The following is a 72089-nucleotide window of genomic DNA, read 5'->3' as shown; positions in this document are numbered from 1 at the left end:
CCAGCCCTAACTGTACCCTTTTTAAACAACAGAGGGTGTAAAACACAATCTATTCTACATGTTTCATTAACTCTACTTTATCTTTCATGCATCTAAAGGATATAAATATTAATCTATGATTTGTCTTTTTCCATCCATCCATTTTTTCCCCTCTTGTCCCTTTTGGTGTGACAGGGGGGCGGAAGGCAAAGTACACCCTTGAAAATTCCATAAATCCTTTAAACTATTTTTTAAATGTTATCCTAATTAAAAATGTATCCTCCGGTTTGTGGCTATTATAAGGCACATTTCCAGAGGATATGCATTTTTACAGCATGTTTTAAAGAGATAGCATTTAAAAAATGACTTCTGGGTATATTAGATTGATCAACTAATTCTTATTAAGGGGGATTAGTGAGCGGAATAGAGGTGCTCCCATTGACTTCATTGTTAGAATTAGGGTACTGTATTTTCCGCACTATAAGGCGCACCTAAAAACCACAAATTTTCTCAAAAGCTGACAGTGCGCCTTATAACCCGGTGCGCTTTATATATGGATTAATATTAAGATTCATTTTCATAAAGTTTCGGTCTCGCAACTTCGGTAAACAGCCGCCATCTTTTTTCCCGGTAGAACAGGAAGCGCTTCTTCTTCTACGCAAGCAACCGCCAAGGTAAGCACCCGCCCCCATAGAACAGGAAGCGCTTCTTCTTCTACTGTAAGCAACCACCCGCCCGCGTAGAAGAAGAAAAAGCGCGCGGATATTACCGTACGTTTCATTTCTTATGTGTGTTTACATCTGTAAAGACCACAAAATGGCTCCTACTAAGCGACAGGGATCCGGTTCATGAAAAGACGCAATCTCTCCATCCGCACACGGATTACTATTTCACAGCAACTGATATTCCTGTGAACCGCACTGTGGATACAACGGGAGCACGTACGGTGAATATTCGCACCACAGGGAATGAGAAGTCATCCTTCACTGTGGTTCTAGCTAGCCATGCTAATGGCCAGAAACTTCCACCCATGGTGATATTCAAAAGGAAGACCTTGCCAAAAGAGACCTTTCCAGCCGGCGTCATCATAAAAGCTAACTCGAAGGGATGGATGAAGAAAAGATGAGCGAGTGGTTAAGGTAAGTTTAAGTTTACGCGAAGAGGCCGGGTGGCTTTTTTCACGCAGCTCTGTCCATGTTGATATACGACTCCATGCGCGCCCACATCACGCTGGTTTTAATATATTATTAAAGTTTGACTGACCTATTTGACTGTTTTTTTGACATTCCTTTAGCGCAGTTAGATGCGGCTTACAACACGGGGCGCGGCTTATAGGTGGACAAAGTTTTGAAATATGCCGTTCATTGAAGGCGCGGCTTATAACCCAGGGCGCCTTATGGTGCGGAAAATACGGTAGTTAAGATTTTGCTAATGTTTGTTTACGACTTAGAATGCATAAAAATTAAAAACATGTTATTGTCTCACATAAGGATTGTGAATGATAGGCAAAGTAAAATAAATCAGATCCCCTTTGATAATTTTTCTACAAACCCCGTTTCCATATGAGTTGGGAAATTGTGTTAGATGTAAATATAAACGGAATACAATGATTTGCAAATCCTTTTCAACCCATATTCAGTTGAATATGCTACAAAGACAACATATTTGATGTTCAAACTCATAAACTTTATTTTTTTTGCAAATAATCATTAACTTTAGAATTTGATGCCAGCGACACGTGACAAAGAAGTTGGGAAAGGTGGCAATAAATACTGATAAAGTTGAGGAATGCTCATCAAACACTTATTTGGAACATCCCACAGGTGAACAGGCAAATTGGGAACAGGTGGGTGCCATGATTGGGTATACAAATAGATTCCATGACATGCTCAGTCATTCACAAACAAGGATGGGGCGAGGGTCACCACTTTGTCAACAAATGCGTGAGCAAATTGTTGAACAGTTTAAGAAAAACCTTTCTCAACCAGCTATTGCAAGGAATTTAGGGATTTCACCATCTACGCTCCGTAATATCATCAAAGGGTTCAGAAAATCTGGAGAAATCACTGCACGTAAGCAGCTAAGCCCGGGACCTTCGATCCCTCAGGCTGTACTGCATCAACAAGCGACATCGGTGTGTAAAGGATATCACCACATGGGCTCAGGAACACTTCAGAAACCCACTGTCAGTAACTACAGTTGGTCGCTACATCTGTAAGTGCAAGTTAAAACTCTCCTATGCGAGATGAAAACTGTTTATCAACAACACCCAGAAACGCCGTCGGCTTCGCTGGGCCTGAGCTCATCTAAGATGGACTGATAGAGAGTGGAAAAGTGTTCTGTGGTCTGACGAGTCCACATTTGAAATTGTTTTTGGAAACTGTGGACGTCGTGTCCTCCGGACCAAAGAGGAAAAGAACCATCCGGATTGTTATAGACGCAAAGTTGAAAAGGCAGCATGTGTGATGGTATGGGGGTGTATTAGTGCCCAAGACATGGGTAACTTACACATCTGTGAAGGCGCCATTAATGCTGAAAGGTACATACAGGTTTTGGAGCAACATATGTTGCCATCCAAGCAACGTTACCATGGACGCCCCTGCTTATTTCAGCAAGACAATGCCAAGCCACGTGTTACATCAACGTGGCTTCATAGTAAAAGAGTGCGAGTACTAGACTGGCCTGCCTGTAGTCCAGACCTGTCTCCCATGGAAAGTGTGTGGCGCATTATGAAGCCTAAAATAGCACAACGGAGACCCCCGGACTGTTGAACAACTTAAGCTGTACATCAAGCAAGAATGGGAAAGAATTCCACCTGAGAAGCTTAAAATATGTGTCTCCTCAGTTCCCAACGTTTACTGAGTGTTGTTAAAAGGAAAGGCCATGTAACACGGTGGTGAACATGCCCTTTCCCAACTACTTTGGCACGTGTTGCAGCCATGAAATTGTAAGTTAATTATTATTTGCAAAAAAAATAGATAAAGTTTATGAGTTTGAACATCAAATATGTTGTCTTTGTAGTGCATTCAATTGAATATGGGTTGAAAATGATTTGCAAATCATTGTATTCCGTTTATATTTACATCTAACACAATTTCCCAACTCATATGGAAACGGGGGTTGTACATCCTGTGAACGGGCTGATGCTGTGGTGAAAGTGAGAAAATAAATACATGTCGGGAAAATGCAAATTTCAGCAAAAATGGCTGGCAAACTTTTTAAAACCTGGTTAAAGATTGTTGGCGGTAAACCCAGAGAGGCATGTGTATGTTGTAAAAATGATGTTAGAATTAGCTTTATTATTTGGGTTTAGGAGACTCCGTCATGGGGCCCGCCCCCGGCCCAGCTCTGACTTGTTCCACCACTGGCCATTGTGATTATATTATATATTCCAAATGTCATTTTCTTGTTATTAGTCAAATATAAAGTTAGTAAAGATGTGAGAGTAAGAAGTCAACAAACCTGTTCTGTGTAACACAACTTGATGTTTCTTGAAAACAGCGTCCAGTAGTTGATGTTGTCGCTCCTTCTCCTCTTTTGTCGGACAAAGTTCCTCCTCGTACTTTGCTATCGTTCTTTCGCACATTTTCCCACAATCACAACACTTTACACTCACATTTGATCTCTACTTAGCGATGTGTTGATAACGTCCGCGTCTCTTTGTTAGCAGCTAACAAGCTAAGCTAACTAGCAAGCTAAGCTAACTAAGATAGCACGAGAAGTGGCACGGTGCTTCGAGACGACTTTATCCTGAAATAAAGAATCAAAGATGTATTTTATACGACGTAAATATTTCAAACTGGATAAGAAATAATAAGACTGACTTATTAGCGTCTTGCTCGCTTCTTTTTCCGTCGATGTGCTTTCACGACAGTTAGCACACTTGACGTTACAAGGCAGGACTGCTCTGTTCTGCCGTCTTCCGTTTACGCCGGAAGCTGGGAATGACGTCACAGCCGAGTGGACGAAGATATTGCCTGCTGTCACTGTTACCATGCTTTTCTTTTCTGTAATATTTATTTGAATAAAAATGTGATATACAAGAGTGTCTTGTTTAAAAATAAATAAATGGAAAGTATATCAAACAAACCTTTAATGATGGGGTTCAGTGGCGCCCCCGTGCGACATTCATTGCAACGACAAGAGTGAAAGTGGTAGAAATTGTAGCGATATTACTGCCTGATTTCTTTAAATCTACCCTTCCACGTGTTTTTATTGTTTTTCCCTTTTACTCCGAGATAATCTATTTTTGTACAAAACATGAATAAAACATTCAAATATCACAGAACGTGATGTCGCAAGAGCTCTGTCATAAAACAAATTGCAGGTCCAGGAAGTGACGTAATCTTCGCGCATGCGTGGATCGATCGTGTCGTGTATTTCATTTTTTTTTAAAGTGTGAATCATTTGCTCTCATACACAAAAGACTCTTTCTTAAAGTGAAATCCAAATTCTCACATTGTGTTCATGATTTCAATTTACATTGTGGACGGCGTGGCGAAAGTTGGGAGAGTGACTGTGCCCATACTTGCCAACCTTGAGACCTCCGATTTCGGGAGGTGGGGGAGGGTGGGGGGGGGGGGGGGGGGGCGTGGTTAAGAGGTGAGGAGTATATTTACAGCTAGAATTCACCAAGTCAAGTATTTCATATATATAAGAAATACTTGACTTTCAGTGAATTCTAGCTATATATATATATATATATATATATATATATATATATATATATATATATATATATATATATATATATATATATATATATATAAATGATAATTAAATGATAAATGGGTTATACTTGTATAGCGCCTCCACACTACAACCATCCGTTTCAATACATGCGTAATCTGTTGAATCGCTTAAGCCGCTGAAATCCGAGTCTGAATCCGAGCTAATGTCGCTATAGCTTGCTGTTCTATGCGCCATGTTTGTTTGTGTTGGCATCACTATGTGACGTCACAGGAAAATGGACGGGTGTATATAACGATGGTTAAAATCAGGCACTTTGAAGCTTTTTTTAGGGATATTGCGTGATGGGTAAAATTTTGAAAAAACTTTGAAAAATATAATAAGCCCCTGGGAACTGATTTTTAATGGTTTTAACCATTCTGAAATTGTGATAATGTTCCCCTTTAATGATCTTGACCATTTTCCCTATATCTACTGGGTGGTGTGATCAATACCAACATGTACAGTAACGGCCACAAACACTTGCACTTTGTCAGCAAACTTCTTGTAAAAAAGAAAATAAAAGAAGAATGTTGCTGAGCTAATGCCCCGCCTATCCTCCCCCGAGCCACTAACGACTTCATCTGGGACACAAAAGGACAAGACAAAAAGTGAAAGACAGCTTTAAGGACTTCAACACAAAATGTATGCATCCTTTCTAACGGCCACTAGGGGGCAGTAGAGGTAATAATTCCAGCAAGGTTTTACAAAGTGTTTTACAAGGTGTGACTCAAATTGCCTACCTGGTCTGTGTGACTACACTCTGGCAACCCATGTTGTCTGATATAGTCCTCAAACATACATGTTGCTACTGTAAAGGCACGCTGGAAAAGGTTGACATAGCGTGTAAAGTAGTCCCTAACCACAAGTACACACCTGTTGCCCTGAGATGTAACAGGTAACTCAGTAATATTCATAGCGGCAGATCCTATCATGTTGAAATGTACCATCTTTATCTTTCATGATGGTCACTGCGGTTAAGCGGCTTGGATCAAGCGTCCAGTCAATGTTTGGCTTTACCGTGTCTAATTTCACATTTCACTTTCCTTTTCTTGGATGCTTTGCCACCAGAAGATTCAGCCTCATGCTTTCCCCCTCCTCCCACTTTTAGTACTTTGGTCACAGCGAGTCAATCACACGACTTGTTTCAGCTTTAGTTTTTACTTCCTGATCCAACCCTGGCTTGGAATCTAACCCTGGCTTGGAATCTAACCTATGCAAGGCAGAACTGCCAAATGTGGCTGACTATCACAAACAGAAATAAAACTATAAAATGTGTGAAGTCAGCACAAAGCGTCAGATGGACAGAACAAATGTGCCAAGAGCCAAGGTCAAAGTTTTCTTCTGCTTGGAGACGACACATATGTAACATTAACATACACACCTTGATGAGTTACCCACTAGATTTCTAAAGTCTGTTCTGAGCAGTTTGTCCTTCATGTAGTTAACGTCTCACTTCAGACATTTCCAAAGGCCTTAAAGGGGCTGTTAGCAACATTTACACAGATGTCTAGAGGGCGCTAACTTTCCAATTTATTTCACACAGCATATCCCTCCTTCTTTCGGCTTCTAGGACGTAATGATGTAACTACATACGTACGTAACACATGCATTAGCTTTGGGTGTTTTTAGCTAATAATAGCGATTTGGATAGTTAGCGTTAGCTGTCATTGAATGTAAATCTTATGTAAACAATAACATGATTGCAAATTATATGTTGCCTCTCTTGGACTGCTTTTGTACGTGTGCACCTGCCTCTGCATGTACGTGTTGACGAGACAGGGTGAGTGACCGCCGTAAACCTCAATAATTTTATACGGACTGGTAAACATGTTTATTATACAACCTTAGTAATTGTAAAAGTAATAGTCTTTATGCCACAACAACGATGTGCCCATATCAAACCTGCCATTTTTGGGCAAAGTCCTGAAAAAAGGTGTCTCCCAAAATCTGGTGATGTGCAATACCACTGATTTTTACTCAGATCCGATGCCGAGTAAAATCCAGGCCGGTATCGGCAATACGGGTTCGATACTAATGCTTTGCGCAAATGTACTTAATGGGTCTGGTAATGTTTGAATCAGCCGTATTGAAATTTCAGTATGGATCCGTACATCACTACCAACAGCTTGGTGACTTTTAACAAATGTGTTTGATCCTTTCCAATCAGGGTTTAGGTCTCACCACAGCACTGAAACAGATAATAATCAGAATAATAATCAGTGAGCTGTTTTAGTCAGCTGCTGATGTTGAGAAACAAAAAACTACTCAATTTAACAGTTCTCAGATTAGAAAAGTCCAACAACATAATAATACAAACAGACACAGGTTGACAAACATGTTTACTGTGTCTTTTCTGACCTTGAAATAAAACCAGTTTTAATAGTTTATGTCTCACTGACATGTCCATTTTTCTTATGTTGTCGGTCTGAGCAATATGATGCTGTCTCATGGCAAAATAGGTCGAGACGAACATCTCAACCATCCCAAAATGATGGTTGTCAATGCCATGCTGTGTCTCACCTACGTGGGATCCCATGTGAAGTACGTCCTTCCCAACAATCATTTTCTTCACACATGCTGCAACTTGCACACCTTGACACTGTGAATATTCCTAAAAGACATCACAAGTCCGCCATTGTTTATTCATTTTAATAAGTGGTATGACCGTGTGAGAACTTCTGTAATTAAGACAAATCTACGTGTGTGACACGCTAGCCTGGTGAGAATGTTTCTTACCACCCAGCCACCAATGTATGTGACACGGTTGTCCGATAAGGGACAGTTCTGAGGTGGTGTCCAGTTGGCATAGTCATGCTGGACAAGAACTCTTGGCACCAAGTCAAAGGCATCTGGAATGTTGTCCTCCGACTCCTCCGTCATAGGGAGAATCTTAGAGTTGACTTGTGTTGTGGCTTTTCCAGTTTTGCTGGGTTCAATGCCAGCTTGGTGTGGATTGAGTGGAATTGCTGAGTGTTGTCATTGTTGTTGCAGCCTCCTGTTTATAATAAGAGAAGAGTACATGAATAAGATTGTGCATGAGCACCCTCATCTTACATTCTTATTGGCATATACATCCATCCATCCATCCATTTTCTACCGCTTATTCCCTTTGGGGTCGCGGGGGGCGCTGCAGCCTATCTCAGCTAGAATCGGGCGGAAGGCGGGGTACACCCCGAACAAGTCGCCACCTCATCGCAGGGCCAACACAGATAGACAGACAACATTCACACTCACATCCACACACTAGGGCCAATTTAGTGTTGCCAATCAACTTATCCCCAGGTGCATGTCACATATATAGTTATTAATATTGTCATTCTTAAAAGGCCTTATGCCTATATAAAAGATGAAACAATTAAAATGTTATCTTCATTTCATATTGTCAATTATCAACACACAGCACATGATTTATGAAGGTAAACAAACGTAACGAACAATCCTTGATGTGATTAAATGAGTGAGTCTTTCAAATATATCTTTGATATCATTTTAAAGTTAAAGTCCCAATGATAGTCACACACACTTGGTGTGGTGCATTTGACCCACCCCCATGTTCACCCCCTGGGAGGTGAGGGGAGCAGTGAGCAGCATTGGTGGCCACACTCGGGAATAATTTTGGTGATTTAACCCCCAATTCCAACCCTTGATGCTGGGGAAATGCCATTTTTATAGTTTTTGGTATAATTCAGCCGGGGTTTGAACTCACAACCTTCCAGTCTCAGGGAGGACACTCTAACCACAAGGCCACTGAGCAGGTCTTATAGACCCGTTTACTGCACACCAAATCTGATTATTTTTGTTGCCCTCAAGTGACAAAGATCTGATTTTTTTTGACAGTCCAAACGTTCCAAAGCCATTCAAATATGATCTTTTGGCATCAGATTTAGGCCACATGACATAACGTCACGATCTCAGCAGCACAAATAAATCCAACTTTTTTTCTTTCAGGGATGAATGCTTAATTAGTGGAGCCCTCAGATGTAAAGACTTTGGTGCATCTAATGGTTTCTTCTCTAAATCCTTGTGAGTGTTAAATGAAGTGAGGTCAGTAACGTCTTGCTGATGATAAATGATTTCAATCTTTAAAAACAATATTTTTATTAAGAGTGTAAAAATCCACTCCATCCCATTTTAAATATCTTTTTTTAATGATCGCTTTTATATTTGCTGCTGAACCTTTCTACACGGATTCAGGTAAATAAGCAGAAACCTAATGGGACTCTAGACCATGGGTGTCAAATTCAGCCCGCCGTGTAATTTCACTTTGCCCTTGAGGCGATATCAAATTAACACTAGAGCTGACCCGTCGATTATTTTCAGCGGCGGTGCTGCGGTAACACCGCATTCACCGCTAACTCTCATACTTGCCAAACCTCCCGGGAGACTCTCAAATTTCAGTGCCCCTCCTTGGTGGTAGCGGGGGTGTATATTGCAGCCCGGAAGAGTTAGGGCTGCATGGGATTCTGGGTATTTGTTTTGTTGTGCTTATGTTGTGTTACGGTGCGTATGTTCTCCCGAAATGTGTTTGTCAATCTTCTTTGGTGTGGATTCACAGTGTGGCGTATATTTCTAACAATGTTAAAGTTATTTATACGGGCACCGTCAGTGTAACGTGTATCGCTGTTGGCCAATTATGCATTGCATTTACGTGTGTGAATATGTGCTGAAGTCGCACATATTTGGTGATCGGGCCGGCACGTTGTTGGAATGGATGAAAAGCAGACGTGACGACAGCTCGTGGAGGACGATAAACGCAGTGCCTTTAAAGCACGCCCCCAAGACTTTGGTCCGGGTGGACTACGAGATATAATGACTGATGAACAACTTTGTTCGATAATGAAGGTTGCCTCAGCTCAAAGCCTGAGCCCCGACATTAATGAACTAGCATCCAAGAAAAGATGGCAGGTATCTGGCTTGGGCACATCAGATTAGATCAGTGTGTTGCAAACTGAGCAGTTTAAAGTCCTGAATGGTTGGTTTATTCATTGTTATTTTATTTTCTAATTTATTAGCCTGTGGAAAAAGTTAATGTTCATATTTACCTCAGAAGGCTGCAAATAGAAAAGAGGCATTAAATTTTTATTTAAATTGTATTTGATATGCCATTGATATTTTTTAATTATTATTATTATTATTTGAAACTCGATTTTGCATGTCACTATATAGTTATATAAGCCTTGCTTGTTCAATATTCAATGCAAAACTTGTTTGGGTCCCTATTAAAAGGTTAATTAGTTCAACCTTGGCCCGCGGCTTTGTACAATTTAAAATTTTGGCCCACTCTGTATTTGAGTTTGACACCCCTGATCTACACTCACTCTCAGTTATTTTATTTCTACGCTGCAGCTGCTTGGCCATCGTGTCAATTAAGCCACGAAGAAGCACAAACGGTATGACGTCATATGCAACCCAGCTCATGCCAGCTACGTTTATCATACTCAAAAGTCGCTTTCTTAAAGTGAAACCCAATTTCCTACATTAAAATATTAATTAAATCTTTGAAAATGGTAAAAAGTACAAACAGCCTTAAATTAATATCGTTATTGGATAAATTAAAGTTGTTTTAAACCATACTTGCCAACCTTGAGACCTCCAATTTCGGGAGGTGGGGGGTGGGGGCGTGGTTGGGGGCGCGGTTAAGAGAAGAGGAGTATATTGACAGCTAGAATTCACCAAATCAAGTATTTCATATATATATATATATATATATATATATATATATATATATATATATATATATATATATATATATATATATATACATATATATATATATATATATATAGGCTCCAGCGACCCCCGCGACCACAAAAGGGAATAAGCGGTAGAAAATGGATGGATGGATGGATGGATATATATATATATATATATATATATCTACATCCTGAAATTATGCAAACAAAACTGTGTTTAGATAATTGATACTTCAAACTTGCATAAATAAATCTTAAGGAATATAACATAACTTGGCTTCTGAGAGTTTAAAAATGTAATGAATAAAATGCTAAAGTTGTTGATAAACAAGCAATTATTTTAATAATTAAATATGGTCATTTTAAATGAATTATTATGATAATTCAAAATCAATTATTTCAAATATCCATCCATCCATTTCTACCGCTTATTCCCTTTGGGGTCGCGGGGGGCGCTGGAGCCTATCTCAGCTACAATCGGGCGGAAGGCGGGGTACACCCTGGACAAGTCACCACCTCATCGCAGGGCCAACACAGATAGACAGACAACATTCACACTCACATCCACACACTAGGGCCAATTTTTTTTTAGTGTTGCCAATCAACTTATCCCCAGGTGCATGTCTTTGGAGGTGGGAGGAAGCCGGAGTACCCGGAGGGAACCCACGCAGTCACGGGGAGAACATGCAAACTCCACACAGAAAGATCCCGAGCCCGGGATTGAACCCAAGACTACTCAGGACCTTCGTATTGTGAGGCAGATGCACTAACCCCTCTGCCACCGTGAAGCCCTTATATTTCAAATATGTTTATTTTAATGTATAATTCTATGGCTAGATGTAATAAGGAGTCAGGAAAAAATACAAAGAAAAATACAATAAATTTTGATGTTTTTAGCAAAATATAGTTAAAAATTTATTTATTTATTTATTTATTTAATTAATAAATATATTTATTTTTAGGTAAGATAAACATAATAATACAATTTATCTCTAGTCTGGATGATTTAGTTCTTGTCACCCTGTTGTCCTCCCGTCATGAAAAAAGGCTGTCCTCACTCAGGTCCGCATGGAGCTGGAGGGGGCGTGGCCTCCAGCTCCGGCTGAAAATCGGAAGATTTTCGGGAGAATATTTGTCCCGGGAGGTTTTCGGGAGAGGCGCTGAATTTCGGGAGTCTGCCGGAAAATTCGGGAGGGTTGGCAAGTATGTTTTAAACAAGCCCAGTTTTTTATTTATTTTATTTACTTATATATGTATTTTTATTTTAATCTCATTTGTATTGTGTCTTTTTTTTCAAAGTCTGGTTGGAATGAGCATTGTATTTAATTTGATGTATTTTATATTCCTACGTAATTGTTTAACTTGCTGTAAAATATTGAATCGTATTGTGTTGAAAGTGCCTTGATGTGTGTGTGCATTGTGTATGTATGTTCAATTATTACAAAAAATACAAACAATAACAAATAAAATAGTTTTTTGTGTTTTTAAAAGTGTTTTAAACGCTTAGACGCTACAATATGACTTATGTAAAATGTTCATCTTGTTGTTGTGTATTGTTCCTATAAAGTTTGTGTGTGTATTATAATAAAGCTGCTTCAAAAAACATGACGTCACCCTCGCTAGATTGACTTGTATTCTTGTAATGATGATATGACTTTTATTTTGTTAATATTCATGTGTTAGCTGCAGTGGAGGAACTGCGTGGCTGTCAAATATTTGTCTCCTCCTCCAGAAACTTCTTTCAAGTCACGTGATTTCCCGATTTGATATAAAAGCTCGTTTCCGCCTTGGCGTCCATTTCATGTTTACTCGTCAAGCAAGTTGTCGTCGCCTTGTTTTTCTCTGAGGATTAAAACTAGAAACTTTTTTATTGACTTGTGCACTTGTGACATTTAATGATGAACTTGCTTTTCTTCTTTCTCCTAGTTGTACAAACACACAGCGTGACGCCTGGTAAGTCCACTTTCTTGACAACTTTATACACCTCATTCCTACATGCTCATTTCATCCTAAATACTTCTTCTCATTATTATTGACGCTCTTCTCTTTTCACCAACATCAATCAGTCAATAGTTTGCATCTTCATTTGTTGCTCAAACTTTTATTGAGTCAAACTTGTTCAAGTTGTCTCACTTTAACAGCAAACTACATCAAACTTTTTACTTTAGCATTTCCGGTTTCACTTTTAAATAGGAAAATAACAATAATTATTCCAGGAAACAATCAGTAGTATCAGTTATAAGATGAGATGTAGATCAGAATCATTGAATGTACACAAAAATTACTCTATTGTTGGAAATTATTCTGAAATAATGGATATAATTGACCCCCAAAGGGACAAGCGGTAGTAAATGTCGAGTTACTGAATTACATACGTGAGTCCAGCTGTACTTTATAATGTGGATACTTTTATTAGCTCAATCACAACAGGTATCTCGCTCTCTAGGTCACTCCCACACTGTCTCCCGCTCCGTCGCACCCCGTGACGTCATAGCCTGTCGACTCTGTAGTTCTCCCATAATACAATCACACCACATCTCCCCTTTCTAGAATCAATGGGTAGACTGCCATTGATTCAACAGACCTTGAGGATTATTTTGCCTCGTGGTTGGAAGGTCTGCTCCTATATGAGCCTGTACCAGACAATCAAACACACACACATATTTTACCCTTAGAACAATCCACTTCAACATCAATACTCAAACATCCATCCTATACTAATCCTGTACTGTCCTCACCCTAAGCCCTGCAACTGACTTGAACATTTACAGTACAATAAAACATATCCAAAACGCTCCAATTACACTTTTCTGTCTTTTCCCACATACAGTAACATTCTTTTTTTTTTTCATTAGAGTCTCTGTAATGTCTCTAGGAAACAAAATTATAGGTCCAACCTAGTTGGTCTCACCACAGCCCTCCCAGACCTGGTTCTAGGAGTAGGAGTAGATGGAGGTTCTGGAACACACTGCTGCGATGGTTCTGCTGAAGGTTGCTCCGGAACGCCCCCCAGGAATGGCTCTGCTGCACCATGGCCACTCTGCTCCGGCAAGGATCCCATAGGGATGAGATGACGACGGTTCCGTCTGATGGTCCCATGGGGCCCTTCCACCAGATACGATCGTGGAGTGGTGTGACGTCCGATGATAGCTCCGGCTTTCTTTTGGTCCTTGATCCACACGTCCTGTCCCGGATTCAGTCTGTCAAGGTTCATTGCACGATGCCGCAGGTTGTAGCGTTGTGCATCTTTTGTCCTCTTCTCCCCTTCTCTCCGCATAACAGCTTCACTATCAGGAAGAGCAGGATTTAGCAAAGCAGGAAGGATAGGCACTGTTGTGCGGAGCCTCCTCCCCATGAGAAGCTGCGCTGGACTATACCCATTGTCGAGAGGGGTAGCCCTGTAAGCGAGCAAAGCAAGATAGGGGTCATCTGCTTTCTTTAGGAGACCTTTCACCGTCTGTACTGCACGTTCGGCTTCGGCGTTACCTTGAGGATATCTTGGGCTACTGGTAACGTGCCGGAATCCGTAAGAATGTGCAAACTCGGCGAAGCCTGCTCCAGAGAACTGGGGCCCTCCATCCGAAACGAGAAGATCCGGGATTCCGTGACGTGCATATATCGATTTTAGGTGGTGGATTACATCATTTGACCTTGTGGAGGTCAGCAAAGCAATCTCCACGTACCTTGACATGTAGTCCACTACCAGCAGGTAGGTCTTGGTACCGAGCATGAATAAATCAGCTCCTAACTTCTCCCATGGTCGGCCTGGGTATGGTGACGGCATCAGCGGCTCCCTGTGGTTCTGTCTCTCCTTACAGCATGTTCGGCAGTTGAGAACCAATTCATTCAGCTGCTGGCTCAGCCCGGGCCACCATACTGACTGCCGTGCCCGCTGTCTACACTTCACCACGCCTTGGTGTCCTTCATGCAATTTGGCGAGAACATCATTTCTCATTGTAGAAGGGATGACGAGCCTGTGTCCCTTCAGCAAGACACCATCTTGAACTGTAAGGAACGCCTGCTCTGCCCTGTACAGCCTGAGTGCTGGTTCTTTGGAACCGTGTGCTGGCCAGCCTTCAGCACACAGCTGCATCACCTGTGCACACACACTGTCTCTCTGCAGCTGCTCTCTCAGCTCCTCCAGGTAGTCAGCGCTTGCAGGTAGGTTCTCCAGTACCATGTCCACATAGATGTTGGTTTCTTCAAACAGCTCTTTGTCCGCTGCTGTCTCCTCTCTCTTAACAGGAGCTCGTGACAGCGTATCGGCTGTCCACAGGAACTTCCCTGGCACATGAGAAATAGAATAAGAATAGCGCATCAGACGCATTCTGAAGCGTTGGATCCGTGGAGGTAGAGCATCCAGTGCTTGAGACCCCAGAAGACTCAGGAGAGGCTTGTGATCCGTCTCCATCTGGAAATGTTTCCCGATGAGGAAGTTGCGGAACCTCTCACAGGCCCAGGTCAGCCCCAAAGCTTCCTTCTCTACTTGGGCGTATCTCTGCTCTGTTGGCGTGAGAGACCGCGACATGTAGGCTACTGGCCTCCACTCTTCGTCCCACTTTTGTAGCAGTACGCCTCCCAACCCGTACGATGACGCGTCTGCTGAGACTTTGCACTCTCTGTTGGGATCGTACATGGCTAGCACTGGTGTAGACGTGAGTGCATCCTTTAGATCCTGGAAGGCCCTTGCCTGGTCGACGCCCCACACCCAGCAGTTCTTTTTCGACAGGAGATCTCGCAGAGGCTTGTCTCTCTCGGCCAGCTGCGGCACAAACTTCCCAAGTTGATTTATCATTCCAAGAAAACTTCTCAACTCAGTCACAGTTGTTGGCTCCTGCATCTTCCTCACAGCTTCTGTTTTGCTTGGGTCTGGGCTGATGCCACTGGTGGAGAGCACGTGGCCTAGAAAGGTCACCTCTGACTTTGACAGATCGCACTTATCGACATTCAGAGTGATGCCTGCCTTTTGGATCTTTTCTAGCGTGGCATGCAGGCGAGCATCATGCTCCTTTTGTGTTCGGCCCCACACCAGCACGTCGTCCATGTGGCAAACAACGCCCTCAAGCCCTTCTGTGACCTCCGTCACCATCCGGTTCTGAAAATGTTCGGGGGCGGATGCTATGCCAAACGGTAGCCGTCTGAAGTAATAGCGCCCGAAGGGTGTAATGAAAGTTGTCAGTTTTGATGAATCTGCAGTTAGAGGAATTTGCCAAAACCCCATGTTTGCATCCAGCTTACTAAAAATTTTGGCTCCAGCCAGCATTCCCAGTGTTTCCTCCACTGATGGCAGGATGAACTTTTCCCTACACACTGACTCGTTGAGTTTGGTGAGATCGACACATATACGTACAGCACCTGTCTTTTTGGGCACCACCACTATGCCAGCGCACCAGTCTGTTGGCTCCTCAATTCTACTTATCACCCCGAGTTGTTCCATGCGGGACAGTTCCTGCTTGACTTTGTCCATTAAAGGCAATGGAATCCTCCTTGGTGTCTTAAGTGAGAATGGTTCCGCCCCTGGACTCAGCTTGATGGCATATGGCTGCCGTACTTGTCCGAGCCCGGTGCATAATTTTGGGTAGTGCTCCTTTAATGTCTCCATAGTAACGCTGTCTAGGCGTGCTACAAGCCCCAGCCTACAGCTCACAGATCTTCCCAGCAGGGCAGTATGCACATGACGAGCGATGTACACATCCTCCCTCTCTGACTTTTCCCCTCTCCTCAGCAGCAAACTGGCGACGCCCACCACGTCGAGGGGATTTCTTCCTGGTCCCAGGAGTGGCTTTGTTGCCTTTCTGAGACTAGGTGGATCATTTCTGCATGTGTTTAGGAACACTGAGTGAGGCAAGACTGTCACATCAGCACCTGTGTCTATTTTGAATGTCACACTGCTCTCATGGATGCCAATCTTGACCATCCAAGGATCCCCATCCTCCGTGACACTGCCGAGGAAGATTTCCTCCTCATCCTCTTCAACTTCATGCACTGATTTGGACTTGCACACACGCTTGTAATGTCCCCTCCTCCCACATGCATGGCATCTCACTTCATTAGCAGGACAGTCACTTTTTGGATGGGATGGAGAGCTGCCACAATTTTGACACGATGACTGTGCGCCCTTGTCCTTGCTGTACTGAGTACTGTGTGGCTTGTACTTTGGGCTATCAGCATATTGAGGTTTATTTTTAGCAGACTTGAAGTTGCTCTTGAACACTCTATCAACAGACTTTGCATCACTTGCCTCTGATCTGGTGGTGTCCCCTCGGAGAGTAGACTGCTGCCTTTTCACCTCCTCGCTCTGTCGTGCCATTCTTATGGCTTTATCCAAGGTTAGATCCGCGTCCAACTGCATGCGTTCAGACAGCCCCTTGTCTTGCAATCCGACGACAAGTCTGTCTCTGATCAGTTCATTGTGTAGCATCCCGTAGCTACAATGCTCCGCCAGCGCATATAGTGCAGTGACAAACGAATCCACACTCTCCCCTTCTTTCTGCTTGCGCATGTTAAACTTAGCACGCTCGTAGATAACATTTTTCTTCACAACAAAGAAGCCTTGTAATCCCTCGCGCACTCCCTGGTATGTACGTCTTTGAGCGGCCGTCAGATTTAACCCACGGAGAATATCATCCGCCTCGTCCCCCATGCAATAAATCAATGTGTTCACTTGATTGTCCTCGGAGCTTGCATTTAGGTTACTTGCCGGCGAATCTCCGGATCCATTTGTCCCACTCTTGTGGATTGGAAAAGTCAAAGGACTCCGGTGGCTGGATGTTGAACGTAGCGCACGGTCCCACGGCAACCACCGGCGCGTTGGGTGGCCGTGCAGGCGCTGCAGCGGCTCCGTCCTCCTCGCTCATGTTGTCCTTACTTCTTTATCCCTTGACGCGTACAAACTATATTTCCACTTGGCTCACACTCCACATTAACTACAGGACTTCTGACACCATGTCGAGTTACTGAATTACATACGTGAGTCCAGCTGTACTTTATAATGTGGATACTTTTATTAGCTCAATTACAACAGGTATCTCGCTCTCTAGGTCACTCCCACACTGTCTCCCGCTCCGTCGCACCCCGTGACGTCATAGCCTGTCGACTCTGTAGTTCTCCCATAATACAATCACACCACAGTAAAATGGATGGATGGATTATTGTTTATTGTTTATTGTTTATTGAGGATCCCCATTAGTCGACGCACAAACGCCAGGCTAGTCTTCCTGGGGTTCTTTTCAAAACTACAAAGTAAAATAATAATGCACAGATCCAGTTAAAAATAACAGAAAAGAAAAATAAAATTCTCCAAATAATAAAATAAAATAATATTACACAGATCCAGTTACAATAAAAGTAAGGAAAAAGGGAAAGAGAATTTTTTTTTTTCTCAATTTGACAACATGAATTATTAACTCTTAAGTCTAAAAAGTGACTTTACATGTTTCTTAAATGCTTTTTTACTGGGAATAGTCCTAATATTTAAATGAAGAGTATTGTAATATTGTTGTTGTATTCCATTGTAAACATCCCATAAGGCGCTGCTATATTTCCATGCTTTGGCAGTGACATCACTAGTTTGAACTTCCCCTCACCTAGAAAAACGACTTTTACTTCTCTGCTAGCAATAATGTCATATATTTATTTGACACTTACAGTTGGAGAAGGAAATAAGTCAAGTTATTCATGTGTGTGGTCTTAAAGTGAGGTATAAATATGAAATATTGTCTCTTAGAACAGGAAGTGATTGTTTACTGTGAGAAGCAGCAGTGTTTGAAGTTGAAATGAAGACAACATCATTTCAAATAGGAATTGTTCAACATGAAACTAAACAATCAAATGTTGTTTTTCTGCCTTTTGTCTTTCAGTGATTCATTCACTCAAGTATTTCATCACTGCATCCTCTCAAGTTCCAAACTTCCCAGAGTATGTGAATGTTGGTTATGTTGATGAAGTTGAGATTAGTTACTATGACAACAACATCAGGAAAGCAGAATCCAAACAGGACTGGATGAACAAAATCACAGCAGAGCATCCAAACTACTGGCAGATACAAACAGAGATCAATGTTGTTAGTGAATATATCTTCAAAGACAACATTGAAAAAGCCATGAAGCGTTTCAACCAAACTGGAGGTTTGTTTATGTTGAACTTTCTACTATTCTAATATATTTGATATTTGTATACTGTATTAAAAACACACATTACTGCACTGATATACCTTGTCTCTGTCCATCCCATAATAACCTACAACAAAGACATGTAGTGTGTTAGTTTCACTCTGCTTTACAACACTTTGTGTCTCTCAGGTGTTCACATTGTCCAGGTGATGACAGGATGTGAATGGAATGATGAGACTGATGAGGTTCAAGGTTGGGATCAGTACAGTTATGATGGAGAAGATTTCATATCGTTGGACATGAAAACATGGACATGGACTGCAGCAAAACAACAAGCTTTCCCCTCCAAACTCAAGTGGGACCAAGAAATTCTTGATCTAGACTACAATAAGTATTATTTCACTGAGGAATGTCCTTCTTACTTGAAGAAGTATGTGGAGTATGGGAAGAAGGTCCTAATGAGAACAGGTAGAAGCACACCTTGTACTTTCACCTTTTAACATGTTAGCACTCCCCCTATAGGAACATTACTGACATTACACTTTATACTCTTTTCTCTTCACCTCCTTTTCTCTACATCTTTACCTCCATTCTCTCCTTTTCTCTTCATCTTTACCTTCATTTTCTTCATCTTTACCTCCATTCTCCTTTTCTCTCCATCTTTACCTCCATTCTCTCCTTTTCTCTTCATCTTTACCTCCATTCTCTTCTTTTCTCTCCATCTTTACCTTCATTCTCTCATTTTCTCTACATCTTTACCTCATTCTTTTCTTTTCTTTGCATTTTTTCCTTCTTTTCTCCCACCTTTCCCTCCATTCTCTCCTTTTCTCTTCATCTTTACCTTCTCTTCTTTTCTCTCTGTCTTCACCTCCATTCTCTCCTTTTATCACCATCTTTACCTTTTATTTTCACCTTTTCTCTCCATCTTTACCTTCATTCTCGCCTTTTCTCTCTCTTTACCTCCATTTTGTCCATTTATCTCATCTTTACCTTCATTGTCTCCTTTTCTCTCCAACTTTACGTCCATTCTCTCCTTTTCTCTCCATCTTTACCTCTTTTCTCTCCATCTTTACCTTCATTCTTTCCTTTTCGCTCCATCTTTACCTCAATGTTCTCCTTTTTTCTGCATCTTTTCCTTCTTTTCTCTCATTTTTCCCTTCATTTTCTCCTTTTCTCTCCATTTTTACCTCCATTCTCTCATTTATCTTTATCTTTACCTCCTTTCTCTCCATCTTTACCTTCATTCTCTCCTTTTCCCTCCATCTTTACCTCAATTTTCTAATTTTTCTGCATCTTTGCCTTCTTTTCTCTCATCTTTCCCTTCATTTTTTCTTTTTCTTTTCATCTTTATCTCCATTCTCTCCTTTTATCACCATCTTTAACTTCATTCTCTCCCTTTCTCTCCATCTTTACCTTCATTCTCTCACTTTCTCTCCGTCTTTACCTTCATTTACTACATCGTTACCTTCATTCTCGCCTTTTCTCTCTCTCTTTACCTACATTTTCTCCTTTTTTTCTATCTTTACCTCCATTTTGTCCATTTATCTGCATCTTTACCTTCATTGTCTCATTTTCTCTCCAACTTTACCTTTATTCTCTCTGTTTCACTCCATCTTTACCTCCATCTTCTCTCCACGTCATCCTCCATCCACACGTCACTTCCTGGGCAGAGCTTCCAGAGGTGTTCCTCCTCCAGAAGACGCCATCCTCTCCGGTCAGCTGCATGGCGACAGGTTTCTACCCCGACCGAGCCGACTTGTTTTGGAGGAAAGACGGCGAGCAGATCTTCGAGGACGTGGAGCACGGAGAGCTGCTCCCCAACCCCGACGGAACCTTCCAGATGTCGGTGGAGCTGAAAGTGGAGGTGACGGCCGAGGTGGAGGGCAAGTACGAATGTGTGTTCCATCTGTCTGGCGTTGAGGAGGACCTGGTCACCAAGCTGGAGAGAAGAAGCATCCTGAGCAACGCAAGCCATGAAGGTGAGAAAGACACATGTTGAATAGTGTCAATGTAACCACCTGATGTTCCTTCATGGGACTTATGAAGCAGCTGTCAAACAAATCAATCATACCATACCAACAGGCAACGTGAGCCTCACTGCCACGCTGGCGGTCCTCGCTGTGGTGGTCCTCTTGATCATCATCATCATCTTCATCAAGCGTCGCCGAAGCAGACAAGGTGAGGGACACAAATGTTTCCTCTCTGCTGTCATTTATGAGATGTGAATTTCACCTGCTTTCTCTTTCATTTCAGCCAAATACGATCCAGCTGGTAAGTAAAACATCTTCTCTTTCTTGGAAAGCATAACAATAAACAAAGCAGTGGTGAAGCATCACTCACACACTTTGTAAGTTTACCCCCACAAAGATTGAGCGGTAGAAAATGGATGGATGGAAATATGTGCCAAACCTGATCTACTTAATTTGTGTGCAGAGTCTCTGAAATGAGCAAAATAGAGAGCGCTATCCATTTAGCGTGTCTGTCTTCATGTATGTACAGAATATATGCTAATTATCAATCCCGCACAATAGTAGGAGGAGGAGATACAAATGTAACTAAATTTGGCAATTCCTGAAGGAATTGCGTGTGAATGCTCCAATGCTGAAGTTGAACTGAAATGCTGACAGAATGTAGTATGAATGTAAGAATAGTTTGAATGTTGGAATGGTTTGAATTCCCAGGAAAACCGGAATTTGGTTTGAAACTTGGGAAAGTGTTAGTTTGAATGTCCAGGATGAGAGGAATGTGTTAATGTTGGAATGATTTGAATAGATTGAAAAATGTGGGAATTGTGCAACTTGGAAAAATGTCCCATTCATTTCAATGGGAACTTCCTGGAAAATTGGGAATTTGGCAATTTTTTTGGAAAATCATTAGGAGCTCGAATGTCCTGAATGAGCTGAATTTGTTGGTGTTGGAATTGTTTGAATAGGGCAAGAAATGTTAAAGTAGTAAATGGTATCAGGGAATTTTGGGAAAATTTGCATTTGTTTTTTGAAAATGGTAAAAAACGTGAATGGTCTGAATGAGTTGAAATGGTTGGTGTTGGAATTTTTCAAATCGGTCGAGAAATTTTGAAATAGTAACATGTTGAATTGAGAAATAGTGTTCCTGGAATTAGTTTTTTGTCCTGATTAAGAGGAATGTTTGACAGTAGAATGGTTGAAAAATGTGAAAGTAGTCGCCAGAAAAAAGGGTGGAAATGAGGCTTTGGAAAACCAGGATTTCTGGAAAATCCTGGATTTTTTTTTAACTTGGAAAAAAGGAAATTTGAATTTCCAGGATGGTGGAATGTGTTGAAGGTGGAATGGTTTAAATAGGTAAAACAAATGGAAGTTTAAAAAATGGCCAATTCATTTTGAATGGGAAAAATGTCCCGGAAAACCTGGAATTCTGGGAAATCTGGGAATTTTTGGAATTTGTCAAGGGAAAGCCCGCGATTCTCGAATAGGCTGAACAGTTTGAAATTGGAACGCTTTGATTCGGGTGAAAAATATGGAAGGTAGAACGCGCCAAAATCTTAACAAGAAGAAGAAGTTTAAAGGCCTACTGAAATGCGATTTTCTTATTTAAACGGGGATAGCAGGTCCATTCTATGTGTCATACTTGATCATTTCGCGATATTGCCATATTTTTGCTGAAAGGATTTAGTAGAGAACATCGACGATAAAGTTTGCAACTTTTGGTCGCTGATAAAAAAGCCTTGCCTGTACCGGAAGTAGCAGACGAGTAGCGTGACGTCACAGGTTGTGGAGCTCCTCACATCTGCACATTGTTTACAATCATGGCCACCAGCAGCGAGAGCGATTCGGACCGAGAAAGCGACGATTTCCCCATTAATTTGAGCGAGGATGAAAGATTTGTGGATGAGGAAAGTGAGAGTGAAGGACTAGAGGGCAGTGGGAGCGATTCAGATAGGGAAGATGCTGTGAGAGGCGGGTGGGACCTGATATTCAGCTGGGAATGACTAAAACAGTAAATAAACACAAGACATATATATACTCTATTAGCCACAACACAACCAGGCTTATATTTAATATGCCACAAATGAATCCCGCATAACAAACACCTCCCCCCTCCCGTCCATACAACCCGCCAATACAACTCAAACACCTGCACAACACACTCAATCCCACAGCCCAAAGTACCGTTCACCTCCCCAAAGTTCATACAGCACATATATTTCCCCAAAGTCCCCAAAGTTACGTACGTGACATGCACATAGCGGCACGCACGTACGGGCAAGCGATCACATGTTTGGAAGCCGCAGCTGCATGCGTACTCACGGTACCGTGTCTGCGCATCCAACTCAGTCCTCCTAGTAAGAGTCTCTGTTGTCCCAGTTCTCCACAGGCCAATGGTAAAGCTTGACGGTCATCTTCCGGGAATGTAAACAATGAAACACCGGCTGTGTTTGTGTTGCTGCAGTCGGCCGCAATACACCGCTTCCCACCTACAGCTTTCTTCTTTGCTGTCTCCATTGTTCATTGAACAAATTGCAAAAGATTCACCAACACAGATGTCCAGAATACTGTGGAATTTTGCGATGAAAACAGACGACTTAATAGCTGGCCACCATGCTGTCCCAAAATGTCCTCTACAATCCGTGACGTCACGCGCTGACATCATCATACCGAGACGTTTTCAGCAGGATATTTCGCGCAAAATTTAAATTTGCACTTTAGTAAGCTAACCCGGCCGTATTGGCATGTGTTGCAATGTTAAGATTTCATCATTGATATATAAACTATCAGACTGCTTGGTCGGTAGTAGTGGCTTTCAGTAGGCCTTTAATAATAAATAGATGAATTTTGGTGTAGAAAACCATATGTGTGAATGTTTGGAGCATTCACACAATTATTTAGCATCTCACACAGAACAGACTCAAGAATAAAGCAGAAGATGAAATGAGCAAAGTGAAAGGAAACCGAGGCATGGCACTAATGGGACACTTTCCTGACTAAGACACTGGAGGGCTGCTTGCACATGAGCCTTGAAGCCAAGCTTAACCAGTTTGGAGACTTAGTCTTAGACTAGTCAGGAAGTAGAAGAGCAGAATTCTGCTTCTTGATGCTTCTGATTGAATTGACAGCTGAAAAGATGTGATATGAGTGAAGATGCACCTTCTGGATGGACTTCCTTCACCAGAGTGAGGTGTTGGCTTAGCATGAGCAGCGTAAGCAGCTCACGGTGCGTTTTGTGCTCCCACAGCTGGTGACGCTGGTAACGAGCTCTCAGAGAGACGTGAAGGCTGAAGACTGAGTGAGACACAGCAGTCGGCACACAGTGAGGACTTTTCTTTCTCATGCACCTCCAAATGTTCTTCTGACTTTGTGTGAAGATGATGTTCACTCTGCCACATGCTAACATCTGCACTTGGATTCACCTGCTTTGCTGAGTCATCTTCTTCCTCCAGGATGCTTTGTGCACTGGAACACAGAGAGATGTCTCCATCGCTGAGGGACCTCATCACACTTGGACATTTATGCACTAATTGCTCCTCATCTCATCCATCATGTCTTCTTTGGCTCTTTATGGCCGAGAAAACACCTTCAATCTGCATTTTTCAACAATATTTTGCCAGTCAATCATGTTGATGTTGATCTTTGTGTCCATGTAGTTGTGATGTCATCATTTGGGGCTCATGTGTCATCACATTGACAAGGATTTCTTCTTTCCTTTTCAAACCAATAGACAGCTGCTTATCAATGACATTCACCTTGTGTCACATGTCATCTTTATTTCTACTAATATTTTGGAACAATTGTACCATTTTTAAGCACTTTTGTATGTTAATGTTAATGGTTTGGTAATCATTTTTGATGTAACATTTAAAAATGTTGTCCAGTTGTTATATCTTGTTTTCTGATGACATTAGTCTCATTTGCAATGCAGTTGCACTTCCAAGACCATTAGATGGCAGCACTGTGTAACTATTTATGCTATGTTGTCAAACTAGAAAGTGGCTTTTTTCCAGGAAGGCTAATTTGTTGGATTGCGCCCTACAAAGTGTCAATACTGTAAGTAGTGTCCTCAATACACAAAACTGTAAAATTCCAACTATAATCTTAGTTGTCGTTTCCTTTACCAAATTCGAAGGTGTTGAAATCGCCATGTAAAATTACTCATGCTAATAGTAGCCTGTCTATGGCAAATCCAATGTAAATTAGCCATAAGCTAGCGCATTTTGAAAGAGTGTAGCATTACTTTACGTTTGAGCGTTTTTTTTTATGAAGCACACTTTGTTGGTGTTGAAAATGGCAAGGTGACTTAGAGGGAGTTTGGCTGAGTCCGGCCTGAGTGCTGCTTGAGTGATTGTTTACGTGAGCCCGTGTTTAGTCTGAAACCAGACATGACCAGTCTGAAACCGGACATGACGTCACATGCAACAAAGGTATCGAACTATGGCACCGTTTGATTTTACGTGAATTGATAGTACCGAGGGAATTTGGTCATTACCTACAAAAGTATTGAATTGGGCAGCCAACCCTACCAGTTAGTGTGACGGAGGGGGACAGTGACACAACATTTTTATGACAAAGCGTTGCAAAATTTGTATATTTATTGAAAATAGTTGCTGTTTTTCCGTTCCTTTTTGCATAGTCATATTTTTGCTTGATTGCCAAACATGGCGAGGATGTCATTTGGGAAGTAAACAAGGTAGGCCGTTCATATACTCTTGATATTCAGTGTTTTATGTGTACTATGTTTCATGTACATTCTGGGTGTTTTATCCAGTAAAAACTTGTCAAATTCAATTCTGTGTTGGAGGTGCTTTGTCATTACACACATGATAACACTTTCAGCTTGCAGTCATGCAAAACAAGTGTCAAATGTCTCAAGTATTCCCGTAAAAAAGACACAAGCACATACAGCAGATTGTGAGACACTTTTACGGATCAAATAAGATTTTTTTTTCCCAGCTGTTTTGAATTATTTAGTGTGAATTTGGGTTTGCCAAACGTCTCTTGAAAAGCAGAATTAGAATGAGAAACAAAAGTATGTGTCACGTAATGAGCCTAAAAGGGGCGCACTTAGTCTCGTGTTATTGCCGTTCAGTTTCAGTTCAGTTTATGTGGAACATGCATACGACACATGTAATGCATCACATATTTCCAGTTGTTTCATGACAGCACGTCCGAAAAGGAGTAGGAAGAAGCAGAGCTTATTTAATCCTACTTATTTTCATATCATTGCAAATGTATCCCAGTTCCTTGTTCTCTGCAACAGAACAGTGAATAAATAATTAATATACCATAGTAAGTAAACAAATAAATAATACTTGTGTGTAACACCAAGGTACATGCCTATATCAAAGTGCATGTGTGTAACACCAAGGTACATGCCTATATCAAAGTACCTGTGTGTGACATCAACGTACATGCCTATATTAAAGTACATGTGTGTAACACCAAGGTACATGCCTATATCAAAGTACATGTGTAACAACAAGGTACATGCCTATATCAAAGTACATGTGTGTAACACCAAGGTACATGCCTATATCAAAGTACATGTGTGTAACACCAACGTACATGCTTATATCAAAGTACATGTGTGTAACACCAAGGTACATGCCTATATCAAAGTACATGTGTGTAACAACAAGGTACATACCTATATCAAAGTACATGTGTGTAACATCAACGTACATGCTTATATTAAAGTACATGTGTGTAACACCAAGGTACATGCCTATATCAAAGTACATGTGTGTAACACCAAGGTACCGTACATGTCTATATCAAAGTACATGTGTGTAACACCAAGGTACATGCCTATATCAAAGTACATGTGTGTAACACCAAGGTACATGCCTATATCAAAGTACATGTGTGTAACAACAAGGTACATGCCTATATCAAAGTACATGTGTGTAACACCAAGGTACATGCCTATATCAAAGTACATGTGTGTAACACCAAGGTACATGCCTATATCAAAGTACATGTGTGTAACACCAAGGTACATGCCTATATCAAAGTACATGTGTGTAACAACAAGGTACATGCCTATATCAAAGTACATGTGTGTAACACCAAGGTACATGCCTATATCAAAGTACATGTGTGTAACACCAAGGTACATGCCTATATCAAAGTACATGTGTGTAACACCAAGGTACATGCCTATATCAAAGTACATGTGTGTAACAACAAGGTACATGCCTATATCAAAGTACTTGTTCACTTTTCTTGGCTTGGACTCCCATTTCCCACGCAGCAAAAGTCCTGGCAGCAAGATCTTTTTTTTATTACCAATTGCTTTGAATCCACAACGACACAAATGGGCTTTCAATGAGTCAACACTCCATCGCATAAAATATTAAAAGTCGACATTCGCTTCCAAATCAACACCACTCGATAATAAGGAAGCCATTTTCTAGGTTTGTTTATCCCTCTCGACCTTTGACCCGTCAATTGAGAGTCTCGCGAGAACGAGACCACTGAATCCTCAACTGGTCCATCCAAAGAAGACGAAGGAGTCAAAAGCAAAATGGCGTTCGACAGAGAAGACCGAAACGTGGCCACTGGCCATTATTGTTTCTCTATTTGTATTTAGTGCATACATGTACGCATATATGTCGTGTAGTAGATGAAACATTGTTAGTCATTGTTTGTATCCGGATACATTAGTCTGAGCGCACTTTATCAAGTCTTGTGCTAGTTAGCTTAGCTTGCTAGTTAGCTTAGCTTGTTAGCTGCTAACAAAGAGACGCGGACGTTATCAACACATCGCTAAGTAGAGATCAAATGTGAGTGTAAAGTGTTGTGATTGTGGGAAAATGTGCGAAAGAACGATAGCAAAGTACGAGGAGGAACTTTGTCCAACAAAAGAGGAGAAGGAGCGACAACATCAACTACTGGACGCTGTTTTCAAGAAACATCAAGTTGTGTTACACAGAACAGGTTTGTTGACTTCTTACTCTCACATCTTTACTAACTTTATATTTCATTAGTAACACTTTTCTTCAATAGGAAGATGCTTTGTCTTGTGGGGATGATGCAATGCTTTCATTGAGATTCTTCATGAAAACGAGACAGTTTGAGGTTGATGTTCCTCTCAGTTTGTAACAATGTGTGATTGATTGATTGAAGGACTTATGAGAAGTTTGCATAGGAAAGGGTACACTTTCATCACGGTACACATTCACTGCTACAAGAAAGCCTGACATGGTTTCACTTGAAATATTTGTTTAACTCACACAGAACACACTACTATGTCGAAAGTAGACAAAAATACTAAAAACATATATAAGTTGCACTGGAGCCCGGCCAAACTATGAAAAAAACTGCGACTTATAGTCCGAAAAATACGGTACCTAGACGCATTAGAACTTTGAATATGACCAATGTATGATCCTGTAACTACTTGGTATCTGATTGATACCCACATTTGTGGTATCATCCAAAACTAATGTAAAGTCTCAAACAACAGAAGAATAAGTGATTACCGGTATTACATTTTAACAGAAGTGTAGCTAGAACATTTTAAAACAGTAAATAAGCAGATATTAACAGTAAATGAACAAGTAGATGAATAATACATTTTCTACCACCTTTCCTTAATAATTTTGACAAAATAATAGAATATAAATGACACAATATGTTACTGCATATGTCAGCAGACTAAATTAGGAGCCTTTGTTTGTATACTTACTACTAAAAGACAAGTTGTCTAGTATTTTGACTATTTTATTTAAGGACAAACTTGCTGTAAGAAACTTATGTTTAATGTACCCTAAGATTTTTTGTTAAAATAAAGCCAATAATGCAATTTTTTGTGGTCCCTTTTATTTAGAAAAGTATCGAAGTACATTTTGTTTCAGGTCCCGGTACCATAATATTGGTATCGGGACAACACTAGTAAGAACATAATTCGTCGGTTGATTCTTTGACTAACTTAGTAGTCATTTTTTAACTTGAGAGATTAGTCTATACGATGCAGCCAAAATAGGTAATTTCATTTTTGTTTGTTATAATATTGTCACCCACTTTGACTGTGAAGTTATTTACTTTTCTGAGGTTAAGAATTGACCCAAAACCGGTGTACTTGCAAGTACCGGGGCGAGTGTTAGTTTGCCAGTTTGTCATTGAAAGCCTTGCTAGTCTAGGTCTTGAGGATTGTAGTTTTGTTTGTTTTGTGGCCGTCAGCCTCAGTTCTATGTTCTTTACGGGTCCAGAAAATCCTGGAATGATCACTTAAGCCGCATACAGTAGTTCCACTTGTGGTGATCTTAGACTGGTCAGAAGTAACAACGAGGTCTATGAAGGTTTAAAAGGACTCACTCACCCTGGTAGTTTGCTTAATGAACTAAGTGAGGCAATGTTGGCACAGCTTAGTGAAGGTTTTAAAAAATGGATGCATCCTTTCAGGACATATCTGTGTTCCAGTCCCCAAGAAGATGTAAACCTGTATCAACATGTTTATACAAAACTCACACAGTCACTAAATACATTTTATACTGTAATCAAACCTAATTAAAGTTATAATTTCACTTCCTGATTCTGACCTACATGCGTCAATAAGTGAAAGTAAACATTTATTTTCAATAACCAAAGTAATCAACACTTGATTTATTAAAAGAACATAAAGGTGACTGACTTTCCTTCAGCGTGTCATAGATGGTCTCCAATTCCTAGAGAGGAATTGTTGATGAAGATACACCATAAAACAGCACATAGTAAAACATGTTTTGGTAAAAGTTCCTTTTTGCCCAGCCAACAAAATGACCACAAAAAAGTATTTTGCATGATGACAAAAACATACCATGAATGTTTTTTTAAGTGATTTTGGAATTAAGATTTTTTTAATTTCCATTGTATTGAAGTTATGGTAATGACTATGTCATTACAAGATCGTGGTTCACTTTAGAGATAAAGTTTAGGTGTCATAGACCGTATACAGAATAAAATATTTACACACTTTACATCAGTGAGTGTTAAGTTAAGAATGCCTCAATCAATGCTGCCTCGTACTTGTAAAAACTTTTCAAATTGCCTCCCATCAAATTTCTAAGTCTGTTTTTGTACTCACTGTCAGAACATTTTTATTTAAATTATCAAAAAACTTTCCCTTCTGAGTTCCCATTGAACAGACAAGAAGCTGTCTTTGTTGCACCAAGCCAAACGCTTGGAAGATTCCGCTGTGTACGGTGGAATGAGACGAGAGGGGTTATCCATTGTCCTCGAAAACCTGCTCAAGCTGAATCCAGGACAAGCCCAATCCCGAGGCATCTTCTTCTTTTGTCTTCAATGTGACCGAAAACAATGACTGTTTACATACTCCCCATTCCTATTGAGACATGTGTTGTTGCGTAAACATTGAACATCTAAATAAAAGAGAAGACGAAAACCTTTTTCATCAGAGCGTGGTTGACACTGTAGAGGTTACAGTGTCGACACGTTATCTCCTCAATTGAGTCCAAATTTAATTCTGTCTCTGTTTGATTCCTTGCCTTTTTGTCTTGTTTAATAGATGTCATCAGTGTTTGAACCTGACACTCACTGTACCCTTTTTGAATTAATTTTAGTGGCTGGGACAAGAGGAGGTATTTCCCGCATTTTTATTGGTTGTTTTGCTACACATTCTTAACACAACACACAAAAGAACACAAATAATGTTATGGTGTTAACAGTGTCAGTCCAAAACTATTTCTATTTTCTCTTTATCATATTTACTTATTTACCCAACAGACATCCAGCAGCCCCCTCACATTAAAGAGGAAGAAGAGGATCCACAGCCCCCCCACATGAAAGAGGAAGAGGAGGAAGTGTGGATCACTCAGGAGGGAGAGTGTCTTTTAGGGCAGGAGGAGGATGATCTCAGCAAGTTTCCACTGACTGTTGTCTCTGTGAAAACTGAAGAGCATGAAGACAAACTACCTGAGTCCTCACAGCTTCATCACAGTCCAAGTAAGCACATATCATTTTATTCTCAGGGCATTCAATCCATCACAACTGGACTGTTCACTTTGTCTTATTATTATTATTATTATTATTATTATAATTTTTATTTATTTTTTTATTTTTTTGTCCAGTCCAGCTTCTCAGGCAAATCATATAGTAGATGTAGATGCCCAAATCAGCTGTTCAGATTTACTTTACAAAAGAGAAGTGTAAGATACTTCTCTTGTTGCCTTATTTGTATTTGACTTTATTAAATGTATTTATATTATCATTTGGTGCAGCCGGGCCGGAGCAGGAGGGGATAGAAAGAGAAAAAAAAGAAGACAGAGTGGGAAATTGTGGGGACAAGAGGGGGATTAGACAGAGAGACAAAAACAACAACAGCAAACACAACAATAACAACAACAACAACAATAGAGCAACATCAGCAAATACGACATGTACAAATGTGATGGTATAAGTGATAGCAAAGAAGCAGTTAGTGAAATAAATAATAATATAGAAATGACAATGAACATTATTACACTACAATTGGAGCAATACAAATACCAATAGAAACAGCGCTATTGATAATGAACAATACCAATAATTTACCTCTATTATCAACAATACAGTTGTTCAAATGCAACAATACATATACGTAATGATAACTAGAGATACAATAGAATGCAGAAAAATGGAGGGGAAGGAAGAGAAGCAACCTATATTAACCTTGTAGATTGTTATAGTAACAATAGGTTAAGGTTTGTCAGTGTGCCATGTGTTACCCAGTTTCCCACTTGGGTAACAACGTTAATATAAGGCAATAAGATGGGTCAGCTGCAGGGGGTGGCAGGGAGACGTCCCTGCCACCGCTCCGCCACCAGGAGGCGTTCCGGGGTTAAAGAGAGCGAAACTCCAATGAGCGGTGGTCCCCGGCTGATGACCCTGCAGCTGACTCAAGGCGCTGTAGGAGGCGTGTCAGGCATACTTGCCCAGCAGAAACAACACCATATCTGTACAATCAATTTGATGAAACGTGATTATGTGCATGAGTGTATGTATGTATATGTACTTGTATATGTACAGAATGTGTATATGTGTTTGTACAGTGAATGTATGTGTACAGTATGTGTATATGTATGTTTGTACCGTGAATGTATATGTACAGAATGTGTATATGTATGTTTGTACCGTGAATGTGCGTGTGGATGTACGAACTTTGAGTATGTAGGTATGTACTGTATTTGTGTATGTACAAACCCCGTTTCCATATGAGTTGGGAAATTGTGTTAGATGTAAATATAAACGGAATACAATGATTTGCAAATCATTTTCAACCCATATTCAGTTGAATATGCTACAAAGACAACATATTTGATGTTCAAACTGATAAACTTTTTTTTTTGCAAATAATCATTAACCTTAGAATTTGATGCCAGCAACACGTGACAATGAAGTTGGGAAAGGTGGCAATAAATACTGATAAAGTTGAGGAATGCTCATCAAACACTTATTTGGAACATCCCACAGGTGAACAGGCTAATTGGGAACAGGTGGGTGCCATGATTGGGTATAAAAGTAGATTCCATGAAATGCTCAGTCATTCACAAACAAGGATGGGGCGAGGGTCACCACTTTGTCAACAAATGCGTGAGCAAATTGTTGAACAGTTTAAGAAAAACCTTTCTCAACCAGCTATTGCAAGGAATTTAGGGATTTCACCATCTACGGTCCATAATATCATCAAAGGGTTCAGAGAATCTAGAGAAATCACTGCACGTAAGCAGCTAAGCCCGTGACCTTCGATCCCTCAGGATGTACTGCATCAACAAGCGACATCAGTGTGTAAAGGATATCACCACATAGGCTCAAGAACACTTCAGAAACCCACTGTCAGTAACTGCAGTTGGTCGCTACATCTGTAAGTGCAAGTTAAAACTCTCCTATGCAAGGCGAAAACCGTTTATCAACAACACCCAGAAACGCCATCGGCTTCACTGGGCCTGAGCTCATCTAAGATGGACTGATACAAAATGAAAAAGTGTTCTGTGGTCTGACAAGTCCACATTTCAAATTGTTTTTGGAAACTGTGGATGTCGTGTCCTCCGGACCAAAGAGGAAAAGAACCATCCGGATTGTTATAGGCGCAAAGTTGACAAGCCAGCATCTGTGATGGTATGGGGGTGTATTAGTGCCCAAGACATGGGTAACTTACACATCTGCGAAGGTGCCATTAATGCTGAAAGGTACATACAGGTTTTGGAGTAACATATGTTGCCACCCAAGCAACGTTACCATGGACGCCCCTGCTTATTTCAGCAAGACAATGCCAAGCCACGTGTTACATCAACGTGGCTTCATAGTAAAAGAGTGCGGGTACTAGACTGGCCTGCCTGTAGTCCAGACCTGTCTCCCATTGAAAATGTGTGGTGCATTATGAAGCCTAAAATACCACAACGGAGACCCCCGGACTGCTGAACAACTTAAGCTGTACATCAAGCAAGAATGGGAAAGAATTCCACCTGAGAAGCTTAAAAAATGTGTCTCATCAGTTCCCAAACGTTTACTGAGTGTTGTTAAAAAGAAAGGCCATGTAACACAGTGGTGAACATGCCCTTTCCCAACTACTTTGGCACGTGTTGCATCCATGAAATTCTAAGTTAATTGTTATTTGCAAAAAAAAAAAAGTTTATGAGTTTGAACATCAAATATCTTGTCTTTGTAGTGCATTCAATTGAATATGGGTTGCAAGGGATTTGCAAATCATTGTATTCCGATTATATTTACATCTAACACAATTTCCCAACTCATATGGAAACAGGGTTTGTATGTGGGAGCATAGGTACCTATGTATGTATGTATGTATGAATAACGGTGTGTATGTGAGTATATGCGTATTTGTATGTACAATATATTTGGCTCCCCGTGTGTGTGGGAGCCAGAGTACGGCCCCAGCCCCCCAGAGAGCCCAACCTACAAACAGCAGGTGTGGCGCCCAGGGAACAAGGGACCACTAGCCCCACGCAGCCAGGCCGGCCAGCGACAGGAACCCCAGAGTCATGCCCACCGTGCCGCCCGGAAGAGCCAGCAGCAGGCCGCAGACAGACGCGCCCGACAGAGGACAGGGCACGAGAGAAGCAGGGGACAGCCAGACCTCAAGCCAGCGAGAGACCACACCCCACACGGGCAGAAAGGCTGGACACCCCGCCCGGGGGCCCAGAGACTCCCCGCTACCGGATGAGAAGACCGCACCCGCCCCACCGGGCACCGGGCCCCCACTAGACCACCCCCGGAGAGCACGGCGCAGCCGATCCCCGGCCACCCCACCCAAGTCGGCCGCCGCAGGACCGCCCAGCACGGGGCCACAGGAACAAACCACCCCACCCACAGGGACCTCAACGATGGAAATGGAACAACCAGCCACCGGAAAAGTAAAAAAAAAATAAAAATAAAAATATATATATATATATATATATATTAATAAATGAATAAATAAATAAATAATAATAAGTACATATATATATATATATATATATATATATATATATATATATATATATATATATATATATATATATATATTTATTAAAAATAATTAAAAGAAGATCACAGACATGCTGAAACACAAGGTCACTACCCCAGCAGTTGGCCGACTTGCAGCACCTCGGAATACCTTGCAGCACCAAGCTACCACAGTGGATGCGTGGACTAGACCCAGCAGGCTCCAACCAAGACGGGCACCCAGAAGGGATGGACGGTGGGACCCAGAAGCTCCAGACACACAGTCCGGATGCAGTAGCCTGAGGCGCCGACCCCCAGAGCGTACCCCCAGAAATATATATATATATATTTACATACACACATTATGCAGTCGTGCTCATAAGTTTAATACCCTGGGAGGATTTATGATTTCTTGGCCATTCTTCAGAGAATATGAATGATAACACAAAAACCTTTCTTCCACTCATGCTTAATGGTTGTGTGAAGCTATGTATTGGCAAACAACTGTGTTTACTCTTTTTAAATCAAAATGACAAAAGAAAGTACCCAAATGACCCTGATCAAAAGTTTACATACCCCAGTGACTTTGATCTCATAACATGCACAAAAGTTGACACAAACAGGTTTGAATGGCTAATCAAGGTTCCAATCCTCACCTGTGACATGTTTGTTTGTAATTAATGTGTGTGTATAAAAGATCAGTGAGTTTCTGGGCTTCTGACAGACCATTGCATCTTTCATCCAGTGCTGCACAGATGTTTCTGGATTCTGAGTCATGGGGAAGGCAAAAATAATTGTCAAAGGATCTGCAAGAAAAGGTAATTGAACTGCATAAAACAGGAAAGGGGTATAAAAAGATATCCAAGGAATTGAGAATGCCAATCAGCAGTGTTCAAACGCTGATTAAGAAGTGGAAAATAAGGGATTCAGGTAGACCAGCAAAGATTTCAGCCACATCTGCCAGGAAAATTGTTTGAGATACAAAGACAAATCCACAAATAACTTCAGCTGAAATACAGGTCTCTCTGAAAAATTGTGGTGTGGCTGTTTCAAGATGCACAATAAGGAGGCACTTGAAGAAAAATGGGCTGCATGGTCGAGTCGCCAGAAGAAAGCCATTTCTGCGCAAATGTCACAAAGTATCCCGCTTACATTACGCCAAACAGCACAGAGACAAGCCTCCAAACTTCTGGAAGTAATTTGGAGTGATGGCTTTCTTCTATTGCACTCCAAAAAAATATTTTAGAATGTTAAAATTTAAAATAAAATGCATTAAACACATTGGGCTTTTCTTGTTACACTCAAAGAACAATGTTCCATTTTCCATATTACATATAGTCTGGTTGGAATACAATAAACAGCTTTATTGACATTATATTTAATGCTTCAGGATTCATGGTTGGCTGTGCTTGCCTTAATCCAGTGTTAAAAGTGTTTGCAAAATACTTCTCTACAGTTTAGCCAGGATATTGTTTTATTGTTAATCCCACCGTGAATATTAAATTACCACAATTTGTTTGTCCGGTATCATAGCTACCTACATGTATGATGTTTGCATTGGAAAAAAAAAGGTGTGAAAATCAGTTTAGTATTTAGAAAATGATATGATAGATTAAATGCACAAACACTTCATTGCGCCTGTCAGCAAGTGGAGATGTTGACCTGTTCAAGATGGCGGCCCCACAGCTTGTCAGTGCCAATAGGGTTAGGCAGTAGCGCTCTATTCATTAATGATGTCTAGGATTAAAGGCTTGTGCAGTGTGCATCACTTGAAAGACAGAGAGGGGAAAATAACATACTTGCCAACCCTCCCGGATTTTCCGGGAGACTCCCGAAATTCAGCGCCTCTCCCGAAAACCTCCCGGGATAAATTTTCTCCCGAAAATCTCCCGAAATTCAGGCAGAGCTGGAGGCCACGCCCCCTCCAGCTCCATGCGGACCTGAGTGACGTGTCGACAGCCTGTTCACACGTCCGCTTTCCCACAATATAAGCAGCTAATGATCGAGGGCGAGTTCTTGGTTTCTTATGTGGGTTTATTGTTAGGCAGTTTCATTAACGTCCTCCCAGCGTGGTAACAACACACAACAACAGCAGTCAAGTTTTTGTCTGCCGTAAAGCAGTTTGTCTGCCGTAAAGCAGTTTATCTGCCGTAAACAGCAATGTTGTGACACTTTTAAACAGGACAATACTGCCATCTACTGTACATGCATATGTGACCCACCCATAATGTGTCACATTTTTGTGTTGATTTATTTATTTTATTTTGTGGTTTGAATTCGTTTTTGGAGCTGTCATTACACATTTATCAGTATTCACATTGGTCAATAGGGGACAGTAGGGCGTTTCTTCCCAATTGAATGCTATCACCTGCACACCAGAAGTGTCTTGTCATTCTGATGAGCGCGACCAGTCTGTGAACAATTGAAACGTCCTGTGCGCTTTTTCCTCCTGTGTAACAGGTTAGTTTTGGTGAATCAACTCACTGAATAATATCCATGTGATCTTTATAAGTTTAAGTACACATTCTGATGGTGGAGCCTAACTCTAAAGTGTTTGTGGGTTGTAGTTTGTATTTGTGAATGAATCCAGTGCACAGCTGCAGTAATCAATACAAAAAGGCGACGTGAGTACGCAATGTTTATATAGGAACTTCTGATCCTAATTCAGACTCCCAAATTAGAGCTCCCGTTTTCTTATTGATTTTATAATGTTTATTTGTATAATGTGTGTGTTCTGAAATAGTGACAGAGAATAGAACAAGGATGGACAATTCAACCCTTAACTCAACAATGAGTAGATGAGTGTTATGTGTGTGTATATGTGTAAATAAATGAAATTCTGAGTATTTCTTTTATTTATTTATATACATACACACACATATATATATATATATATATATATATATATATATATATATATATATATATATATATATATATATATATATATCTTAACCACGCCCCCACCCCCCACCCCCACCTCCCGAAATCGGAGGTCTCAAGGTTGGCAAGTATGAAAATAAGTTACTGAATATAAGCAAAACCAGAAAAATAACTTTCAAAATAAGAGTTGGGTAAAAGACTAAACACACCTTAAGCCATCGCAGTCCACACAAAATGACTTGGCTGGCCACATTTGTCCCCCTGGCCTTGAGTTAGAACTTAGTCTTATCTTGTTTTGCTACTTTACAACTTGAGCTAAATTAGCGGTTATCATCACTTCCTGTCTCCTCCATGTGTAGCTTTAGCATACTTAGCTGTTCCTTCTTGTACTAATCCGTGCATTTGCAAAGTAAGGGCAAAGTTGCTTTTAATGTCATCCAGTATTAGTTGTTACAGTGTAAGTACATGAATATAATGCATGTGACATACTCCGCTGCAGTCGATGGCAGTATGCACCTTTCATGTCATTGCTGCAAGCTGCCCTTAAACTAAAGGACAAATTGGTCAAAGGTTCTTTGATATCAAAGAGCTGCTACTTCAAATAGCAGGATCTTTTAAAGACGGATCGTTCGCGAACCACCCATCACCAGGTGTTGGCAGGAAATGGTAACAACGTCTTCATCTCTGCCCTGCTGACCTGTCTCCGCTCTAGATGATCTCCTGCTGGCCCCACTATGGACTGGACTCTCACTATTATGTTAGATCCACTATGGACTGGACTCTCACTATTATGCTGGATCCACTATGGACTGGACTCTCACTATTATGTTAGATCCACTATGGACTGGACTCTCACTATTATGTTAGATCCACTATGGACTGGACTCTCACTATTATGCTAGATCCACTATGGACTGGACTCTCACTATTATGTTAGATCCACTATGGACTGGACTGTCACTATTATGTTAGATCCACTATGGACTGGACTCTCGCAATATTAACTAGATCCACTATGGACTGGACTCTCACTATTATGTTAGATCCACTATGGACTGGACTCTCACTATTACGTTAGAGCCACTATGGACTGGACTCTCACACTATTAACTAGATCCACTATGGACTGGACTCTCACACTATTATGTTAGATCCACTATGGACTGCACTCTCACACTATTATGTTAGATCCACTATGGACTGGACTCTCACACTATTAACTAGATCCACTATGGACTGGACTCTCACTATTATGTTAGATCCACTATGGACTCTACTAGGGCTATATAAGTAAACATTGATTGATTGATTGATAAAATGAGTGATTGATCTATTTTCTATGCATGAATTTAGATGTAGAAACAAGTTGCAAGATTAGAATGTATGAATGGCTTTGATGTGTATATCTGGAGCTTTGTTTGAAATGAAAAAGTATATTTTGCTCAGTAAAAATATTCTATTAACATGACATGAGGGAAGAAGTTTCTACTTTAACTCAGTTACATACTACATGACTTCTTCACTACTCAGTGGCCTAGTGGTTAGAGTGTCCGCCCTGAGATCAGTAGGCCGTGAGTTCAAACCCCGGCCGAGTCATACCAAAGACTATAAAAATGGAAGTCATTACCTCATCAAGGGTTGGAATTGGGGGTTAAATCACCAAAAAGGATTTCCGGGTGCGGCCACCTCTGCTGCTCACTGCTCCCCTCACCTACATCTTCCTGCGAAAAGCAGATACGAGAAAAAAAATCTAACAATGAAACAGAATAGATCCCTAAAGATTTGTTGAGTAATATCAAGGACTATCCGTCGGTGGCGTTCCCAGACATGTGGAACTATCTTGAGTTCCAGACGTCATTCTACACCACAAAGGAGATGAAAGCTTAAAAAGGCATGGATGGCTACAATTTATTTGTGTGTGGCTGGGTCAAGTAAAATAGTATCAAGACTCTCGCTGATAAATCGTGCGTGGTTTTTGTTCGGGTAAGGTCGGATTTTATCATTCAACTTTGCGTCTTGCGAGGACGCGTCCATGTAAACAAACAAGGACTAGGACCCCACATCAATTAATCAATCAATCTTTATTTATATAGCCCTAAATCACAAGTGTCTCAAAGGGCTGCACAAGCCACAACGACATCCTCGGTACAAAGCCCACATACGGGCAAGGGAAAACTCACCCCAGTGGGACGTCGATGTGAATGACTATGAGAAACCTTGGAGAGGACCGCATATGTGGGTAACCCCCCCCCCCTCTAGGGGAGACCGAAAGCAATGGATGTCGAGTGGGTCTGACATAATATTGTGAGAGTCCAGTCCATAGTGGATCCAACATAATAGTAAGAGTCCAGTCCATAGTGGGGCCAGCAGGACACATCTGCCACCCGTGACTGCATATCCATTTAACTATCTAACTATTATTCAATCATCACCATATTTGATTTTTGTCCTGTTGTTGGTTAATAAAAATCCACAACCATAAAAGACTTCCAGTAAGATGTGTAATAAGAGCTATAAATGATGTAGATATTATAGTTTGTATGCATATATTTTATGAGGCCAACCTCACATAATGTGGATGGTTGGCATAAGAGCTGCAAAGTAAAATACAGTAACACCTCATTTGTGTTCTATGTTCTGCAGACGTCCAGCGGGTGTCAGCGGGGAGTCATGAAGAGGAGTGGCACACCAGTGTGGGACAGAAGGAGCTACAGGCCCCCTCCCACATTAAAGAGGAGCAGCTTCATGATGAAGATGAAGCTCAGTCCTTACAGCTTCATCACAGTCAAAGTGAGGAGAACAGAGGGGCGGAGCTTGTAAGTCAACACATCACAGAAGCTGATGGAGAGCATTGTGAAGATATAAAGTCAGAACCAGACAGCGTATTTGCTCCACTGTCAGACATGGACCACATGATGTCAGACTCTTCTGATCACAGTGACCACATCCAAAAACCATTGAAGAGTAAAAATGACTCCAAAGGTGATACGAGACATCACACTAACAACAAACACTTTGACTGCTCTGAATGTGAGAAATCATTTAGAAACAAGAGTCATTTTACAAGTCACATGAGAACACATACTGGAGAGAAACCTTTTACTTGCTCTGTTTGTGAAAAGAGTTTCTCCACAAAGCAAGTCATGACCACACACATGAGAACACACACTGGAGAGAAACCTTTTACTTGCACAGCTTGTGCTAAAAGATTCAACACTAAGAATAAAATGATATTACACATGAGAACACATACCGGTGAGAAACCTTTTACTTGCTCTGTTTGTAAAAAAAGTTTCTCCAAAATGCTTAACATGACCAGACACATGAGAACACACACTGGAGAGAAACCTTTTACTTGCTCAGCTTGTGCTAAAACATTCAAAACTAAGAATGAAATTACATTACACATGAGAACACATACTGGAGAGAAACCTTTTACGTGCTCTGTTTGTAAAAAATAGTTTCTCCTTAAAGCTTAACTTGACCACACACATGAGAATACATACTGGAGAGAAACCTTTTACTTGCTCTGTTTGTAAGAAAAGTTTCTCCACAAAGCTTAACATGACCAGACACATGAGAACACACACTGGAGAGAAACCTTTTACTTGCTCTGTTTGTATGAAGAGTTTCTCCAGTCAACGATACATAACCACACACATGAGAACACACACTGGAGAGAAACCTTTTTCTTGCTCAGCTTGTGCTCAAAGATTCAACACTAAGTATGAAATTATATTACACATGAGAACACACACTGGAGAGAAACCTTTTACTTGCCCTGTTTGTAAGAAGAGTTTCTCCAGAAAACAATACATGACCATACACATGAGAACACACACTAGAGAGTAACCGTTTAGTTGCACTGTGTGTGATAAGATGTTCACGTTTAAGTATCAGGTCAGTGAACATAAGTGTGTAACAGTCATGGAAGCTGCAGGGATGTAAAAACACTTAAACAGTGATTGTGCTAAATGGATGCATCATGGATGTTAACTACTGTAAAACAAACGAAGAATAATAATGCTGAAGTTAGCAACACATCACTGAACTTTAGAGCCATCGTGAGTGGAGTTGCTTGTTTTTATTGCTGCATTTGTACTTATTTCACCTCACATCTTCACTTTTAATCCTAAAGTCTTCTTCAAATATGTTATTGTAGGCTTCTAAGATTTATGTTTCTGGTGTGTGTGTGTAGTCTGTGGAAAGAGTTGTTGTCTCTTGTGGATCCATTTGTTCACTTGCACAGATACATCATCATCATCATCATCATCATCATCATCATCATCATCATCATCATCATCAGACATTACCGGTCCACTACTGGAGGAAACCTTAGCATTAATGTTTTAATATAAGTGTGACCTCATTATTCCTTGATAATAAGACTAAAAATACAGATTTAAGCACTGTATTAGAGTGCCTCTTGTAGTACTCCAACTCGCCACACAGAGGTGGGGGCAATCGTGAGCTAGCAGATGCATGTTGCTATCATGTTTTATCAACGAGGAAGACAGCATTTGTGTTTACTTTTTTGTGTGATTCAAGTTTTATTGCTCTGCTGAATAAATTGGCTGTCAATATGGAGGATTATTTATAAATTTAAGATCAAATAATTTCCTTAACTACGAGCAAAATGACACCACTAAAAGTGAACTAGCAGCAGGACCAAGTAAATATTGTATTCATTCAAGGTGTCAAAAAAAATCTGATCCAACTTTTCCAGCCAAACTCCCTCCACTTGGTGAGCTGGTACAAGTCCATTGATATTTCCATTTTATTGTCCATTCTTCCTCCGATATAGTTATCCCTCCTTCCTTCTCCCATTTTTTTTTAATATATGAAGTTGAGTATGATTTCTTATGCAAGCATGAAACACTTCTTTCAATGTTTTCTGAATTCTAGACTTTTGTAAACAGTTCAATTAAACATATGCTTGTCTTTTTTTTAATTTTCACCTTCATATTACCAAAATGCCGCAACTGCCAATATTGATAGAAGTCTTGTTTTTTTTAATAAATGTATCCTTTTAATAGTTTCAAAACTGAGCATTCTTTAATCTTTCATTACACTACAAGAAGCTGAATTGGTTTTGGTTAGTCTCTATTGGTAGGGTTTGAAATAGGTACAGCAGTCTTGGACGTGCATTCATTTTAATAGAATCAATTAGACAGCTAAGGCTAAAAAAAGTAAGTAAGTTCCATCGTGCTATGTCATCTTTTATTTTTTTATGTATGGGTAGATAATTGTATTCTGATAATTTTGTAATATATTTTTATAAAATGATGCCCAGGTATTTAAAAGACATATCAGGGGGTAACTGCTTCTGATTTCCCCTGGTGGGTTATAATGATATGAGAGTAGCTGCGTTTTACCTATATTGATTTTAAATCCTGATAATTGACCATACTGTTCAAATGATTGCATTAATTTAAAGGGGAACATTATCACAATTTCAGAATTGTTAAAACCATTAAAAATCAGTTCCCAGTGGCTTGTTATATTTTTCGAAGTTTTTTTCAAAATTTTACCCATCACGCAATATCCCTAAAAAAAAGCTTCAAAGTGCCTGATTTTAACCATCGTTATATACACCCGTCCATTTTCCTGTGACGTCACATAGTGAAGCCAACACAAACAAACATGGCGGAAAGAACAGCAAGCTATAGCGACATTAGCTTGGATTCAGACTCGGATTTCAGCGGCTTAAGCGATTCAACAGATTACGCATGTATTGAAACGGATGGTTGTAGTGTGGAGGCAGGTAGCGTAAACGAATTTGAAGAAGAAACTGAAGCTATTGAGCCATATCGGTTTGAACCGTATGCAAGCGAAACCGACGAAAACGACACGACAGCCAGCGACACGGGAGAAAGCGAGGACGAATTTGGCGATCGCCTTCTAACCAACGATTGGTATGTGTTTGTTTGGCATTAAAGGAAACTAACAACTATGAACTAGGTTTACAGCATATGAAATACATTTGGCAACAACACGCACTTTGAGAGTGCAGACAGCCCAATTTTCATCAATTAATATATTCTGTAGACATACCCTCATGTCAGCAGGCCAGGGAAGCTAGGGTTGATATTCTTCTCTTGATCATCTTCGGGACGGTGTGAGCCAAGACATCCAGGGGGTTTAGCTCGCTCGTCTGCGGGAACAAACTGCCGCCATTGCTTGCCGTGCTACCGAGGGCCTTTGTCCCTGAATTGCTCACACACTCCGGCAGATTCAATGGGGGTCTGGCGGCAGATTTCTTTGACTTTATCGTTGGAAATGCATCTGCTTTGAGTGTCGCAGGATATCCACACATTCTTGCCATCTCTGTTGTAGCATAGCTTTCGTCGGTAAAGTGTGCGGAACAGACGTCCAATTTCTTGCCACTTTTGGATCTTTGGGCCACTGGTGCAACTTGAATCCGTCCCTGTTCAACACGAACAGGGACGGATTACACCCTCCGACAACACACCGACGAGGCATGTTGTCTCCAAGGTACGGAAAACAGTCAAAAAAACGGAAAATAACAGAGCTGATTTGACTCAGTGTTTGAGAAAATGGCAGATTGCTTCCTGATGCGACGTCACATTGTGACGTCATCGCTCCAAGAGCGAATATTAGAAAGGCGTTTAATTCGCCAAAATTCACCCATTTAGAGTTCGGAAATCGGTTAAAAAAATATATCTTTTTTCTGCAACATCACAGTATATATTGACGCTTACATAGGTCTGGTTATAATGTTCCTCTTTAAGAAGAGAGTATGTTGGGTGCCTGAGGTAGACCAGCAGGCCAATTTAAACCCTCTCCCTTTAAAATAATTCCCTTTTTTTTGTCTAATAGACTGAGCTAGTATACTGCAAAGAGTAATGGTGACCATGCACATCCCTGTCTAGAACCCCTTTCTAAGGTAAAACTATTTGATAAGTATCCATTGACTTTAATCCTAGCAGCAGGATTGTTATATAGTGCCTGTATAGTTTTAATGATTATATCCTGGAAGGCACATTTGTATACAACTCTGTCAAGAAAATTCCAATTGACCGAATCAAAGGCCTTTTCAGCATCCACCCTTATAATAATTGCTTCAATGTTTGTTCTTTGTATATGATCCATAATATGTAGTGTCTTTCTTATATTGTCTTGTGTTTGGCGTTGATGTATAAAACCTGTTTGATCATTATGTATCAATATAGATAAGACTTCTTCTAATCAATTGGCCATGATGGAAGTAAATAGTTTATACATTGAGAAGCTGTAAGATCCACACTCAATTCTATCCTTGCCTTATTTTGGTATAGCTGCCAACTAGGTGGCATTTATGCCTTTTTCAAAACCCAATTCAGTGTGGGTGTCACAGTGTAGAAGTGGATTTTATTGTTTTTATGCGTGTTATATATTTTAATGGGTTTAATGAGCATGCTTTTTATTGATTGGTTTTATTGATTTGGTTTTGTTTGAGCGTGCTGAGTTTTAACGTCACTGATGGACCTAATTGCCTGCACCTGTCCAGCCCTTTTTTAATTTGAGTGACAGTTTTTACCGGCGAATGGGAGCACACACATGGCCAGGGCAGCCAATCAGCAGCAGTGAGGAGGGCCGTCACTCCTGAAAAAAAGGGCATTGATGGAACGGAGGCGAAGGTTGAGAGTTGGCGGATTGGCCCGGAGGCAGGAGTGCAAGTGGACCAAGGATCATGGCTGACAGTGAGAGTGTCAATTGTTTGAATCTTTTTGGCCGTTGTGCATAATCTGATTTGTGAGTGGATAGTGTTAGCGTTTGGACCAGTTGTTCCTCCCAGGGAATTCAAGTCACAAGTCGCTCCCAAGCTCTTTACGACACTTAAAGCTGGGTAGAAAAAACACCAGAGACAGAATAGGTATTTTGTAGTATATTTGCAAAGCTTTGCATATACATTGAGACCAGTCCAGCATAGAACATTCAATCGCGCCGCCAAGATGGTCTGCCCCCCCCCCCCCCCCCCCCCCCCCCGAAAAACCCTCTCCCCTCTTAAGTCTCTCTCTCTCCCACCCTCGCACTCATGTCCCTCCAGCCAAAACACATGCCCATTGTCCTCCGCACCTGGGAAGAATGCTAGATAAGAGAAAGGAGTATCTCTCTTTCTTACATTCTTCATTCAAGGTTAAGCACACAGATTTTGCAGACAACCAAAAGACCACAATTGGAAGAAAAACACTAGCTGTTTTGTAATATGATTATGAAATAAAAGAAGTAACACTTAAATTCGGATATATGTAAATATCTGCCTCCGACAATAGAGATGGAAGGGGATAGTGAGGGGATGTATGAGGAAGGTATGGACATGGATAGGACTAGAGGGGAGAGAGGAAAGAAGGGCAGAGGAAGTCATGAAGGAAAGTCGAGTGCTAAAAGAGTGCACAAAGATGATGGAGTAGAAAGGAGGAAAAAGATTATTGTAGATAATTGCAAGATTATATATACATTTAAGTCAGATGAAGACATATAGGATATTAGTTTGATGACACTGGTTAAGGGGTTAAAGAAGGACATTGGAGAGGTGGAGATGGCCAAAGTGCTAAAGGACGGAAGCCTTTTGATCAAATGTAAAAATGGAGAGCAAAAGAACAAAGCAATGCGATTGCAAAAGCTGTGCAATAAGATAATAAAGGAAAGAATGGAAGTGGGAGAACGAAATGGGGCAAGAGGAGTCGTGACAGGAATCCCAAGAGGAGAAAATTTAGAAGATTTGAAAAGAGAAATAAAAGGGGGAACTGTCACAACGATGAAGAGATTGATGGCACTTAGACACGGAAAAAATACGGAGAGCAAATCTGTGCCTGTGCAGTTTGTCCAGGAAGTCCTCCCGGAAAGAATCATGATAGGGTTTTTAAGTTTCTACGTTAGAGCTTACGTCCCACCCCCAGTACCTTGTTTCAAGTGCCAACGCTATGGGCACATAGTAGTGTGTGTCATGCTAAGATGAGATGTGGAAGGTGTGGAGGGGAGCATGAATATGGACAATGTGGAAGTCATGAACAGATCAAGTGTTGTAACTGTGGGGGAATCACACAGCAGCGTATGGGGCTATATTGATTACGCCCACTCTCCTCACCAGTCTCCGGTGGGAGACTGGTGAGGAGCAGGGAAAACAAAGTTTTCCCTGCTGGTGGGAGACTGGTGAGGAGAGTGGGCGTAATCAATATAGCCCCATACGCTGCTGTGTGATTCCCCCACAGTTACAGACAATATGAAGTAGCAGTGAAGGCGCTGGTTGGAGGCACGGGCAGTAGCTTTGACTATGAACTGGTGAGGATTTTACCCAGGCGGCTGACAAAGGCTGCTTTTCTTCTATGGGATAGCTTGCCAGCTGCCGTTCAGGTGGACTACGATCAGGTGAAAGAGAAATTGCAGGAGGCTTTCGGACAAAAACGTTTTCTAGACTGTTTCAGAGCAAACATCTCTGCCCGCCTACGTGCTCCTGGAGAGAGTCTGGAAGTATATGCAGCAGACATAAGCAAGCTAGTTCAAGAGGCATTCCCAGGCTACGGTGATATAGCTCAAAAAGAGGAGACATTTCACAGATTTCAGGCTGGACTCGACCCAGCTGTGAGAGTTAAATGTCATGAGCAGGGAGCGACTGATTTGGAGGATGCCCTGACCATCGCTGGCCGGTATGAGATGGCCAGAGAGGCCCTAAGGATGGACTGTGTCAGCACACAGGTACGCCCACCTCCCACTGAAAGCGGTACAGCGGCCATGGTGCACTCCATATCTGATCATGGCGGTGGGTTGTATAGGACTATGGACAGACTTACTGCAGATATGAAGGAAATGAGGATGGAAATTAAACAAATGGCAGAGGAAAACACCCGACTGCGATCCAGCCACTGGAAAGATGAACGGCGAGCACCTCATCCAGTACGTGGAAGTCAATGTCAGTGTACTTGTGGGGAGCAAAGCTGTCCGTCTCGCCCATGGGGTCAACAGAGAGGGCGTTCACCTGACCGTGACTATGAACAGAGAGGGCGTTTACCTGACCGTGGCTTGCGCGAGCGGCGCGCATGAGGGCCGAGGGAGAAACAGGACTATTGGGGCCCCTACAACAACCGAGCCAACTCCCCAAGTTGGCGGGGTCCAAGACCTGCTAGGAGCCCCTCTAATGAGGAAACACAGAGACGGCGAGGTGTGCATTTTCTCTCCCCCAGGAGGGAAGACGCAACAAACCAGTCGGGAAAAGAGATGTAGCTGATGTTGCAGCCCAAACATCAGCTACAGAACCTATGGGCCCTATGGAGGGAGGGATGTTTATCCCCTCCATGAGCAATGCAATGACACCGGACAAGACAGAACAGCAAACCCCAAATGTGAGGGGAAGCATTAAAGGGACTGAAATTAACATATTATTCGATTCAGGAGCAACCGAGTCGTTTATCAGTGACAACTTCCGCATGTCTGTTCCAGCCCTGCACAAGCGACCCTTAACGGCGGATTTTATTGCTGCACGGGCGGTGAATGGACAGTTGCTCAACACACTGGGCACTATAACAGGGACTCTGCGTCTGGAGAAGACCTCCTGGCAGCAGGTTTTCCATGTTATTAGGGGGTCCAAACAGCGCTACTGGGCTTGGACTTTCTTGTCGCAAATCACGCCCTCCTGGATTATGCCTGTGGCCAACTACACCTATGGGACACTGTACTTCCACTCCTGAGTGGCAAAGACCTGATCCCGGAGTGTTACAATGTTTCAGTGTCAGCTCCTGGGAATTAAAAAGACACGCACTACACCTTATAATCCCAAATCGGACGGAATGGTTGAACGCTTTAACCGCACTCTGATCGACCAGCTTGCCAAATCGTTGCTCGCTTGCGGTGGTGAGTGGGATGATAATCTGAAACAGGTGACTTTCCCCTATAACACATCTGTGCATGCCTGCACCAACTACAGTCCGTGCTATTTACTTCACGGACGGGAGGCTCGTGTTCCAGTGGATGTGTTGGTGCAGTTTCTCCTGGTGCGCTTGGACTTGCCTCTTTCTCAAGCTGACTTTGTGGCCTCTTTAGCAGAGAGGCTGGAGACTGCTTTCGCTGGTGCCAGGCAAGGTGGTGCCAACGCTCACGAGAAGCAAAAGCTGTACTATGATGGAGCTGTGCGTCACCGGCTGTATGCAGTAGGGGATCTGATATGGCTACGTAATCCGACAGAGGGCAGGATGAAACTTGCTCCCCACTGGAAGGGGCCCTACAGGGTCCTGTCTGTGTTGGACTCTCAGGGGGAACCTGGACTCACCTATCATATTGGCAACCCTTTGGAGTTTGATGGACGTGGGCAGGTCGTCCATTATGATAGACTGAAACCATACACACTACCGATGGCTGCTGGTTTTTCAAATGGCATGCCTGCTTCTCCTCGTCAGGCTCCCTCATTGCTGGACGAGGGGTTGCCAGAGGGGGGTGCTGGGGATGACGAGCCGCTGATCTCTGGTGACACAGGGACTGTTCAGATTACAGGCACCAGAGAGCCACTACAGACCAGTTTGTTTCAAGGACTTTTGTCACTTTTGGTTAGCTGTTTAAAAATAGAAGGAAAATTAAACAAAAGTTGGGCTTTCGGTTGGAGGTTGTCAAGGTCACTTAACATGTTCTTACTGTGATGGCACATGTTTCATATGTGTATAGTATGTCTGGATGCTACGGTGTATCATAATTTTCTGGTGTACGTGGGAATAGTGTGGCATCCGTGACTGTGCAGTGGTGTGAGGGGGACATGCATATATATATTTTTTTGTGTGTGTTTTAACTGCATGTGTTGTTTTTGCACTTATTCTGTTATGGTGTTGAAACGAGGACATTTCTTTTTGTAGGAGGGGAGGTATGTAACCTATTTTTATGGGCTTGCCTCTTTATAATGTTAAGTTCCTGTTATAAGTTGTTATACAGTATATGCCTTGTGCTCTTATTTTGAAGGCGCCAAGAGCGGAAGTGATGACACGTTGTAGTGGAGCGAAGGTTTTGAAAAAAAGAAAATAAAGTGGTCCTCGTGTAAATCTGGAGCTTCCGTGTTTGTTATTTTGTAGTTTCTACAGTATAGGCGACATTTATAAACCCTCGGTTACATTAGTAGTTGTTTGTGTCCGGATACATTAGTCTGAGCGCACTTTATCGCGTCTTGTGCTAGCTTAGCTTGCTAGTTAGCTTAGCTTGTTAGCTGCTAACAAAGAGACGCGGACGTTATCAACACATCGCTAAGTAGAGATCAAATGTGAGTGTAAAGTGTTGTGATTGTGTGAAAATGTGCGAAAGAACGATAGCAAAGTATGAGGAGGAACTTTGTCCAACAAAAGAGGAGAAGGAGCGACAACATCAACTACTGGACGCTGTTTTCAAGAAACATCAAGTTGTGTTACACAGAACAGGTTTGTTGACTTCTTACTCTCACATCTTTACTAACTTTATATTTCATTAGTAACACTTTTCTTCAATAGGAAGATGCATTGTCTTGTGGGGATGATGCAATGCTTTCATTTAGATTCTTCATGAAAACAAGACAGTTTGAGGTTGATGTTTCTCTCAGTTTGTAACTGTGTGATTGATTGATTGAAGGACTTATGAGAAGTTTGCATAGAAAAGGGTACACTTTCATCACGGTACACATTCACTGCTACAAGAAAGCATGACATGGTTTCAGTTGAAATATTTGTTTAACTCACACAGTACTATGTACAAAGTAGCATTTAAAATACAAAAATAATTAAAAAAAAGCGAAAGGCTTTGTTTATTCCCAGTTACGAGTAGCCACAACCTGTAATGTCTTTTCAAAAGGGCTTTGAAGGAAGTAAGGGATTTACACTCCTGTATGGCTATTGATAAGAAGTTCCACATTTTGGTGGTATAGCAGGCAAACAAATTAGAACCTTTTTTGGAGTGAAATCTGGGTTGAATGGGATTCGTTCAACTACCTCCGGTGTTGTAATGGTGAATATATTTTACTTTTTGGAAGTATGTAGTCAGCTGCATGGGTATTTTAGTGGAATGGTGTATGTTGGTGTGTGGCATCATATTGATACCCAAATTTGTGGTATCATCCAAAACTATTGTAAAGTATCAAATAACAGAAGAATAAGTGATTATTACATTTTAACAGAAGTGTAGATAGCACATCTTAAAACAGAAAATAAGCAGATATTAACAGTAAATGAACAAGTAGATTAATAATCAATTTTTTACCACTTGTCATTTAATAATTTTGACAAAATAATAGAATATAAATGACACAATATGTTACTGCATATGTCAACAGACTAAATTAGGAGCTTTTGTTTGTTTACTTACTACTAAAAGACAAGTTGTCTAGTATGTTCACTATTTTATTTAAGGACAAACTTGCAATAAGAAACATATGTTTAATGTACCCTGAGATTTTTTGTTAAAATAAAGCCAATAATGTACTTTTATGTGGTCCCTTTTATTTAGAAAAGTATCGAAATACATTTTAGTACAGGTCCCGGTACCAAAATATTGGTATCGGGACAACACTAGTAAGAACATATTTGTCGAATGATTCTTTGGCTACCAATTTTTTCCCTGGAGAGATTAGTCTCTAAAATACAGCCAAGATAGGTAATCTCATCTTTGTTTGTTATAATATTGTAACCCACTTTGACTGTGAAGTTATCTACTTTTCTGAGGTTAGGAATTAACTCAAAAACCTGTGTACTTGCAAGTACCAGCGTGAGTCTTAATTTGCCAGATTGTCATTGAAAGCCTTGCTAGTCTAGGTATTGAGGATTCTAGCTTTGCTTGTTTTGTGGCCGTCAGCCTCGGTTCTATGTTCTTTACGGGTAAAATAAAATGGATTGATCACTTAAGCCGCATACAGTAGTTCCACGTGTGGTGATCTTAGACTGGTCAGAAGTAACAACGAGGTCTGTGAAGGTTTAAAAGGACTCACTCACCCTGGTAGTTTGCTTAATGAGCTAAGTGAGGCAATGTTGGCACAGCTTAGTGAAGGTTTTAAAAATGGATGCATCCTTTCAGGACATATCTGTGTTCCAGTCCCCAAGAAGATGTAAAAATCAACATGTTTACACAAAACTCACACAGTCACTAAATACATTTTATACTGTAATCAAACCTAATTAAAGTTATAATTTCACTTCCTGATTTTGACCTACATGCATCAATAAGTGAAAGTAAACATTTATTTTCAATAACCAAAGTATTCAACACTTGATTTATTAAAAGAACATAAAGGTGACTGACTTTCCTTCGGCGTGTCATAGATGGTCTCCAATTCCTAAAGAGGAATTGTTGATGGAGATACTCCATAAAACACCACATAGTAAAACATTTTTTGGTAAAAGTTCCTTTAGCCCAGCCAACAAAACGGCCACAAAAAAGTATTTTGCATGATGACAAAAACATACCATGAATGTTTTTTTTTAAGTGATTTTGGAATTAGATTTTTTTTATTTCCATGATATTGAAGTTATGGTAATGACTATGTCATTACAAGATTGTGGTTAAGTTTAGATATAACGTTTAAGTGTCATAGACCATATACAGAATACAATATTTACACACTTTACATCAGTGAGTGTAAAGTTAAGAATGCCTCAATCAATGCTGCCTCGTCTTTATAAAACACTTTTCAAATTGACCCCCATCAAATTTTCAAGTTGGTTTTCGTACTCACTGTACCACTTTTGAATTACCGTATTTTCCGCACCATAAGGCGCCCTGGGTTAAAAGCCGCGCCTTCAATGAACGGCATATTTCAAAACTTTGTCCACCTATAAGCCGCCCGGTGTTGTAAGCCGCATCTAACTGCGCTAAAGGAATGTCAAAAAAACAGTCAGATAGGTCAGTCAAACTTTAATAATATATTAAAAACCAGCGTTCTAACAACTCTGTTCACTCCCAAAATGTACGCAAATGTGCAATCACAAACATACGTATATCAACATGGACAGAGCTGCGTGAAAAAAGCCACCCGGCCTCTTCGCGTAAACTTAAACTTACCTTAACCACTCGCTCATCTTTTCTTCATCCATCCCTTCGAGTTAGCTTTTATGATGACGCCGGCTGGAAAGGTCTCTTTTGGCAAGGTCTTCCTTTTGAATATCACCATGGGTGGAAGTTTCATTAGCATGGCAAGCTAGAACCACAGTGAAGGATGACTTCTCATTCCCTGTGGTGCGAATATTCACCGTACGTGCTCCCGTTCCACAGTGCGGTTCACAGGAATATCAGTTGCTGTGAAATACGGTAGTAATCCGTGTGCGGATGGAGAGATTGCGTCTTTTCATGAACCGGATCCTTGTCGCTTTGTAGGAGCCATTTTGTGGTCTTTACAGATGCAAACACACAAAGGAAATGAAACGTACGGTGATATCCACGCGCTTTTTCTTCTTCTACGCGGGCGGGTGGTTGCTTACAGTAGAAGAAGAAGCGCTTCCTGTTCTATGGGGGCGGGTGCTTACCTTGGCGGTTGCTTGCGTGGAAGAAGAAGCGCTTCCTGTTCTACCGGGAAAAAAGATGGCGGCTGTTTACCGAAGTTGCGAGAGCGAAACTTTATGAAAATTAATCTTAATATTTATCCATATATAAAGCGCACCGGGTTAAAAGGCGCACTGTCAGCTTTTGAGAAAATTTGTGGTTTTTAGGTGCGGCTAATAATGCGGAAAATACGGTAATTTTAGGAAAAACGGTGGTATTTCCCGTGTATTTATATTCTCTCTTTATCTTATTTACTTATTTACCCAACAGACGTCCAGCAGCCCCCTCACATTAAAGAGGAAGAGGAGGATCCACAGCTCCCACCAGAGTGTCTTCTAGGGCAGGAGGAGGATGATCTCAGCAAGTTTCCACTGACTGTTGTCTCTGTGAAGACTGAAGAGCATGAAGACAAACCACCTGAGTCCTCACAGCTTCATCACAGTCCAAGTAAGCACATATCATTTTATTCTCAGGGCATTCAATCCATCACAACTGGACTGTTCACTTTGTCTTAGAAGACGTTTGTCCTCTCATCCAAGTAGGCTTCATCACTTCATGCTCATAGACTTAAAGTCTTAAATCTAATCATTTGAATTTAGAGGGGAACTGTTCTTTTTTGGGGGAATGTTTTATGTCGTTCACAATCATTATAAAAGACATGACGATGGATATATTTTTTTTTAAATCACATTCTAACTCATAAATGTAAATAAAAGTCCACTTGCAATGGAGCCAAAGGGAGGTCCTCTATAACCATCCAAAAAGCGCCAACGATACTCCATTTGCATTTTGTGGCTTGAATAGCAACCAAGTATTAGTGATATTGTTATTATAAGTGCTAACGCAGACAAACTATTTATAGCTTGTGTGTCTATGTTGACATCACCGGCTGGTGAGCTCCTTCCTCGCCTCGGTGCTGGTGAAAGATTATTCCAGATCATGAATCGTGCCTCTCACCCGGATAGTAGAAGGATGAAGACGTACTCTGACAAGTTGGTACCGTTTGACAGCCAATTTAGACCCGGCAATGGCGAACGACACAAAAAGATGCTTGGCTTCACCCCCCTTTTCCGTGCGACAATTATGAATCATTGTTTATCTAAATGGGAATATCCATCCATCCATTTTCGGCCGCTTATTCCCTTCGGGGTCGCAGGGGGTGCTGGAGCCTATCTCAGCTAAAATCGGGCGGAAGGCGCGATACACCCTGGACAAGTCGCCACCTCATCACAGGGCCAACACAGATAGACAGACAACATTCACACTCACATTCACACACTCGGGCCAAATATTAGTGTTGCCAATCAGCCTATCCCCAGGTGCATGTCTTTTGAAGTGGGAGGAAGCTGGAGTACCCGGAGGGAACCCACGCAGTCATGGGGAGAACATGCAAACTCCACACAGAAAGATCCCGAGCCCGGGATTGAACCCAAGACTACTCAGGACCATCGTATTGTGAGGCAGACGCACTAACCCCTCTTCCACCGTGCTGCCCCTTATAGGACGCGGTCCGATTCTCCCACGCCAGCCGTCTGGTCCTCTCGCGGGCTGCGAGTCTTCGTTCCACTGCCCATTCCTTTTGCCTCTGGTCCATGAGCAGGGCCAACTGGATGAGGTCATGGTAGGTGGCCGGGCTGTCTCGCAACAATCCGTTCTTGATTTCGTTGGAGAGGCCCCGACGGTAGGCGCTCAACAAGCCCTTATTATCCCACCCGCTGTCAGCGGCCAGGGTACGGAACTCGAGGGTGTAGTCTGCAACAGACCGAGAACCTTGCTGGAGGGAGTGAAGATGTGAGGCGGCGTCTCCTTCATCCGTGAGTTGATCAAAAACTGCCTGGAACTCAGAGCGAAACGCGTCAAAATTTGTGATGAGGCCAATGTTGTGGTCAACTGCTGCCGTGGCCCACTGGAGGGCCTTTCCTGTCAATAATGAAAAAATAAAGGCTATCTTGGCCCCGTCAGAAGTGTAACGAGAGGGCTGGTGACGAAAAACCATGTCACACTGGACCAAGAAGCCACGGCAAAGTTAAAAATCCCCTTCAAAGGCTCTGGGACTAGCGATCTTCGGTTCGAAGGAAGCAGGGGGCAGTATGGGGGCTGCAGCGGCAGAGGCGGCTTGTTAGGGCGCCGACGGAGTAGAAGAGCCTGGGTAAATCAATTCCAGTCGAGCTAAAATGTCAGCAAAAGCAGCATCTAACTTGTTTTCTAGTACACAAAAGCGCTCTTGGTGCTGCTGGAGGTGTGGAGGGGGGCGGGGGTGTGGGGTTAGGTTTGGTTGTTGTCATCAGTCATCAACAATTGAGAACAGAGAAATGGATATTGGAACAGTGTAGGTCTGACTTGGTAGGATATGGACAGCAAGTAGTGGGCAGAGAGAGAGAGAGAGAGAGAGAGAGAGCGATCAGAAGGCATAAGAAAAAGTATCTGCATTTGATTGTTTACATTTGATTATTAACAATCCGGGGAGGGTGTTAGTTTAGGGTTGTAGCTGCCTGGAGGTGAACTTTTATTGCGGTTTTGAAGGAAAAGAGAGATGCACTTTCTTTTATACCTGTTGGGAGCGCATTCCACATTGATATGACATAGAAAGAGAATGAGTTAAGACCTTTGTTAGTTCGGAATCTGGGTTTAACGTGGTTAGTGGAGCTCCCCCTGGTGTTGTGGTTATGGCGGTCATTTACGTTAAGGAAGTAGTTTGACATGTACTTCGGTATCAGGGAGGTGTAGCGGATTTTATAGACTAGGCTCAGTGCAAGTTGTTTTACTCTGTCCTCCACCCTGAGCCAGCCCACTTTGGAGAAGTGGGTAGGAGTGAGGTGGGATCTGGGGTGGAGGTCGAAAAGTAATCTGACTAGCTTGTTCTGGGATGCTTGGAGTTTCGATTTGAAGGTTTTGGATAAATGATAAATGGGTTATACTTTTATAGCGCTTTTCTACCTTCAAGGTACTCAAAGCGCTTTGACAGTATTTCCACATTCACCCATTCACACACATTCACACACTGATGGCGGGAGCTGCCATGCAAGACGCTAACCAGCAGCCATCAGGAGCAAGGGGTGAAGTGTCTTTCCCAAGGACACAACGGACGTGACTAGGATGGTAGAAGGTGGGGATTGAACCCCAGTAACCAGCAACCCTCCGATTGCTGGCACGGCCACTCTACCAACTCCAGGAGGTGCATGCGTAATCGAAAAAGGGTTGAACGAGAGTTCTCGCCAGAATCCTCATGGTGCTTTTGTTGACCAGAGAGGAGATTCTATAGAGAAATCTCGTTCGTTGGTTGACCTTTTTGATTACCTTGGTTGCCATTTTATCACAGGAAAGATTAGCCTCTAGAATGGAACCTAGGTAGGTGACCTCATCTTTCCTGGTGATAACAATGTCATAAATCTACATGTGTGACACGTTAGCCTGGTGAGAATGTTTCTTACCACCCAGCCACCAATGTATGTGACACGGTTGTCCGATAAGGGACAGTTCTGAGGTGGTGTTCAGTTGGCATAGTCATTCTGGACAAGAACTCTTGGCACCACGTCGAAGGCATCTGGAATGTTGTCCTCCGAGTCCTCCGTCATAGGGAGGATCTTAGTGTTGTCTTGTGCTGTGGCTTTTCCAGTTTTGCTGGGTTCAATGCCAGCTTGGTGTAGACTGAGTGGAATTGCTGTGTGTTGGGATTGTTGTTGCAGCCTCCTGTTTATAATAAGAGAAGAGTACATGAATAAGATTGTGCATGAGCACCTTCATCTTACATTCTTATTGGCATATACATATATAGTTATTAATATTGTCTTTCTTGAAAGGCCTTATGCCTATATAAAAGATGAAACAATTAAAATGTTTCTCTTCATTTCATATTGTCGATTATCAACACACAGCACATGATTTATGAAGGTAAACAAACGTAACGAACAATCGTTGATGTGATTAAATGAGTGAGTCTTTCAAATATATCTTCGGTATCATTTTAAAGTTAAAGTCCCAACGATAGTCACACACACTTGGTGTGGTGCATTTGACCCACCCCCATGTTCACCCCCTGGGAGGTGAGGGGAGCAGTGAGCAGCATTGGTGGCCACACCCGGGAATAATTTTGGCCCTGCCAGGGCGCGGGCCCCTCTCTCGGGACGAACCCATTCCAGGGCGCACTGCCCTTCACACAGAAAAGATAACTCTCCCCGGGGCCCCCGCCAGCTTCTCAGGGATCGCTTGCGTCACCGCACTGGGCGCCTCTCGGCGCCGATCTAGTGAGTGTCAAATGAAGTGAGGTCAGTAACGTCTTGCTGATGATAAATGATTTCAATCTTTAAAAACAATATTTTTATTAAGAGTGTAAAAATCCACTCCATCCCATTTTAAATATCTTTTTTTTAATGATCGCTTTTATATTTGCTGCTAAACCTTTCTGCAAGGATTCAGGTAATTAAACAGAAGCCTAATGGGACTCTAGACCATGGTCTGAAACCCGGAAGTGGCCAGATGTGCCTCTAGGTCACGTGATTGCAAGCCAGCTATAAGACATTTTGTGCTCAAACTCTACACTCACTCTCACTTCTTTTATTTCTACGCTGCAGCTGCTTGACCATCGTGTCAATTAAGCCACGAAGAAGAACAAACCGTATGACGTCATATGCAACCCAGCTCGTGAGAGCTACATTTTTCCTACACAAAAGTCGCTTTCTTAAAGTGAAACCCAATTTCCGACGTTAAAATATTAATTCTATTTTGGAAAATGGTAAAAAGTATAAACAGCCTTAAATTAATATCTTTGTTGGAGAAATTGAAGTTGTTTTAAACAAGTCCAATTTTGTATTTATTTCATTTACTTATATTTTTTCTTTAAATTTTAATCTCATTGTTGTAACACTCCCTGCTTGTTGAGCAGGAAGTAGAAAGTTAATTTGTTTTTGGCGTCCATTTCATGTTTACTCGTGAAGCAAGATGTCGTCGCCTTGTTTTTCTCTGAGGATTAAAACTAGAAACTTTTTTTATTGACTTGTGCACTTGTGACATTTAATGATGAACTTGCTTTTCTTCTTCCTCCTAGTTGTACAAACACACAGCGTGACGCCTGGTAAGTCCACTTTCTTGACAACTTTATACACCTCATTCCTACATGCTCATTTCATCCTAAATACTTCTTCTCATTATTATTGACGCTCTTCTCTTTTCACCAACATCAATCAGTCAATAGTTTGCATCTTCATTTGTTGCTCAAACTTTTCATGAGTCAAATTTGTTCAAGTTGTCTCACTTTAACAGCAAACTACATCAAACTTTTTACTTTAGCATTTTCGGAAACGTTAGTTTCAATTTTAAATAGGACAATAACAATAATTAATCCAGGAAACAATCAGTAGTATCAGTTATAAAATGAGATGTAGATCAGAATAATTTAATGTACACAAAAATTACTCTATTGGTCGGAATTATTCTGAAATAATGGATATAATTGATCCCGAAAGGGACAAGCGGTAGAAAATGGATGGATGGATTATTGTTTATTGTTTATTGAGGATCCCCATTAGCCGACGCACAAACGCCAGGCTAGTCTTCCTGGGGTCCTTTTCCAAAAGTTCAAAGTAAAATAATAATGCACAAATCCAGTTACAAATAAAAGAAATTAAAAGAAAAACAAATTCTCCAAATAATAAAATAACATAATAGTACACAGATCCAGTTACAATAAAAAAAAAAGGAAAAAGGGAAAGAGAAAAAAAAAAGTTCTCAAACTGATAACATGAAATATTAACTCTTAAGTCTAAAAAGTGACTTTACATGTTTCTTAAATGCTTTTTTACTGGGAATAGTCCTAATATTTAAATGAAGAGTATTATAATATTGTTGTTGTATTCCATTGTAAACATCCCATAAGGCGCTGCTATATTTCCATGCTTTGGCAGTGACTGTCAGGCTTGGACGAAAGAAGGGACTCAGATGCAGAGATAGGATTCCTAATAAAGCTTTTATTTTGAAAACTCTTTAACCTCCAGAGCAGAGTATATTCAATTACTATGAGTCACAAAAAACAGACAGCGAAAAAAGGACCCAAAAAGAGAATAACCGAAAATCACTCCAAAAGGAGGAAATACGAAAATAAAGACGAACTATAATTGGCGCCGTATCTGCTATAAAAACTTTAACAAAAAACGCTCCAACAGGAAGAAGAAAATAATGACTATAAAAATGACTACCGTATTTTCCGCACCATAAGGCGCCCTGGGTTATAAGCCGCGCCTTCAATGAACGGCATATTTCAAAACTTTGTCCACCTATAAGCCGCCCCGTGCTGTAAGCCGCATCTAACTGCGCTAAAGGAATGTCAAAAAAACAGTCAGATAGGTCAGTCAAACTTTAATAATATATTAAAAACCAGCGTTCTAACAACTCCGTTCACTCCCAAAATGTACGCAAATGTGCAATCACAAACATAGTAAAATTCAAAATAGTGCAGAGCAATAGCAACATAATGTTGCTCGAACGTTAATGTCACAACACACAAAATAAACATAGCGCTCACTTTCTGAAGTTATTCTTCATTCATAAATCCCTCGAATTCTTCTCCTTCGTGTCCGAATTGAAAAGTTGGGCAAATGTGGGATCCAAAATGGCCGGTTCCGTCTCGTCGAAGTAATCGGAGTCAGTGTCGCTGTTGTCCAGCAGTTCTGTGAATCCTGCCTTCCGGAAAGCTCGGACCACAGTTGTGACCGAAATATCTGCCCAGGCATTTACAATCCACTGGCAGATGTTGGCGTCGTCTGGCGCTGTCTCCCTGTCTTAGTGAAGGTGTGTTCGCCTTCTGTCATCCATTGTTCCCACGCCGTTCGCAGTCTAGCTTCGAATGCCCTGTTGACACCAATATCTAGCGGCTGGAGGTCTTTTGTCAATCCACCCGGAATGACGGCGAGTATTGAATTAAGCGCGTAAGCGTGTCTCTTAATGTGATGTGATGAGCTAGCAAATATAACAACTACACTACCCAGCATGCAACGATAGTGACGAGCATGCGCGGTAGCCCTGAGAAGCGTTGTTGTATGCTGGGAGTTAGAATGTGGTTATGAGCACGCTGTGAGTAAACGTTGAGAACTCAGTTAACACGCCTCGTCTGCATTATTTATAATTAGACAGACAACACACTTAATAGGAGCCATTTTGGGGTCTTTACATAAACACACAAATGGAAATGAAACGTCACATATCCCAGCATGCACCGCGCGCTTCTTCTACGGGGAAAAAAGATGGCGGCTGTTTACCGTAGTTGCGAGACCGAAACTTTATGAAAATGAATCTTAATATTAATCCATATATAAAGCGCACCGGGTTAAAAGGCGCACTGTCAGCTTTTGAGAAAATTTGTGGTTTTTAGGTGCGGCTAATAGTGCGGAAAATACGGTACTCTAATCTTATTCTAATAAGTGTAAACAAAAAAATCACTCAAAAACTTTGAGGAAGGAAGATCATTAGGAAAAAATCCTAACTCACCACTGCGGTTGAAAAAAGGCTAGATAACAAAAGTCGCTCTGAGGGAGGAGAAAAAGTTAACTCAAAATTACAGCGGGTGAATTTCTGGATACAAGGAAGTAGACGTGGGACGAGGCAAGGCCTGGACATGAACATGGATGATAGACAGGCACGAAAGCTCGAGACAATCTGGCACAGAACAAGGGGAGGCATGGGCTTATATGGAACTTGAGGGTAATAGGAAACAGGTGGAAACAATCAAGGGTCAGGGATGACGTCAGACTGGTGACACAAGAGGAAGGACCCGTGATCTGAAACAAGAGGAGTTGCTTTTCAAAATAAAACATGCAAATCACAAGACAGAAAAATCCAAGACAAGACTTCCCTCACCGCGGTGTGGCAGTGACATCACTAGTTTGAACTTCTCCTCACCTAGAAAAACTACTTTTACTTCTCTGCTAGCAATAATGTCATATATTTATTTGACACTTACACTTGTAGAAGGAAATAAGTCAAGTTATTCATGTGTGTGGTCTTAAAGTGAGGTATAAATATGAAATATTGTCTCTTAGAACAGGAAGTGATTGTTTACTGTGAGAAGCAGCAGTGTTTGAAGTTGAAATGAAGACAACATCATTTCAAATAGGAATTGTTCAACATGAAACTAAACAATCAAATGTTGTTTTTCTGCCTTTTGTCTTTCAGTGATTCATTCAGTCAAGTATTTCACCACTGCATCCTCTCAAGTTCCAAACTTCCCAGAGTATGTGAATGTTGGTTATGTTGATGAAGTTGAGGTTAGTTACTATGACAACAACATCAGGAAAGCAGAATCCAAACAGGACTGGATGAACAAAATCACAGCAGAGGATCCAAACTACTGGCAGAGACAAACAGAGAAGAATTTTGTTAGCGAGCATGACTTCAAAGACAACATTGAAAAAGCCAAGAAGCTTTTCAACCAAACTGGAGGTTTGTTTATGTTGAACTTTCTACTATTCTAATATATTTGATATTTGTATACTGTATTAAAAACACACATTACTGCACTGATATACCTTGTCTCTGTCCATCCCATAATAACCTACAACAAAGACATGTGTGTTAGTTTCACTCTGCTTTACAACACTTTGTGTCTCTCAGGTGTTCACACTTTCCAGATGATGTCAGGATGTGAATGGAATGATGAGACTGATGAGGTTAAAGGTTGGAGGCAGTTCAGTTACGATGGAGAAGATTTCATATCGTTGGACATGAAAACATGGACATGGACTGCAGCAATACAACAAGCTTTCCCCTCCAAACTCAAGTGGGACCAAGAAATACTTGACATAAACTACCTTAAGTATTATTACACTGAGCGTTGTCCTTCTTACTTGAAGAAGTATGTGGAGTTTGGGAAGAAGGTCCTAATGAGAACAGGTAGAAGCACACCTTGTACTTTCACCTTTTAACATGTTAGCACTCCCCCTATAGGAACATTACTGACATTGCACTTTATACTCTTTTCTCTTCACCTCCTTTTCTCTACATCTTTACCTCCATTCTCTCCTTTTCTCTCCATCTTTACCTCCATTCTCTCCCTTTCCCTCCATCTTTACTTTCATTCTCTCCTTTTTTTTCCATCTTTACCTCCATTCTCTCCTTTTCATTTCTCCTTTTCTCTCCATCTTTACCTCCATTGTATCCTTCTCTTTCCTTATTTTCCTTCATTCTCTCCTTTTCTATCTATCTTTACCTTCTTCCTCTCCTTTTCTATTCATCTTTACTTTCTTTCTCTCCTTTTCTATCCATCGTTTCCCTTTCTCCCCATTTTTACCTTTATTGTCATTTTCTCTCCATCTTTAACGTAATTCTCTCCTTCTCTACCTCCATTTTCTGCTTTTATCTCCATCTTTACCTTCATTGTCTTATTGTCTTTTTCTCTCCATCTTTAACTTAATTCTCACCTTTTCTCTCCTTCTCTACCTCCATTTTCTGCATTTCTCTCCATCTTTACCTTTATTGTCTCATTTTCTCTCCATCTTTACCTTTATTCTCTACTTTTCTTTCCATCTTTATGTCCAATCTCTCCATCTTTACCTTCATTCTCACGTTCCTCCTTTTCTCTCCTTTTCCTCTATTTTCTTCTTCTGTCCTTCTTTAACTTCATTCTCTCCTTTTCTCTCATCTTTATTTTTTTTTCTCCATTTTACTTTCTTTCTCTCTTGTTCTCTCCTTCTTTACCTCCATTATCACCTTTTCTCTCCATATTTACCTCCTTTCTCTCTATGTTTACTTCCATTGTCTCCTTTTCTCTCCATCTTTACCTCCTTTCTCTCCATCTTTATCTCCATTCTCTCTTTTTCTCTCCATCTTTACCTCCATTTTCTCCTTTATTCTCCATTTTTACGTCCATCTTCTCTCCACGTCATCCTCCATCCACATGTCACTTCCTGGGCAGAGCTTCCGGAGGTGTTCCTCCTCCAGAAGACGCCATCCTCTCCGGTCAGCTGCATGGCGACAGGTTTCTACCCCGACCGAGCCGACTTGTTTTGGAGGAAAGACGGCGAGCAGATCTTCGAGGACGTGGAGCACGGAGAGCTGCTCCCCAACCCCGACGGAACCTTCCAGATGTCGGTGGAGCTGAAAGTGGAGGTGACGGCCGAGGTGGAGGGCAAGTACGAATGTGTGTTCCATCTGTCTGGCGTTGAGGAGGACCTGGTCACCAAGCTGCAGAGAAGAAGCATCCTGAGCAACGCAAGCCATGAAGGTGAGAAAGACACATGTTGAATAGTGTCAATGTAACCACCTGATGTTCCTTCATGGGACTTATGAAGCAGCTGTCAAACAAATCAATCATACCATACCAACAGGCAACGTGAGCCTCACTGCCACGCTGGCGGTCCTCGCTGTGGTGGTCCTCTTGATCATCATCATCATCTTCATCATCAAGCGTCGCCGAAGCAGCCAAGGTGAGGGACACAAATGTTTCCTCTTTCAGGAAGACGCGAAAAAGTCTCTGCTGTCATTTATGAGATGTGAATTTCACCTGCTTTCTCTTTCATTTCAGCCAAATACGATCCAGCTGGTAAGTAAAACATCTTCTCTTTCTTGGAAAGCATAACAATAAACAAAGCAGTGGTGAAGCATCACTCACACACTTTGTAAGTTTACCCCCACAAAGATTGAAATATAATTTATTACATATTCATCTTTGTTATATACCTTTATGTCAGGTATATTCAATATAATATTGACTTTCTGTTTCTGTTACCATCAAAATTCTGGATTGTTGGTATCTTTGTAAGGGTCAACTTGCAAACTTCCTGTTTTAAGGTGTGATGTAGACACGTGTTACAAGTTTAGCAGGAAAATAAAAGCTTCCCTCCATTAGGAGTAGCTTGATACTGGTGTAAGAGCACGCAATAGAAAGTATCACAGCCAACTTTTGATGAGTCGTCATGATAACGAACATCAAGTGCCTGATCTACTAAAGGTTTGTGTGTATTAAAACATGTGCAAACCTCATCTACTTAACTCGTGCGCAGAGTCTCTGAAATGAGCAAAATAGAGAGCGCAATCCATTTAGCGTGTCTGTCTTCATGTACAGTCCTGGTCAAAAGTTTACATACACTTGTAAAGAACATCAATCAATCAATCAATGTTTATTTACAGTATATAGCCATACATCACAAGTGTCTCAAAGGGCTGCACAAGCCACAACGACATCCTCTGTTCAGATCCCACATAAGGGCAAGGAAAAACTCACAACCCAGTGGGATGTCAATGAGAATGACTATGAGAAACCTTGGAGAGGACCGGGGAGACCAGATGCAATGGACGCCGAGAGGGTCTGACATAATATTGTGAAAGTCCAGTCCATAGTGGATCTAACATAATAGTGAGAGTCCAGTCCATAGTGGGGCCAGCAGGAGATCATCTGGAGCGGAGATGGGTCAGCGGCGCAGAGATGTCCCCAACCGATGCACAGGCCAGCGGTCCACCCCGGGTCCAGACTTCAGCCAGCACTTCATCTATGGCCACCGGACCTGTGCCCCCCCCCCCTCCACAAAGGAGAGGAGGGCAGAAAAGAAAAGTAACGGCAGATCAACTGGTCTACAAAGAGTGTCTATTTAAAGGCTAGAGTATACAAATGAGTTTTAAGATGGGACTTAAATGCTTCTACTGAGGTAGCATCTCTAACTGTTACCGGGAGGGCATTCCATAGTACTGGAGCCCCAATAGAAAACGCTCTATAGCCCGCAGACTTTTTTTGGGCTCTGGTAATCACTAATAAGCCGGAGTTCTTTGAACGCAGATTTCTTGCCGGGACATATGGTACAATACAATCGGCAAGATAGGATGGAGCTAGACCGTGTAGTATTTTATACGTAAGTAGTAAAACCTTAAAGTTACATCTTAAGTGCACAGGAAGCCAGTGCAGGTGAGCCAGTATAGGTATATGTATATGTATTGTTGCGTTTGGACCAGATGTTCCTCCCAGGGAATTTAAGTTGCTGGTCAATCCCAAGTTCTTTTGATGACACATAAGCTGAGATCAATTTGACCACCAGACAGAATGGGTACTTTGTGATTTATTTTCAAAGCTTTGAAAATAAACGTGAGACCAATCCAGTACAGCAAACCTTCACTAGCGCAGCTAAAATGGTCTAATCTAACATACGGAAAAACTTCTCTTCGATAATGTCTCCCTCGCCCCCACCCTCCAGAAGTAATACAAACGTCCATTGTTCTACTCTGTGAAGAGACAGGACAGGATAAGTTAAGAGAAAGGAGTATTTTTACTCCCTGCATTCCGAGCTCAAGGTTGACACACACAGTACTTGCAGACAACCAAAAGAGAACAACTGGAAGAACACTAGCTGTTTGTAATATGACTAGGAAAGTAAAGAAGTAACACACAAATATGGATATATGTAATTATCTGCCTCCGTCAGTATATATGTATATAAAGGTATATACAGTATAGGCGTAATATGATCAAACATTCTTGTTCTTGTCAAAAGTCTAGCAGCCGCATTTTGTACCAACTGTAATCTTTTAAGGCTAGACATAGGGAGACCCGAAAATAATGTTACAATAATCGAGACGAGACGTAACGAACGCATGAATAATGATCTCAGCGTCGCTAGTGGACAAAATGGAACACATTTTAGCGATATTACGGAGATGAAAGAAGGCCGTTTTAGTAACACTCTTAATGTGTGACTCAAACGAGAGAGTTGGGTAGAAGATAGAACATCATGTCATGGCTGTCTTGAGTTTCCAATCATTTCTACAACTCTTATTTTTTTGTGAAAGAGTGATTGGAGCACATACTTGTTGGTCACAAAAAACATTCATGAAGTTTGGTTCTTTTATGAATTTATTATGGGTCTACTGAAAATGTGAGCAAATGTGCTGGGTCAAAAGTATACATACAGCAATGTTAATATTTGCTTACATGTCCCTTGGCAAGTTTCACTGCAATAAGGCGCTTTTGAGTTTTTGACCACTCCTCTTGACAAAATTGATGCAGTTCAGCTAAATATGTTAGTTTTCTGACATGGACTTGTTTCTTCAGCATTGCCCACACGTATAAGTCAGGACTTTGGGAAGGCCATTCTAAAATTCATTCATTCTAGCCTGATTTAGCCATTCCTTTACCACTTTTGACGTGTGTTTGGGGTCATTGTCCTGTTGGAACACCCAACTGCGCCCAAGACCCAACCTCCGGGCTGATGATTTTAGCTTGTCTGGAAAAATTTGGAGGTAATTTTCCTTTTTCATTGTCCCATTTACTCTCTGTAAAGCACCAGTTCCATTGGCAGCAAAACAGGCCCAGAGCATAATACTACCACCACCATGCTTGACGGTAGGCATGGTGTTATTGGGATTAAAGGCCTCACCTTTTCTCCTCCAAACATATTGCTGGGTATTGTGGCCTAACAACATAATTTATGTTTCATCTGACATCACATGGACAAGGATACGACCTTCTGGAGGAAAGTTCTGTAAAGTTCTGGGACAATGCAAAAAAAGGATTACCTACAAATTCAAAAGTAGAAGAGCAGAATTCTGCTTCTTGATGCTTCTGATTGAATTGACAGCTGAAAAGATGTGATATGAGTGAAGATGCACCTTCTGGATGGACCTCCTTCACCAGAGTGAGGTGTTGGCTTAGCATGAGCAGCGTAAGCAGCTCACGGTGCGTTTTGTGCTCCCACAGCTGGTGACGCTGGTAACGAGCTCTCAGAGAGACCTGAAGGCTGAAGGCTGAGTGAGACACAGCAGTCGGCACACAGTGAGGACTTTTCTTTTTCATGCACCTCCAAATGTTCTTCTGACTTTGTGTGAAGATGATGTTCACTCTGCCACATGCTAACATCTGCACTTGGATTCACCTGCTTTGCTGAGTCATCTTCTTCCTCCAGGATGCTTTGTGCACTGGAACACAGAGAGATGTCTCCGTCGCTGAGGGACCTCATCACACTTGGACATTTATGCACTAATTGCTCCTCATCTCATCCATCATGTCTTCTTTGGCTCTTTATGGCTGAGAAAATCTGCATTTTTCAACAATATTTTGCCAGTCAATCATGTTGATGTTGATCTTTGTGTCCATGTAGTTGTGATGTCATCATTTGGGGCTCATGTGTCATCACATTGACAAGGATTTCTTCTTTCCTTTTCAAGCCAATAGACAGCTGCTTATCAATGACATTCACCTTGTGTCACATGTCATCTTTATTTCTACTAATATTTTGGAACAATAGTACCATTTTTAAGCACTTTTGTATGTTAATGTTAATGGTTTGGTAATCATTTTTTGATGTAACATTTAAAAATGTTGTCCAGTTGTTATATTTTGTTTTCTGATGACATTAGTCTCATTTGCAATGCAGTTGCACTTCCAAGACCATTAGATGGCAGCACTGTGTAACTATTTATGGTATGTTGTCAAACTAGAAAGTGGCTTTTTTCCAGGAAGACTAATTTGTTTGGTTGCGCCCTACAAAGGGGCAATACTGTAAGTATTGTCCTCATTACACAAAACTGTAAAATTCCAACTATAATCTTAGTTGTCGTTTCCTTTACCAAATTCGAAGGTGTTGAAATCGCCATGTAAAATTACCCATGCTAATAGTAGACTGTCTATGGCAAATCCTATGCAAATTATACGCTAGCGCATTTTGAAAGAGTGTAGCATTACTTTACGTTTGAGCGTTTTTTTTTTTATGAAGCACACTTTGTTGGTGTTGAAAATGGCAAGGTGACTTAGAGGGAGTTTGGCTGAGCCCGTGTTTAGTCTGAAAGCAGACATGACCAGTCTGAAACCGGACATGACATCACATGCAACAAAGGTATCCAACTATGGCACCGTGAATTGATAGTACCGAGGGAATTTGGTCATTACCTACAAAGGTACTGAATTGGGCAGCCAACCCTACCAGTTAGTGTGACGGAGGGGGACAGTGACACAACATTTTTATGACAAAGCGTGGCAAAATGTTTATATTTTTTTAAACAATTTTCTGTTTTTCCGTTCCTCTTTGCGTAGTCATATTTTTGCTTGATTGCCAAACATGGCGAGGATGTCATTTGGGAAGTAAACAAGGTAGGCCGTTCATATATTCTTGATATTCAGTGTTTTATGTGTACTATGTTTCATGTACATTCTGGGTGTTTTATCCAGTAAAAACTTGTCAAATACAATTCTGTGTTGGAGGTGCTTTGTCATTACACACATGATAACACTTTCAGCTTGCAGTCATGCAAAACAAGTGTCAAATGTCTCAAGTATTGTTACGATCCGCTGCCCGGATCATAGTTTGTTTATGTTTGAGTCACGTGTTTTCAGCACCTTGATTTTGTTTGTTTTCAGTTGCCATGTCAACCGATTACATTCACCTGCCTCTGGTTAGTGTTCGGGACGCGCACCTGTGGCTATTTAGTCTTTGCCCTGGCCTCACTCGGTCTGGCTTCCTAGTTTGTTCTTACACAACTGGTGACGACGATTATTTCCTGTTTCTTAGCTGCTAGTTTTCACGCTAGGCTATTTTGGCTTGCTAGCTCCCACGCTAGCCCTTTTGTTTTTGCCTTTTGTGCTACGTGCATGTTTTTTGTCATTCACCGTATGATTGATATGTTAAATAAATCATATTCCTACCTGCAAGCTGTGTCCGAAGCCGTCTGCATCCTTGGGAGAACACACCCGCATCACGATGCGACCCCGTCGTCACAATTATTCCTGTAAAAAAGACAAAAGCACATACAGCAGATTGTGAGACACTTTTACAGATAAAATAAGAATTTTTTTTCCAGCTGTTTGAATTATTCAGTGTGAATTTGGGTTCGCCAACCGTCTGTTGAAAAACAGAATTAGAATGAGAAACAAAAGTATGTCAGATTCCCCCAAATCAGAAAATCTGTTGTATCTGTATTTATCTCAGAATCATTACAGCGGCATCATCAACATTAAAGGATTTTTGTCAAAACTGTACGTTTGCCACTACTGCTACAGAGGTTACGAAAAACCCAACAGACACAAATGCAACGGCCATTGCGTGGTCTGTACAGATCCCGACTGTGTAAAAATAACGACAAAATCAGTCTTATGCCAGGATTGCAGGATGTTGTGTCGCTCACCCACTTGTCTACTCAAACATAGGGAAAAACATCCGCTAATGGGTAAACTCCTCAGCATTTGCGATCGGCGGAAAAAATGCCTTGAATGCAAGCTATTTTACGATATACCTGTGGCTACAGGTATCGGTAATCACAAATGCCCCGAGTTAAAATGTTAAATATGTAAAGTGGTATTACCCACCCGCGACACAGAGGCAACAGGAACAGGACATCTTTGCTATGTACAAAAACTACCGTGCGATGTAGAGCCCAGTGATAAAATCATATTCTATGATTTTGAGACGTTCGTCGATAACAATCACACTCACATCCCCTTTCTAGTCTGTACAAAGACGTTGCAAGGAGAAGAGTGGTGTGCTTTTGGTCTGGACTGCGTTACAGTTTTCCTCACACATTTTAGGAAAGCTCGTTATCATAAATCTACATTTATAGCCCACAATTCGAGAGGATTTGACGGTTACTTGATTCTGAGAGGTATGGTACAGTTGGGCATAACACCCTATTTCATCATGCAGGGGAGTAAAGTTCTCTGTTTTGAAGACTGTGATTTTTGGTTAAAATACATTGACTCACTTTCTTTCCTTACCATGCCACTCAGGGCGATGCCTAAAGCGTTGGGACTCAATGATTGCTGGTCCAAGGGGTATTTTCCTCACGAATTTAGTCCGGAGGGCCATTCAAACTATATAGGAAAATTCCCCCCAATCAGCAATTACGGTGTAGAACGCATGAAGGCCGATGAGCGGGACAAGTTTGAGACGTGGTATCGTAAAGAGAGCCTCGAGGTCTTTGATTTCCGAAAACAAGCGGTACATTACTGCAAAAACGACGTCGTCATTCTCCGCGCAGGATGCATCAAATTTAGAGTTTATGAATGAGACGGGTGTTGATCCTTTTACCCGTATCACCATAGCCTCAGCACGGCCGGAGAAACGGCAACCCTTTTTGTGAATAGAGAGGCACCCAGCACTTTCAGACGAAAAGTGCCGTCCTCAGCCCCCATGAGACAAAAGGCGTCGCTGGCACGCGTGAGTTTGATTCTCACATCCACCGAGTTGAGAAGGAGTCTCTCGCTGAAAAGAATGCTGGCATGAAGAGGTCCCAGTAGGTGAAGCTCTTTAGATTCGGCCATGTAAGCGGCTCTGGTGTTAAGTCCTTTGTTAAGAAATCAGTCTATCCCCGAACATAATGTCGCATTGGCTAAAGATGGTGTTTAGAGGATAATTGATGAGACCCACGTTTGCGTTGGGTGCGATATTTGCTCCATCGGCTCGGCTAATTTTAACCCGCAGGTAAAGTAATGTGTCGTTCAGATCCAAGTACTTTTCACCTTCTCCCGGGATGAAAAATTCAATAGGACCCCCATCGGTGATGGCGGACAACGGCAGGACTTCTGTGTAGGTTTTGTCGTCGATAGACATTTGAGTCATAGGAGCTGAAAATAAATCCAGCTTGGCCATCGTGCATTTGGCCGAATTTTGAGGTAAAAGAGCTGTCTTCTTTTAAAATATATCGTCCGAGGCGTCGACGGTCCATCTCTTTGTAAACCTTTTGCCAACTGATTTTTTTCTCCCTAGGCGGCGGCGTTTTTTACCAACCCTCCAGACACGTTGCCCCGGGGGTCTCTTTCTGGGTTGTCTAGCCAGGACCATTATTCCCCCTGATCCGTCTTGCACCCCCTGACCCATTATTCCAACGGCATGGCTGAATACGTCGGAGGCGATATTTCTTGCCGCTGTTTTAAGATGAGGTTTGGCAAGGGCAAAACCTCTTTTCACAAGAGGGGATACAAAACGAAACAGCCTCGAAAACACAGAGCCTATCCCATGCCCGTACATCACAGGAGAACCTGCGAAACCGGGGAGAGAACCCCCCACTTGGCTTTCATAATAACCCACTAAACGTAGAGGGTCATGCATGGGTTGACTCATTCTCATTTTTGTTGGTTTTACTTTCTGACGGGTCTAAAGTGGAGCTTCACGATAGTCTTGCCAGAGGTGAAATCGATGTGTTTGTTCTGATCAGATTTAATCTCTACCCGTATGTCTTCAATGTGATTTCTTGAGACGGTTAAATAGTAGGCGGGGTTAAAATACTTGGGCACAATGTCCACGTAAACTCCTTGTACACTCACGATTCTCAAGAGAGGAGCATAAGCGTCGCCTACTATCTGAGGACGCACCACGTCACTGTAACAGTAAAGGTGGTATAAACCGGCATTTATATTCGTCGGATAGGGGGCCCCTCCATGGTTAAACTTGATCCACTTTCCAGGTCGCACTCCCATGATGTAAGCCAGGGAAGGGGGAAAACGAAAATTAGTTTGACCCCCTGATAGATAGGAGATTCGCTTTTCAACATCGTCAAAGGCTATCCTCACACGAGAGTAAATTTTTTGGAAAGAATCATTCAGCTCATTTATGAATTGTGTAACATTCTCATAACATCCTCCTCTAATTTTTTGACGGAAAACTTTCTCCTCTTGAGGGTTACTTACAGGACCCTTGTTAGAAGCCTCATCCGCTTCCGTGTTTAAGGTAGAAGAATGAAAAACTGGCGAGTTGTCCTGTGATGAGGCGTCAACTTGACCATGATGTACCCCGCCTTCCGGCCGTTTGAAGGTGAGATAGGTTCCAGCGGTCCCGCGTTCCCGAAGGGAATAAGCTTTCTCCTCTTGGGGATTGCTTACAGGACTCTTGTTAGAATCCTTATCCGCTTTCGTGTACACCGTTACACACATTATACCACAAGCAAGGGTATGAAATCTCTGTTAAGGCCACCTCCCATGAGCCTTCTAAAGCTATAAGTTGAGTCAAATCTATCCGGTATTGGGAACTTTTATTTTTCTTAAATACGTTGAGGCTGGCATTGTAAGGTAGAGTGAGGAAAAAAACCCTCCTTGTAGACATGATCCATGATGCTCGTTGGTCTCTCGGCCTCGAGATTGAGAGGCTCATCACAGCATCAGATTGTTTTATACATATGTAAGGAAGTCGGCGTCCAACCAGCTGTTGAATTTTTCGGGCCAGTTTTTCCAGCGCACTAGAACTTGTTTTTTACCGTGAACCGTTCGTTGTTTTAGCATTTCCTCCACATGATAGAGCTTGTCCTGGGTCTCTTTTACTTTCTGCAGCTCGGCTTAGTTAAACGAACCCTCTATTATTTCTCCGTCAAAATCTTTCTGGCTGTATGCTGGGGGAGAACGAGGGAGACGTCGGGTTATTGTAAACACCTCGTCTGTAAAACTCTGTTCATATTTTTTATCAAACACTCCTCTAACTAATATTCTTGAACGTTTTCTCTTGTGATACATTGCCCCATTTCATCCTGTACAGCTCTACGGAGTCGATCTACCCCTCCGAAACTACCAGGGTGTGCGGGTGTATGGTACGCTTTTATTTGACAGATGGTCAACCTCATTCATATTCATAAGCACATGTTGCCTTTGTTTCCTTTGTTTTCTTTGTTTCCTTGGTTTTCTTTGTTTCCTAAGTTTCTTTTGTTTCTTTTATTCCCTTTGCTTTCTTTTTTTCCTTTGATTCCTTTGTTCCTTAGCCCCGCCCAAATGACCTTGCCTTTGTTCTCCCTTGACCTTTGGCCCCGCCCCCCATCCATCAAAATTTTTGACATAAGGTATAGCCTTAACTCTCTCTTGACAATCAACAATGTCCACACAAAGAAGGATAGCGACAACTTAAATAGCCTAGATTGCTAAAACAAATCAGGTTTGGGGAATA

At 41.5% G+C, this 72089-nt stretch overlaps 3 protein-coding genes and 1 pseudogene across 5 annotated transcripts in view; 3 read left to right on the top strand and 1 right to left on the bottom strand.

Moving 5' to 3' along the window:
• Positions 1 to 3892, bottom strand: part of LOC133575721 (uncharacterized) — a 29057-nt gene extending 25165 nt beyond the window's left edge. The window contains exon 1 of the mRNA XM_072912131.1: positions 3442 to 3892. Coding sequence (XP_072768232.1) covers positions 3442 to 3565 — 124 coding nt within the window. The 5' untranslated portion in view covers positions 3566 to 3892. The remainder of the gene's footprint in view (positions 1 to 3441) is intronic.
• An 8309-nt stretch (positions 3893 to 12201) lies between these two features.
• On the top strand, positions 12202 to 67422 carry LOC133575767 (major histocompatibility complex class I-related gene protein-like). Of its 3 annotated transcripts, XM_072912181.1 has the most exons (8): positions 57203 to 57334; positions 60427 to 60693; positions 60865 to 61143; positions 62165 to 62473; positions 62577 to 62675; positions 62774 to 62791; positions 65933 to 66007; positions 66138 to 67421. In XM_072912181.1, the coding sequence occupies exons 1-7, from the start codon at positions 57277 to 57279 to the stop codon at positions 65974 to 65976; spliced, it is 1074 nt and encodes a 357-aa protein (XP_072768282.1). In that variant the 5' UTR covers positions 57203 to 57276; the 3' UTR covers positions 65977 to 66007; positions 66138 to 67421. The 3 variants fall into 3 exon arrangements, with proteins under 3 accessions (XP_072768283.1, XP_072768282.1, XP_061784574.1); XM_072912182.1 differs by lacking the exons at positions 57203 to 57334; positions 60427 to 60693 and adding exons at positions 12202 to 12356; positions 18263 to 18529 and having other exon boundaries at positions 65933 to 67422; XM_061928590.2 differs by having other exon boundaries at positions 65933 to 67421.
• Positions 18708 to 20777, top strand: LOC133575776 (major histocompatibility complex class I-related gene protein-like). Its single transcript, XM_061928600.1, has 3 exons — positions 18708 to 18982; positions 20185 to 20493; positions 20597 to 20777. The coding sequence occupies exons 1-3, from the start codon at positions 18724 to 18726 to the stop codon at positions 20737 to 20739; spliced, it is 711 nt and encodes a 236-aa protein (XP_061784584.1). The 5' UTR covers positions 18708 to 18723; the 3' UTR covers positions 20740 to 20777.
• LOC140676644 (uncharacterized) lies at positions 27022 to 41926 on the top strand (annotated as a pseudogene).
• Positions 67423 to 72089: the final 4667 nt, after the last annotated feature.

The sequence above is a fragment of the Nerophis lumbriciformis genome, linkage group LG33 (genome assembly GCF_033978685.3).
Source record: "Nerophis lumbriciformis linkage group LG33, RoL_Nlum_v2.1, whole genome shotgun sequence".
In the NCBI taxonomy this organism is placed as follows: Eukaryota; Metazoa; Chordata; class Actinopteri; order Syngnathiformes; family Syngnathidae; genus Nerophis; species Nerophis lumbriciformis.
The sequence above is the reverse complement of the archived record's forward strand: the minus strand, read 5'-3'. Positions and strand labels throughout refer to the sequence as shown.

Coding starts and splice junctions, on each gene's coding strand:
- LOC133575776 (XM_061928600.1), top strand. CDS start 18,724: ATGACAGGATGTGAATGGAATGATGAGACTGATGAGGTTCAAGGTTGG. Junction 18,983..20,184: donor GAAGGTCCTAATGAGAACAG/GTAGAAGCACAC, acceptor CTTCCTGGGCAG/AGCTTCCAGAGGTGTTCCTC. Junction 20,494..20,596: donor GAGCAACGCAAGCCATGAAG/GTGAGAAAGACA, acceptor CCATACCAACAG/GCAACGTGAGCCTCACTGCC.
- LOC133575767 (XM_072912182.1), top strand. CDS start 12,299: ATGATGAACTTGCTTTTCTTCTTTCTCCTAGTTGTACAAACACACAGC. Junction 12,357..18,262: donor AACACACAGCGTGACGCCTG/GTAAGTCCACTT, acceptor TTTGTCTTTCAG/TGATTCATTCACTCAAGTAT. Junction 62,474..62,576: donor GAGCAACGCAAGCCATGAAG/GTGAGAAAGACA, acceptor CCATACCAACAG/GCAACGTGAGCCTCACTGCC.